Here is a 72089-nt window from a genome sequence, read left to right on the forward strand (position 1 = left end):
AAATAAGTTTATTTTCAAATATTATCATTATAAAAGTCTCTTTAAGAAAACACAGTTGATCCCTCTTTAAGAAAATTAAGAAGAAAAAGTCAACTTAAGGGCAAATACAATATTTCGACCATCTGTCGTTGAATAGTATGTGATTGTTTATTACTTATACTCGCTGATGTGGCATTTATAGTTACTTGATTTTCCTCAATTAGTGTGTCAATTTCATATAGCCTGAAAGTAGAATACTAGTTTACAAAGTCAAACATAAAATGTTTATGAGGACCGAATCATTCGATTTGTAGAAATTAACACTTCCTAAACTAATGATTGCATACGCATGAAATGTTAGTGCTTGCAGGTACAAAAGTAATTGAAAATATTTGTTTACAAAGGATATTCATTATAGAATAAAAACACAAATGGTCAAATATTAACGCAGGCAGTTTTGCAAAATAAAACAAAAAAAAAGTGATTAAAGGAGATGAGAATATGAAAAACGTTTGAACAAATATGAAATACAACAATCATAAAAAAAAAATTCCTAAAACATATGCCACGTCCGAAGGTTATCAAGCAACTAGTACATATATGCTCGGAATCAGGAATCATTGCGTTTGTGGTTTGAAACAATTTTGACGATATTATTAGGAATACATGGTAGCTTCCTTCAATCTTGACAGACTATGGATACTTACTGTAAGGGTGCCTGTGCGTGAAATTGTGTGGAAAAAGTTGCGCAATCACCAGCCACAAATCTTCTAAGTAGGCATTATTAAATATCAGTGGCAAGTGAAGCTTTTGGACGACTGGAAAAATGCCGAGATAAGCAGAGAGTACATACATCACCTAGAAATCCTAAATCGCCACCAATTTGGTACTAACTTCGGGTTAGGGTTAGGGTTAGGGTTAGGTACTAGCTTAACTTCGGTGATCTTCGCTGTGTAAACGTGATTATGCCATAAATATACCGGAGTGATATATACCTTAACACACACACAAACACGCATATTATATATATAGAAAAAACTTGGATTGAGAGAACTTGAATGCTTATTAGCAAGAATTGAATGCTGAGTAGACACTATTTTTGAATGTCTATGGTTTGTCTCTACAGGGGTTTAAGAGGACAACTGGGCATGAATATACTTTTCCGTGACTAAATGTACTAAATCAAATGTTATTTGTAGCCCAAATAAGATCTCCTCGGTATGACTAATTTATACTAGCTTTTACGAAGAATGATGCCCTTTCTCCAAGTAATGTTACCTCAAGTAGCGGCCTGAAGCGAGATACTGCACCGGACTAGATGAATTCTTCTTGAATCTAGTAAGATTAAGAGACCACAAAAATATATACCATGACATATTTAATTAAGCAATTATGAAGAGTAAACAGTATGTTTCCGACTTTTTTTTTTTTACTAACTCAGTATTTAAAAAGTAAAGCAGAATATTAATGGAATATTCAAATCTTTATTTATCTCATATAGAAATTAATGATGAGCCCAAGGAAGTGGGGTCCTTAATGTCCACCAAGTTTGACTGAATTTAAATAAAACAATATATATATATGTATGTGTGTGTGTGAGTGTGCGTACGCGTGCGTGTGCGCGTGGTTGCAGGCGTTTGTGCGTGTGTAGTTTTCGAGATAAACGAAAAGAAACTCACTTAGACTGATCGATATCATTTCTTAGCCGTCAAAGCGGGTGTGCAGCCCACCTGTTGTGTTCGTGTGAGCGGCATGCCATTTTGCGAACCATTTGCAGGTCAGCATGACCCCTAACGCAATATCGATCCAACTAAACGAATTGCTGCTTTTTACACACACACACACACACACACACACACACACACACGCGCGCACACACACACACACACACACACACACACACACACACACACACACACACACACACAAGCACGCGTAAATCTCACGGGATATGCGGCCTTTAAACTACCGAAACAGTTGACTAAGCGATTCCTGAAGAGACGAACGCACAACCTTTATTAGTACCGTTATGTGGGCACGTCTCATGCGACATTCTAGCACCTACAAAAAATCTTTTCACAAAAAATTATTTATTAATCATGCCGCGACATATTAGAACACACATCAGTCTCCGTCAAATCTTCGACAAAAGGCGTTCATCTTATTTGTGACTGGAATCACATTTACAAAGTTACGCTCTTCCTAAGATCGAATGATACGCAAGAATATACGATATATTGAAAAATGCACACTCAAATGACACACACACTCTATGGTAGGAATGTCAAGATCCCATGAGGGCTATAGTATCAGTTTATGTTGTCTTAAGGGTCGTACTCATACACTTTTAATTGAAGACTTTTAATAAAATCTATTGCAATGCGTATAAACAGTAAACATCCAGAATGTATTCAACGACAATAAGTCGGAAGAAGTTTCATTTGTGTTTAAGTTGATCGTATTTTTCTTAATTCTTTAAAAAAGGGTCAACTGCATTTTCTTAAAGGGACTACACTGTATTTTCTTAAAGAGTTCTTTTACAGCAGTAATATATTTTAAAATAAATACCAACACTTGTTTTCATACTTACAGCCACTAGTGTGCCATACTGAGCAATCGTAAATGTAGAAAGTTATAATTACTACCAGTTAAAACAACTTTCCGATGCACTTATAAAATCAGCTAATAATATATATATTTTATTCATAAAAATTGTAATTGCCATGTAGAGCTATGTAAATATTTATTTTGATATTTGGTTTTGTTTCTAAATTGTATTTCATATCTATCGATAGATTGTCCAAATTTATTTTTCGATGATTATTTTTATTTACAGACCTGTAATAGTTTGGTCACATTGAAGAATGTAAATAGAAACATATATATAGTTTAACACATGCTATGCACACATATCACAATAGCTCAAAATAGACACGTATTTTAACACATTTCATGGTTTGTCACGAGGTTTCATGCTTCTTATCGACAAACTTGGATATGGCAGGTTGAAATACATAAGCAGTGTTGAGTTATATCAACGACAACATGTGATGATCAACTCGTTATATTCTTTAAACATTTTGAGCATAAATTATTGTAAATCTTTCCTATATTTTCATAATGCAACAATTTTTCACTTCTTTTATAGTGATAACAAAAAAAATGTAGAGGTCCATGCTTTTGCAGGGGTGAGCAAGAAGTTGAAAACTGGCATCTTTGACGAACCTCAAGTATATCTTCTGCGATTAAGAGTTTTAAAACGCAAGGAACGAACTCGAACTGAAACGTGAAAGAAAGTTGTTCTGATAATTAAGAACTTCCTTAGCCATAACAAGGCCAGCAACCACGCAGAACTTGTTAGCAACATTAAAAACATAAAACTTGGAGGCAACATATTCATCTATTTTCACATATGGATCAGTTTTCATCGAATATGGAGTCAATGAGTGACGAGCAAAAGGGAAGGGTCTCATGAAGATATGAAATAGATATCTCTGCATTTGAGCATTCCAGCAGGTCAAAGAAAAGGAAAGAGAAGTTCCAGGTGTATATGATCAATGATGACCAAACATCTAGTTTTCCGAGCATTTGTCTTTATCAATGTCTTGTCTAATAATTAACTTATCGATTCTAATAAATGTTCAACATTGATTTAAATCGACATTGCACTCGTAATCAATGTAAATTGCCATATCTGGGCAGGAGCTGCTAAAAACAGCCTATCCTGCCTTGACAGAGTACAAAATAGACTTCGTGGCTTAGTGGGGGATGCCCTTTTCTCTACCCTGCAACCTCTCTCCCACAGAAGAGACGTTGCGAGCCTATCCTTGTTTTATTGTTATTTCCATGGCAGGTGCTCGTCTGAACTCCAATCTCTGGTCCCCCCCTCCCCAATCTTTCACGAAAAACACCCGTCTAGCTGGATCCACTGTGAAAAATTTCCCCCACTCTATATCTGTGCCTAAATCAAAACGCGGATTCCATGAACAAAGCTTCTTTCTTAGAACTGCACGACTGTAGAACTCTGTTCCGTCTGCCTGCTTCCCACCGGACTACAACTTGGATGTGTTCAAGTCCAACGTTAACAAATTCCTAATGAACCGCCCCCTTAAGTAAACACTTCATCAAATCTCCACACTAACGTAATGTACTTGCAATAACCCTTATCCCTGAGTGGCTTCCGGGCCTTGATAAGGGGTTATCACTGTGTAAAAAAAAATCAATGTTGGAGTAAATTAGTCCTCGCGCGAAATCGCATGACAAAATGTTTTAAATAATAATAATAATAATAATAATAGAATAACAATAACAAAGTCTTTCGCTAGCGAGGACTACTATTGAGCGTAACCAGTTATACACTCCTTTTGAAATTTTTATCTCTATTTTTTTCGTTATCTACTGAATATTTTTGATGAAACCTATATGAAATATGTTACTTATTAAATTGTAAATATTTTCTATTCTGAAAGAAGTTTTAAAAAAATTAATCTTAATAATTTTCTTATTATTCAGACATGTATGTCAAAGAGAGAGTTGCAAAAAAGAGTTGTGGAGTGAGGAGAATTACAAACTGAAACAGAGAGAATATTCAGACATGTAATAATACAAAGAGGGGGGTTGCAAAAATGAGTTGTGGTGTGAGGAGAAATACAATCTGAACTAGAGAGTAGGAGAGTTTTTATAAATACATACAAAATCACATTCATCTTTTTTTAAATCCAAATTAATAAATTAAATAAAATATAATCTTAAAAAGATTGGATACAAGTTAGAAAAGCTTTTCATCCAAGGCATGAAAACCGTTAAACAAAATGTTTTTACTATAGGCTTTAAAAAACAAAGGTACAAGATTCAATTTGAAATTTATTTATCTTCAAAGTGCACTTTTATACATTTTACAAAGTAAGGTATTAAATTTGCATACCTTACTTTGTAAAATTTATAAAAGTACACTTTGAAGATAAATAAATTTCAAATTGAATCTTGTACCTTTATTTTTAAAGCCTATAGTAAAAACATTTATTTAACAATTTTCATGCCTTGGATGAAATGCTTTTCTAACTTGTATGATTATTGACCAATGTTTGCAACATGTGATTAACATAATAGCATGAGTCAAGATAAAAAAAAAATGATCGGAATGTAATACAGTGCGTGTGAGCGATTGGAAAGTATCAGCAGAGGCTTAGAATGGCCAGCGAACAGATTCACATTAGCAGCAGCAGCAGAAAAAACGCGTATATGAACATTAGGAAGTATGCGCGAGAAGAGGAGGGAAAACAGGAGAAAAAATGCAACACGTGCTCCCGACAAGAAAGAAAGTCGATTTCAAAGGAAATGGACGTGTAAAGTCAAGGCTAGAAATGACCAGCATCCGCCAGCGTGAGGTCTGAAATGAAAAGTCTTAATCAGCCGAAATGAACATATAGCAGCGTGTTACTTTTTTAATGGGTTCCGCAAATAACACAAATAAAAACGTTTTGTAAAAGAGAAGATACCGACCCGGGTTTCTTTATTCATTTCTAGCCTTTTGGGGGGGAATTGCAGAAGTAAAGTGGAACGACGACGTTTCGGAAGAAATACAAATCAAACAGAAAAGCAGTTGTAATGTATTCTACTAATATTAGGTTGGCAATTTATATTTTGATTTCAAATTATGTATTTTTCTAAAAGTTTTCGTTGTATTACCATTTACGATATATATCATTTTTAATCGCCTTTTTGCTGTATCTAATCGTTTAAATTACAATTGTTTAAAAAAAATATGTCTTTATTTCAGAACGTTGAATACAAGATTGAATAAAACAAATTCGCACAATTTTCTTATTTCAATTCAAGCTTGGCCGAAAGGCTGATGAAACAGCTCGCGGCATCAATGAAGCGTTTGACCCAGAAACCACTATTAAACACACAGCTCAATGGTGGTTTAAAAATTTCGTGGCGGCGACGAGAGTTTTCAAGATCATGAGCGTAGTGGTCGGCCATCAGATGTTGACAACGATTGATTTAGAGCCTAAATCGAAGTCAATCAACTCACATCTGTTCGGGTACTTGCTTCTGAATTAGATGTGATGGTGTTTATTTCGATCAATAATATTTTGTTCGAGCCGAGATATGTTCATCTCAATTTAAAAGTTAAAAACCGCAAGAAATTTCTTGTCAATCTGATAAAAAAGAATTTTCTCATATTCACTTAGCAGAAAATCCTGGCATGATGAGGAAAAACTGATGGACTTTAACGAATCATCTTTGTAGATCCGTTCTAAGTCAGTTAAAAAAATAAGAAAACTTCAATGAAAATAATTGAGTTTCATTACTAAACGCTTTTTACACATAGATGCTCTTTTATAAATATACTAGCGGCGGGTACCCGGCGTTGCCCAGGTGTTTGGAGGTGTGTATGTAGGAGGGGGACCCAGTTTTAATATTATAAAAAATACGATGTTATAAAAAATTGGAAAGCTAAAACAAAGCAAAACCGCGAACAAATGTAAAAAAAGGAAAAAAAATGTGCAAAAGAGGAAAAAAGGTTTATGTAGGAAGACAGGCTCGAACTCGAAGCAGCGAGGCTAAGGCGGAAAAATGCCTGGAACGTCACCTCTACGCCAAAGAGACACACAATTAAGAAAGCATAAAATTAACCCTTTAAAAACAGTTGCAGGTGGTTGAAACTAACGTCAACGTTTTCTAGGTGAAACATGATGTCATTGTCGTAGTAGCAGGAGGAGCCCGAGTTTAGGGTAAAGGACCCCCAACACATTTTAGCTTTTATATTTATAGATGTCCCCACCCTTTAGCTAATATATGACGCGTAAAATTGAAAGGAATAAAAACAAAACGAACGTGAAAGAATACCAAAGGAAAAAAAGAGGAAAATAAAAAGAAAAAAAAATGTTTAGCGTAAAATGCAAATATGGTTATTCAAATCTATTTCTTTCTTTTTTTTAATGGTAAAACAAAATTCAAAAAATAAAACTCACCGTGTATAATGAAAATATGTTTATTAGATTTTATTTATTTATTTTTTTGTTTCAATGAAAAAGAAAAAAATGAATACATAAAACCAGAAAACTGACCGTGTCTTTTTGTTTTAATGTTGGTTTGTTTCGGTTTGTTTTGGTTTCTTTCCAATATCGATAGCGTAGTAATATTGTGCTAATGAAACTCTCAGAAATGCAATGTATAGAAATAAATAATGAATACATAACTAATCCGAAAATAGGAAGTCAGCTCCACCCCCTAGTATCACATATGAAATCAGTGCACACATAATAGAGGTATAAAGACAGTAAATAAAATATTAAAGCTACTAATCGGTGCAAGATTTGAAGAACGCTGGCGGCTGACTGTTAAAGTTTCTTGTAAAAACTAGAATCCAATGTTAGTTCGTTTCGTTTAAGTAATCCTTCGAATCGCACCCACCCCCTACAAAAAGAGAAAAAATATAAAAGGAGGAAAAAAAGTGAAAAAAATAAGAAAGAAATTTATAAAATGGCACAAGTAACCAAGAGAATAACTGGAATGTAAAGTCGCGTTTCACTAGACGGAAAAATACCCATCCACATTTTTTAAGCAACTAAGAACCCAAACCGGTGTTCCTCGTATATTCCCCTGTGGGCGTATCCGCAGCGGTATTAAGTGGTCGCGGGCGGAGTATGAATCGAATAGAGAGAAAATATTTTACAACTTCCATTGATTCTAACCGATTGTGGCAGTGAACTCTCACCGGAAAAAATATAGAAATGTACGAATATCAAGGAACTGTAAGGATAGTAGGCCTATAGCACACTTCAGAAGTGTGGAGACATTATATTTTTAATCCTATTAAGGTCAAACTCACACGGGAAAAAATGAGTTCACTTTATTTATATAGAAGATAGAAGAATAATAGAAGCTAGATAGATAGAAGATAGAAGAAGATAGATAGAGATAGATAAGAGAAGAAGAGATGAGTGCCTTCAATAAGTTTCCAGACATTTTTTTGTACAGGCATTTAAAATTGTTGTAGATTCTATAAAATTCATTTTATGACATAATTGAGAAATTTTTATGATTTCAGGCTAAAATTGTTGTAGATTCTATAAAATTCATTTTATGACATAATTGAGAAATTTTATGATTTCAGGCTAAAATTGTTGTAGATTCTATAAAATTCATTTTATGACATAATTGAGAAATTTTTATGATTTCAGGCTAAAATTGTTGTAGATTCTATAAAATTCATTTTATGACATAATTGAGAAATTTTATGATTTCAGGCTAAAATTGTTGTAGATTCTATAAAATTCATTTTATGACATAATTGACGAATTTTTATGATTTCAGGCTAAAATGAACAGCTACAGAGGAATTGGAATACACCCTACTAAAACCTGATTGTCACAGCTGGTGAATTTAAAAAAATCAATCTGGATGTAAAGACATTTTAGGAGAACGATATGTAATAAAATTCTGTTTTAAATATGAAAAAATGCGACAGAAACATGTGAAATGCGTTTTTCTTGCATCGAACATGAGTTTTTGAGATAAAGGATTAAAAGATGCTGGAGGAATAAGAAATTCAGAAGCCAAGCGTTGATTATCCACAGGATTTCATAGATAACGACCATCCTGTGTGTACGGGGACAATGAGTGCACAATTTGATGTCAGTGTGGGAACTGTAATACAGAATTATTTGCGAGGAAATGATTATGTGGTAGGTCTGTGCAAAGTTTTTCCCAAAGGTTCTTAGAAAATATCGGAAAAATCGGCACCAAGACAGTTTTTCACCCTCCTTATAGGTCAGACTTTGCTCCATGTGAATTTTGGTTATTTCCTAAGCTCAAGGAAAACATTAGATGCTGTCGTTATGAGACGATTGCGGAGATGAAGAGGCTGTAACGATGGCCATTGTCACGCTCATACAAAGGGACTTCCATAGAGTCTTCTAGAGGTTGTTGGAATGGTACAACAGGGGCATTGCAGCTGGAGGAGATTACTTCGAAAGGAACAACAGTTTCATGTGTGTTCTATCAATAAACGTGCCTATACGAAAAAAGGCTGGAAACCTATTGAACGCACCCCGTGCAGCATAATCACGAAGTCATGTTATGGAATTTCCCCGTAAAACTGGTACCTATTTGGATCTGGATCAAATAGGTTGTGTATGAAAGCTGTTCGAAATTTAACACCTATTTTTAATTCACAAACGAAAACGTGGAAGAGCTACGACGACATAAGTTTAGCCATTAAAATATACAATCTTTTCTTCTCCAGAATGTTTTTTTTTTTTTACATAGTCACTATTATTACCAGTGCACTTCTTCAGCGATGAATGATACATAGGTCGTAAGAGTCTGGAGCACGATTTCACACTCACGACACTGAAATCGATGCACTCTTCTCCTAACTATGCTGACATCACCTGTATAAGCTTCATGCACATTCAACAGGCGCCAGTGAATGTTAATGTGTTCAATTTGAAGTAATTCAGTGACGCATGTCTACTTCTGACGCACGTTTATGACAGTGGTTGCTCTTTTAGAGTCACACACTGTCGATACCTGTAGCAGAGAGATGGAACTTTTATTTTATAAATGCATACCATATAAAAATTCAGTTTGCAATCTACTCTGATTCATTAAAGCAGAATAAAAATAGGAGCCATTACATTTTGCGCCTTCTTACATATGTCAATTATTTAAACAATCCCCTGTCGCAAAACGATTTGTTTGTACTTTATTGACTATGTTACGGGAAATTAACATTTGATCGCATTACTTATTATTATTTGAATGGAAATAAACAGCGGAACCGATTTGATTTAAACACACACACACACACACACACACACACACACACACACACACACACACACACACACATATATATATATTTAACCATCTTTTTTTTACATGTAGGTCACCATTTATCAAGGCCCGAAAGCCACTCAGGGATAAGGGTTATTGCGTGTACAGTAATCAATGAAATAGTATTGTAGCAATCATTAGTATTGGGGTTTTTGATAGAGTGTCTTACTTAAGGGGGCGGTTTGTCAGGAGTTTGTTTATGTTGGACTTGAAGACGTCCAAGTTGTAGTCAGGTGGGAAACAGGTAAGCGGGAGTTCCACTGGCGTGCAGTTCTAAGAAAGATGCTTTGCTCAGGGAATCTACGCTTGGATTTAGGCACAGATAAAGAGGGGGAAAATTGTTGACAGTAGTTTCAGCCAGACGGGTGTTTATCGTGAAATATTGGCGAGGGGGAACGAGGGATTAGAGCTCAGACGAGCACCTGCAATGGAAATAGCGATAAAACAAAGACAGGCTCGCAACGTCTCTTCTGTGAGAGGTTGCAGGGAAGAGAATAGGGCATCCCCCACTAAACCACGAAGTCTATTTTGTACTCTGTCAAGGCAGGATATGCTGTTTTAGCAGCTCCTGCCCAGATGTGGCAGTATTCCATCCTTGGACGTACTTAGCTCTTATACAGATAGAGAATAGCATCTGTAGTGAGATATCTTCTGGAGCGGTAGAAGGATCCCACCATTTTCCCAGCGTCGCTGGCAACAGATTTGATGTACGTGTTCCATTTCAGATCAGGAGTAAAGGTCAAACCCAGAAGCTTGTCAAAACATGAAGCCTCTCCAAGACGAGAGCCATCCATTTCAATTGATGCCAGATGGGGATCAGAGCGTTGATGATGTAAAGATAGAAGCTTGGTTTTGGATGCATTAAAAGTGACCAGCCACCTCTTTCCCCATTGTATCACGTGCTCAAGATCAGAGGAGAGAGAATCGGAGAGAACTTTGTCATTTACAGCCTTTGATGTGTTGCCATAGATGGTCATGTCATCAGCATAGATGTCAACGAATGATTTAAGTATGTGTTTTGGGAGATCATTGATGTAGATCAGGAAGAGAGTTGGGCCCAGGCTGGACCCCTGGGGGCTCCAGCATTAATACTGTGGGCCTCTGATTTCTGCCCATCAACCACTATTCTTATGTACCTATCGGAGAGATGTGATGTAATAATTGAGAAAACATTTCCAGTTATACCGTAGCTGGAATTCTTGTGAAGTAGGCCCTTATGCCATACCTTATCGAAGGCCTTCGATATGTCAAGAGCAATTGCACTGGAAAGGAAACCTTTGTCAAGAGATTCATTAATCCTATGTTATATAACCGTTAGCACATCTGCTGTAGATCTTGCAGAGCGGAAACCGTATTGCATGTCACTAAGAAAGTTGTTTCTGTTGAGGTGATTGACTACTTCTTTATTTAATATGGATTTCAACAACTTACTCATGACACACAGGAGACTTATTGGTCTGTACTCAGAGGGAGATGACTTTTCACCTGAATTCTTAAATACAGGGCATAATGATGAGGTTTTCCAGGGTGTTGGAAAGCACTTCTCCTTAAGGCAACGCTTAAACAGCTTGGCGACCTCACGCACAGATATTTGTATGTTGCATAGCATGTTGTCTGTTATAGGAGGAAATACAGGGAATTGATGGTCATTGTCGCATAGGGTAGAATTAGCTGCAAAGTTCTTGGCAAATAGTCTGGCCTTGTCTGATGCTGACGAGATGACCTCTTGTCCATTGGTGATGGTTAGGATAGAACACACACTTCTGTTCAAGATCCTGTTTGCTATTTGCCAGAACTGGTGGGAACCAAGCCGCTGATCAGCTACTTTGGATTTAACAGACTGAGCATATAGCTCTCTTGCATGTTTTATTACTCTTTTACAGTGGTTGCTGGCAGTCCTGAAAGCAGCTTTAGTCTCAGTACGTTGGTAGCTATGGAAAAAGTGATTTCTGTGCGCGATGGCAGCAGCACATTCAGGGGGAGAACCATTACTGGCTGTTAGGTTTTTGTTGGAATTTTTTAGATGGTATGAATGGGTCTATGCCTATAATTAACCATTCGGTCAGATCTGATACTATAGAGGGCACATCTTTTTTAAACATGGAATGAAGAGGTAGGTTAGATATGAATGTACGGAAGCTATCCCAATCAGCCATAGAGTATCGATATACAGTACGGTGGAGAGGTACGTCTGGAGACTTATTACATTATTACATCTGAGCCTATCTTTTGCGAATTTCACACAAATATAATTTATAGGCATGGCAGTGTTCTTAGATATGTTTTGTACAGAAAATTAAAAATAGTCTATTCTCTCTTATGGAAGTAACATAATTTTTACAGGGGAATATTTTACGTTACATCGGCAAAGGGAAATAATAAAATCTTAGCAAATAATTACTTAATAAATAAACAGAATTATTGTCATTTAGAGATATAGCTCTTGGGTAAAGCATTTGACTACAGACCGATTGATCCCTATTTAAACTTGAATGTACCTCACCATTTTATTTTTTTCTTTAAACTGTGTTTCATCTATGATAAAAATGTGGTACCATTAAAATCGCCGGAAATCATTTCTTCGTTTGCATGTTCTAAATCTAAACATTAATTAGACGTAACTTTTCCAGAACATCCGTCGTCAAACCCAAATGTAAGTTAACGTGTAAAAAAACACTGATGGAATTCGATGAACGACATTGGCAATATTTATTTATTTAATTATCTAGAAGTGTAAGCCATTTGGAGTTTCAGATGGTTCGCTGTTACACACAAGTCCTGGGAAGTGACTTGTTTGTAGTAGACAGTTGCACAGAACAAAACAAAAAAGCAATTCTGGTTTCTGATTGGTTGGTAGCAGAACGTGAATTAATTTGATTCGTCAGTTCTTGGCAGCATCGTTTATAAATAGAATCGTCCGACTGGATGGAATACTGTTGCCATATCTGGGCAGGAGCTGCTAAAAACAGTCTATCCTGCCTTGACAGAGTACAAAATAGACTTCGTGGCTTAGTGGGGGATGCCCTTTTCTCTACCCTGCAACCTCTCTCTCACAGAAGAGACGTTGCGAGCCTATCCTTGTTTTATCGTTATTTCCATGGCAGGTGCTCGTCTGAACTCCAATCTCTGGTCCCCCCCTCGCCAATCTTTCACGAAAAACACCCGTCTAGTTGAATCCACTGTGAAAAATTTCCCCCACTCTATATATGTGCCTAAATCAAAACGCGGATTCCATGAACAAAGCTTCTTTCTTAGAACTGCACGCCTGTGGAACTCTGTTCCGTCTGCCTGCTTCCCACCGGACTACAACTTGGATGTGTTCAAGTCCAACGTTAACAAATTCTTAATGAACCGCCCCCTTAAGTAAACACTTCATCAAATCTCCACACTAACGTAATGTACTTGCAATAACCCTTATCTCTGAGTGGCTTCCGGGCCTTGATAAGTGGTGATCACTGTGTAGAAAAAAAATCATACCCCATTATACCTCTGATATGATGTGTGCGGCAATTAAATAACTACCCATTATACCTCTGGGATGATGGGATGTGTCTCCTAGCGGCTTCGGCTGCAGGGAGACAGGGTAGTACAAGTCAAGGATTCGTCACTTGACACTCAGCCCAACAGGGGAGGGACCGGGAACCGGCCCAGCACCTGTTGGACTGAGGTACACCGCCTGGGTAATACCTAGGAGGTCCACCCTCCCAGGCCTTGCCAATGGGCTTTCCGGTGAGGCAAGTTTATTGCTTGCTGCCTGAGGCGTCCCGACCGGGGAATGCCAACGGGGTTACTCGGGCAATTTTTAAAATTTTAGGAGTGCCCCTCCTTTAGGGGAGCCTGCGGGGTTCATACTTTCATGCTTGATTATCACAATTAATTACTACGGGGCTTGTAATTAATTCTGGCTCTAAAATAGTCTTTAGGATATTTTTAAGGTAGAGTGCTTCCTGGGTCGTGTGTGTGATCGCGATAAATTCTGCTTCACACGTAGAGAGAGATACAATCTGTTGCTTTTTAGATTTCCATGAAATAATAGGCCCATTTTCTGAGAGTCTGAAACAATATCCAGATACACTCTTGCGATCTTCGTCGTTTGCCCAGTCTGAATCCGAAAAACGTTCTAATTATAGGGGATTTCTTGATTTTCTAAATACTAACTTCTGTTCTTTAGTTCCTTTTAAATAACGTAGGACTTGTTTAGCTCTGTTTAAATCCTTCATTGTCGGTCGTGATAATTTTTGTGACAGTTTTGTTACTGTATAGCATATGTCGGGCATGATCACAGTCACTAAATATATAAGACTACCTATAATCTCGCGATATTGTGTGTCATTTATTATTTCAGATTCTGTGTGTATATTTTTATTAATATCATTTTCGACCGGTGTAAAGCGTTTCTTGCACTCTCCCATTCCAAATTTTAATAGTATTTTGTCGATGTATCTCGATTGAGTCATTGTAACAAGTCCTTTGCTTTGAGTAAATTCTATCCCCAGAAACCAGGATATTTTGCCAAGATCGGTCATTTTGAATCTTTTACTTAATTTGTTCTTAACATCAGTTAACATTATGTCACAATTTGATGCGATTAAAATATCATCGGCCCACAAAACCAAAATCAGTAGTTTATCGTCTTTGTGTTGGGTATATAAACAGGGGTCTACAGCGCATTGTCTAAATTGTTGTTTAATAATATAATCATGAAATACTGTGTTCCAACACTGAGCACTCTGCTTTAGACCATATAATGACTTGTTACGTCGCCACACGCTATTTTTATTTTTCATTATAAATCCCTCTGGAGGGGTAATATAAATTTCACAGTCTATTGAGGCATTCAAATAAGCATTTTTTACGTCCATTTGATGTATGTTTAGGTCATATTGTGATGCGACTTGCAGTAAAATTCTGATTGTCGTTAGGTTTGTGGTCGGTGAAAACGTAGAAAAGTTTTCTTTACCGTAAATCTGAGAGTACCCCTTAGCAACAAATCTTGCTTTGTACTGTTCTATGCCTGATGCTGCACTCTTTTTTGTAAAGACCCATCTGGTAGGAATAACATATTTATCTCTTGGGAGAGGCACTACCGTATAGGTATCATTTTCGGTTAAGGCATCTATTTCTTTTTTCATGGCAATTTTCCATTCAGCACAATGTTCTGAATTAATTGCTTCGTTGAAGTTTTTTGGCACATTTTCCGTTGAATAGCAATAGTCGATTTGATAATCTTTTATAATGTCGACCACAAAAAATCGGGTCGTCTTCTATTTCTTTTGGGATATCTTTCGACTTTATCGTCATCATCATCATCATCATCATCATCATCATCATCATCATCATGGACACTCTCGTCTCCGTCATTGTTATTGTTTTCGTTTGTTCTAATTATTTGAGGTAATATAATTTCATCCTCTTCATATGACGGGTTTTCGTCTGTAAAATTAAACGTGTCTGTGAATTTTACACACTGGATTCTTTTTATTTTATTTTTTTTCGGGAAAAAATATTAAATTGGCTGGACTGTTTTTATCGTATCCAAGAAATATACCTCTGTCGGCTTTAATATTCAATTTACTCTTTTTCTCTATATATGCGAAGCAAGTTGAACCAAATATATGCATTCTGCTTAAATTTGTTTTTTTACTGCAGAAAGATTCATATGGAGTTTAGAAAGTGTTGCGTATATAAGCTGCCGCCATAAGTGCATACGTCCAGGGGTTTTTAGGGAGTTTTGATTCAATGAGTAGGCATCTTGCCATTTCAAAAAGTGTCCGCCACGCACGTTCAGCAGTCCCGTTTTGGTGTGACGATCTAGGAGCTGATGTTTCATGCCTGATATGATGGTTAATTAGTAAAAGTTCAAAGTCTTTATTGGTGAATTCCGTACCGTTGTCAGAGCGAATACACATGATTTCACCGTAGGGGGCCATGTCGGCTAGATATTTCTTAGTTGCTAGCAGGGTATCAGATTTATTCTTTCAAAAGTAAACCATTATTAAACCTGAATGGTCATCTACGAAATTCAACACATATCTATAATGTTCTCTGGCCATTGGTCCTACGGGACCGTTCAAGTCACAATGCACCATTGATAGGATTTTTTTGACCTTTTTGTTTGGTATCTTGTTTTGATAGTTTGTCATTTTTCCTTGCGTACAGACGTCGCAGTTGAAGGTTTTTGATGTGTGTATTTTTACATTTCATGATATTTGTGGATTCGTTTTTTTCTGTGATCATTTTTTCAGTTTCTTCGTAAGTTCTGAGTGCTACCTTGAATTGGCTAAAAGTCATGGGTTTTTCTTTCTGTGTTATCACGGTGGTAAATGGCTTGGAATTACTCGGTAATCCCTTAAGGACCATGGAAATTAACAGACTGTCACTTATAACTTCACCAGACATTTTTAAAGAATTTGCAGTTGTCTCAGCTCTTATAATATAATCAGTAATAGTTTCGGCTTCCATTACCAGTGATAGCCTTTGGTCATCTAAACACTGTATTAATTCCGCAAAGACAGTTGCGTTCTTTTCAATGAATTCGGGGTCGTTTCTGTTTTCAGGTTGTGTTTGTAGTACTTTGTGTAGCTTTTGTATTCGTAGATATCCTAGAAAGTTAACTTGCCACAATTCGAATTTTGATTCGGATCCATCGGAATAAAGACGCACGCTGGACTCATAACATCTAGAAGTGTAAGCCATTTGGAGTTTCAGATGGTTCGCTGTTACACACAAGTCCTGGGAGGTGACTTGTTTATAGTAGACAGTTCCACAGAACAAATTTTCTTACCGTGTCGAAACCTGGGGAAGAACATGTGAAATTGCACCAGAAAAGGTTTAATATTTATGAAGCAATTCTGGTTTCGGATTGGTTGGTAGAAGAACGTGAATTAATTTGATTCGTCAGTTCTTAGCAACATCGTTTATAAATAGAATCGTCCAACTGTGTGGGATCATACCCCATTATACAACCAAGATATTGCAACAAATTATATTTTTGCGAATTATTCCTCCTAATATATAATAATCAATATAAGATTGATTCTACAATAATACATTCGGGACAAGATCAAAGTGTAGTATCTGTTCTTTAGATGCTGCACTTCTATTTCTCGTTCTCTTTCGGTGGAGGAGAAATCCTTCACGACTGAGACAATTTTTATTTTTGTACCTTTTCTCCACGTTAAAAAACGACCCTGGTGTCTAACTCTGTCCCGTGGGGAGGCATAGTAAATAAGTATAATACCATGTTAAAGAGTATTGTACGACCGGGCAACGCCGGGCGTCAAGCTAGTATTAATTAAAACTCTGCGACCATAACTTGTGCATTGATTAGCACGTGTGCTATTTTATGCCTATTTTTACGCTTCTCTCAATTATAGATAAGTGAATGTAGTATAATACAATGACTCGATTTATCGATGTAATCGTTCTAGCCACTTAGAAATAAACAAACCTGTCTATCTATCTATCTAGCTAGCTATCTATCTATTTATCTAGCTATCCAAAGGAAGTAGTTAGTTCTTCACTTAAATGTTGCTGTGTATTTTTCATCATTGTGTTCGTATATTTTCAGTTACATCTAATTTAATAGTTTTTTTTAATTAAGTTTGTTTTCATTGTATTCTTTTTTTTACACAGTGATCACCACTTATCAAGGCCCGGAAGCCACTCAGGGATAAGGGTTATTGCAAGTACATTACGTTAGTGTGGAGATTTGATGAAGTGTTTACTTAAGGGGGCGGTTCATTAGGAAATTTGTTAACATTGGACTTGAAGACATCCAAGTTGTAGTCCGGTGGGAAGCAGGCAGACGGAACAGAGTTCCACAGGCGGGCAGTTCTCAGAAAGAAGCTTTGTTCATGGAATACGCGTTTTGATTTAGGCACAGATATAGAGTGGGGGAAATTTTTCACAGTGGATTCAGCTAGACGGGTGTTTTTCGTGAAAGATTGGCGAGGGGGGACCAGAGATTGGAGTTCAGACGAGCACCTGCCATGGAAATAACGATAAAACAAGGATAGGCTCGCAACGTCTCTTCTGTGGGAGAGAGGTTGCAGGGTAGAGAAAAGGGCACCCCCACTAAACCACGAAGTCTATTTTGTACTCTGTTAGCTCAGGATAGATTGTTTTTAGCAGCTCCTGCCCAGATATGGCAGCAATACTCAATCCTTGGACGTACTTGGCTTTTATATAGATAGAGAATTGCATCAGTAGTGAGATATCTTCTGGAGCGGTAGAAGAATCCCACCATCTTTCCAGCGAACTTGGCAACCGACTTGATGTACGTGTTCCATTTCAGATCAGGAGTAAAGGTCAAACCCAGAAGCTTGTCAAAACACGAGGCCTCACCCAGACGAGAGCCATCCATCACAATTGATGCCAGATGGGGATCAGAGCGTTGATGATGTAAGGATAGGAGTTTGGTTTTGGATGCAGTAAAGGTAACCAGCCACATCTTCCCCCACTGAACCACGCGCTCGAGATCAAAGAAGAGAGAATCAGAGAGAACTTTGTCAATCACACCCTTTGATGTGTTGCCGTAGATGGTCGTGTCATCAGAATAGATGTCAACGAATGATTTAAGTATGTGTTTAGGGAGGTCATTGATGTAGATCAGGAAGAGAGTTGGGCCCAGGGTTGACCCCTGAGGGACTCCAGCATTTATATTGCAGGCCTCCGATTTTTGTCCATCTACAACTACTCTTATGAGTCTATCGGAGAGAAATGATTTAATGATTGAGAAAACATTTCCAGTTATACCGTAGCTGGAAATCTTGTGAAGTAGACCCTTATGCCATACCTTGTCAAAGGCCTTTGATATGTCAAGAACAATTTACCTAGAAAGGAAGCCTTTGTCAAGAGATTCACTAATCCTGTGGGATATAACCGACAGCACATTTGCGGTAGATCTTGCAGAGCGGAAACCATATTGTGTGTCACTAAGAAGGTTATTCCTGCTGAGGTGGTTGACTATTTCTCTATTTAATATTGATTCCAGCAACTAACTAATAACACATAGGAGACTTATTGATCTGTACTGAGAGGGAGATGACTTATCACCTGAATTCTTAAATACAGGGCAAACTGATGAGGTCTTCAAGGGAGTCGGAAAGCACTTCTCCTTAAGGCAGCACTTAAACAGTTTCGTAAGTATGGGAGCAAGTTCTGGTTGAAGCTTTTTTAACACTATAATTGGGATGCCATCAGGGCAAGTTGTTTACTGGAATCTAGGTCATTGATTAGCTTGGCGACCTCATGCGCGGATATTTGTATGTTACCTAGCTTGTTCTGTGTTATAGGAGGAAATATGGGGAGTTGATGGCCTTCGTCGCATAGGCCAGAATTAGCTGCAAAGTTCTTTGCAAATAGTTTGGCCTTGTCTGATGGTGACGAGATGACCTCTGGTCCATTGATAATGGTTGGGATAGAACGCATACTTCTGTTCAGGATCCTATTTGTTATTTGCCAAAACTGGTGGGAACCAAGCCGCTGATCAGCTACCTTGGATTTAACAGACTGGGCATATAGCTCTCTTGCATGTTTTATTGCTCTTTTACAGTGGTTGCTGGCAGTCCTGAAGGCAGCTTTAGTCTCAATACATCTGTTACATTGGTAGCTATGGTAAAAGTGATTTCTGTGCGCGATAGCAGCAGCACATTCTGGGAAGAACCATGGCTGGCTGTTAGGTTTTTGTTGGAATATTTAAGATGGTATGAATTGGTCTATGCCTACAGAGGGCACTTCTTTTTTAAACATGGAGTGCAGAGGTAAATCAGATATGAATGTACGGAAGCTATCCCAGTCAGCCATAGAGTATCGGTATACAGTACGGTGGAAGGGTACGTCTGGGGGCTTCTTACATTTCGTTCTTGTCTTAACTGATACGACGGAGTGGTCGAAGGATCCTAGAGGAGAATGAACGGAACATGAACATAGCTCAGGGGAAGTTGAGAGAAAAAGGTCTAGGTGGCTTGCATATTGACCAGGTGTATCGGGCACACGTGTGGGTTCGCGCAAAATCTGAGTGAACACATAAAAACTGGCAAAATCATGACAAAACATCCCATGTTCCAATGACAATGTTTTGTACACCATGTTTCGCACACAATGTTCTTAATAAAATGTTCCGTACACAATGTTCCGTACACAATGTTCCATACACAATGTTTCGTACACAATACTTCGTACACAATGTTCCATACACAATGTTTCGTACACAATGTTCCGTACACAATGTTCCATACACAATGTTCCATACGCAATGTTCCGTACACAATGTTCCATACACAATGTTCCATACACAATGTTCCATACACAATGTTCCGTACACAATGTTCCATACACAATGTTCCATACGCAATGTTCCGTACACAATATTCCATACACAATGTTCCATACACAATGTTCCGTACACAATGTTCTGTACAGAATGTTCCATACACAATGTTCCGTACACAATGTTCCATACACAATGTTCCATACGCAATGTTCCGTACACAATGTTCCGTACACAATGTTCCATACACAATGTTCCATACGCAATGTTCCGTACACAATGTTCCATACACAATGTTCGGTACACAATCTTTCATACACAATATTCCATACACAATATTCCATACACAGTGTTCCATACACAATGTTCCATACACAACGTTCCGTACTCAATGTTCCGTACACAATGCTCCATACAAAATGTTCCATAAACAATGTTCCATACACAATGTTTTATACACGATGTTCCGCACGCAATATTTCATACACAATGGTCATACACAATGTTTCTTACGCAAGGTTTCGTATAAGATGTTCCATACACAATGCTCCATACACAATGTTCCATATGCAATGTTCCATACACAATGTTTCGTACAAATTATTCTGTACAGAATGTTCCATACACAATGTTCCATACACAATGTTCCATACACAATGTTCCATACACAATGTTCCACGGACAATGTTCCGTACAGAATATTCCATACACCACGTTTCGTGCACAATGTTTCGTACACAATGTTTTATACACAATGTTTCGTACACAGTGTTCGTAAACAATGTTCCATACACAATGTTTCGTACACAATGTTCGGTACACCATGTGCCATACACAATGTTCCATAGACAATGTTCCGTACACCATGTTCCATACATAATTTTCCGTACATAATGTTCCATACATAATGTTCCATACACAATGTTCCGTACACAATGTTCCATGTATAATTTTTCGTACACATTGTTCCATACACAATTTTCCTTACACAATGTTCCGTACACAATGTTCTATATATTGTTCGATACACAATGTTCCGTACACAATGTTTCGTACGCAATGTTCCATACACAGTGTTCCATACACAATTTTCCGTACACAATGTTCCATACACAATGTTCTATACAATGTACGATACACAATGTTCCGTACACAATGTTTCGTACGCAATGTTTCGTACACAATGTTCCATACACAATGTTTCGTACACAATGTTCCATACACAATGTTTCGTACATATTGTTCCATATCCAATGTTTCATACACAATGTTCCATACACAATGTTCCGTACACAATGTCTCGTGCACAATGTTCCATACACATTGTTCCATACACATTGTTCCATACACAATGTTTCGTAAACAATGTTCCATACACAATGTTTCGTACACAATGTTCCATACACAATGTTCCATACACAATGTTTCGTACACAATGTTCCATACATAATGTTCCGTACACAATCTTCCATACACAATGTTCCATACACAATGTTCGATACACAATGTTTCGATACACAATATTCCATACACAATATTCCATACACAATGTTTCATACACAATGTTCCATACACAATGTTCCATACACAATGTTCCATACACAATGTTTCATACACAATGTTCCATACACAATGTTTCATACACAATGTTCCATACGCAATGTTCCATACACAATCTTCCGTACACAATGTTCCATACACAGTGTTCCATACACGATGTTCCGCACACAATATTTCATACACAATGGTCATACACAATGTTTCTTACGCAATGTTTCGTATAAGATGTTCCATACACAATGCTCCATACACAATGTTCCATATGCAATGTTCCATACACAATGTGTCGTACACAATATTCTGTACGGAATGTTCCATACACAAGGTTCCATACACAATGTTCCACAGACAATGTTCCGTACAGAATATTCCATACACCACGTTTCGTACACAATGTTTCATACACAATGTTTCGTACACAGTGTTCGTAAACAATGTTCCATACACAATGTTTCGTACACAATGTTCCATACACAATGTTCCATACACAATATTCCATACACAATGTTCCATACACAATGTTCCATACATAATGTTCCATACACAATGTTCCATACACAATCTTTCGTACACAATGTTCCATACACAATATTCCATACACAATGTTCCATACACAATGTTTCGTACACAATGTTCCATAAACAATGCTCCATACACAATGTTCCGTACACAATGTTCCATACACAATGTTTCGTACACAATGTTCCATACACAATGTTCCATACACAATGTTCCATACACAATGTTTCGTACACAATGTTCCATACACAATATTCCATACACAATGTTCCATACACAATGTTCCATACATAATGTTCCATACACAATGTTCCATACACAATGTTTCGTACACAATGTTCCATACACAATATTCCATACACAATGTTCCATACACAATGTTCCATACATAATGTTCCATACACAATGTTCCATACACAATGTTTCGTACACAATGTTCCACACATAATGTTCCATACACAATGTTCCATACACAATGTTCCATACATAATGTTCCATACACAATGTTCCATACACAATGTTCCATACACAATGTTCCATACATAATGTTCCATACACAATGTTCCATACACAATGTTTCGTACACAATGTTCCATACACAATGTTCCATACACAATGTTCCATACACAATGTTCCATACATAATGTTCCATACACAATATTCCATACACAATGTTCCATACACAATATTTCATACACAATGTTCCATACACAATATTCCATACACAATGTTCCATACACAATGTTCCATACACAATGTTCCATACATAATGTTCCATACACAATGTTCCATACACAATGTTCCATACACAATGTTCCATACACAATGTTCCATACACAATGTTCCATACACAATGTTCCATACATAATGTTCCATACACAATATTCCATACACAATGTTCCATACACAATGTTCCATACATAATGTTCCATACACAATATTCCATACACAATGTTCCATACACAATGTTCCATACACAATGTTCCATACATAATGTTCCATACACAATGTTCCATACACAATGTTCCATACACAATGTTCCATACACAATGTTCCATACAAAATGTTCCATACACAATGTTCAATACAAAATGTTCCATACACAATGTTCCATACACAATGTTCCATACATAATGTTCCATACACAATGTTCCATACATAATGTTCCATACACAATGTTCCATACACAATGTTCCATACATAATGTTCCATACACAATGTTCCATACATAATGTTCCATACACAATGTTCCATACATAATGTTCCATACACAATGTTCCATACAAAATGTTCCATACACAATGTTCCATACACAATGTTCCATACACAATGTTCCATACACAATGTTTCGTACACAATGTTCCATACACAATGTTCCGTACATAATGTTCCATACACAATGTTCCATACACAATGTTCCATACACAATGTTCCATACACAATGTTTCGTACACAATGTTCCATACACAATGTTCCATACATAATGTTCCATACACAATGTTCCATACACAATGTTTCGTACACAATGTTCCATACACAATGTTCCGTACATAATGTTCCATACACAATGTTCCATACATAATGTTCCATACACAATGTTCCATACATAATGTTCCATACACAATGTTCCATACACAATGTTCCATACACAATGTTTCATACACAATGTTCCATACATAATGTTCCATACACAATGTTCCATACACAATGTTCCATACATAATGTTCCATACACAATGTTCCATACAAAATGTTCCATACACAATGTTCCATACAAAATGTTCCATACACAATGTTCCATACACAATGTTCCATACACAATGTTCCATACAAAATGTTCGATACACAATGTTCCATACAAAATGTTCCATACACAATGTTCCATACAAAATGTTCCATACACAATGTTCCATACACAATGTTCCATACATAATGTTCGATACACAATGTTCCATACACAATGTTCCATACACAATGTTCCATACACAATGTTCGATACACAATGTTCCATACACAATGTTCCATACACAATGTTCCATACATAATGTTCGATACACAATGTTCCATACACAATGTTCCATACACAATGTTCCATACACAATGTTGCATACACAATGTTTCGTACACAATGTTCCATACACAATGTTCCATACACAATGTTCCATACACAATGTTCCATACACAATGTTCCATACACAATGTTCCATACAAAATGTTCCATACACAATGTTCCATACACAATGTTTCGTACACAATGTTCCATACACAATGTTCCATACACAATGTTCCATACACAATGTTTCGTACACAATGTTCCATACACAATGTTCCATACACAATGTTTCGTACACAATGTTCCATACACAATGTTCGATACACAATGTTCGATACACAATGTTCCATACAAAATGTTCCATACACAATGTTCCATACAAAATGTTCCATACACAATGTTCCATACACAATGTTCCATACACAATGTTCGATACACAATGTTCCATACACAATGTTCCATACATAATGTTCCATACACAATGTTCCATACAAAATGTTCCATACAAAATGTTCCATACAAAATGTTCCATACACAATGTTTCGTACACAATGTTCCATACACAATGTTCCATACAAAATGTTCCATACACAATGTTCCATACAAAATGTTCCATACACAATGTTTCGTACACAATGTTCCATACACAATGTTCCATACACAATGTTCCATACACAATGTTCCATACAAAATGTTCCATACACAATGTTTCGTACACAATGTTCCATACACAATGTTCCATACATAATGTTCCATACACAATGTTCCATACACAATATTCCATACAAAATGTTCCATACAAAATGTTCCATGCAAAATGTTCCATACACAATGTTCCATACAAAATGTTCCATACACAATGTTCCGTACACAATGTTCCATGTATAATTTTTCGTACACAATGTTCCATACACAATTTTCCTTACACAATGTTCCGTACACAATGTTCTATATATTGTTCGATACACAATGTTCCATACACAATATTCCATACACAATATTCCATACACAATGTTCCATACACAATGTTCCATACATAATGTTCCATACACAATGTTCCATACACAATCTTTCGTACACAATGTTCCATACACAATGTTCCATACACAATGTTCCATACACAATGTTTCGTACACAATGTTCCATACACAATGCTCCATACACAATGTTCCATACACAATGTTCCATACACAATGTTTCGTACACAATGTTCCATACACAATGTTCCATACACAATGTTCCATACACAATGTTTCGTACACAATGTTCCATACACAATGTTCCATACACAATGTTTCGTACACAATGTTCCATACATAATGTTCCATACACAATGTTCCATACACAATGTTCCATACACAATGTTCCATACACAATATTCCATACACAATGTTCCATACACAATGTTCCATACATAATGTTCCATACACAATGTTCCATACACAATGTTTCGTACACAATGTTCCATACATAATGTTCCATACACAATGTTCCATACACAATGTTCCATATATAATGTTCCATACACAATATTCCATACACAATATTCCATACACAATGTTCCATACACAATGTTCCATACACAATGTTTCGTACACAATGTTCCATACACAATGTTCCATACACAATGTTCCATACACAATGTTCCATACATAATGTTCCATACACAATGTTCCATACACAATGTTTCGTACACAATGTTCCATACATAATGTTCCATACACAATGTTCCATACACAATGTTCCATACATAATGTTCCATACACAATGTTCCATACACAATGTTCCATACATAATGTCCCATACACAATGTTCCATACACAATGTTTCGTACACAATGTTCCATACACAATGTTCCATACACAATGTTCCATACACAATGTTCCATACATAATGTTCCATACACAATATTCCATACACTATGTTCCATACACAATATTCCATACACAATGTTCCATACACAATATTCCATACACAATGTTCCATACACAATGTTCCATACACAATGTTCCATACATAATGTTCCATACACAATGTTCCATACATAATGTTCCATACACAATGTTCCATACACAATGTTCCATACACAATGTTCCATACACAATGTTCCATACAAAATGTTCCATACACAATGTTCCATACAAAATGTTCCATACACAATGTTCCATACACAATGTTCCATACATAATGTTCCATACACAATGTTCCATACATAATGTTCCATACACAATGTTCCATACACAATGTTCCATACATAATGTTCCATACACAATGTTCCATACATAATGTTCCATACACAATGTTCCATACATAATGTTCCATACACAATGTTCCATACACAATGTTCCATACACAATGTTCCATACACAATGTTTCGTACACAATGTTCCATACACAATGTTCCATACATAATGTTCCATACACAATGTTCCATACATAATGTTCCATACACAATGTTCCATACATTATGTTCCATACACAATGTTCCATACACAATGTTCCATACACAATGTTCCATACACAATGTTCCATACATAATGTTCCATACACAATGTTCCATACACAATGTTCCATACATAATGTTCCATACACAATGTTCCATACAAAATGTTCCATACACAATGTTCCATACAAAATGTTCCATACACAATGTTCCATACACAATGTTCCATACACAATGTTCCATACACAATGTTCGATACACAATGTTCCATACAAAATGTTCCATACACAATGTTCCATACAAAATGTTCCATACACAATGTTCCATACACAATGTTCCATACATAATGTTCGATACACAATGTTCGATACACAATGTTCCATACACAATGTTCCATACACAATGTTCGATACACAATGTTCCATACACAATGTTCCATACACAATGTTCCATACACAATGTTCCATACACAATGTTGCATACACAATGTTTCGTACACAATGTTCCATACACAATGTTCCATACACAATGTTCCATACACAATGTTCCATACACAATGTTTCGTACACAATGTTCCATACACAATGTTCCATACACAATGTTCCATACACAATGTTCCATACACAATGTTTCGTACACAATGTTCCATACACAATGTTCCATACACAATGTTTCGTACACAATGTTCCATACACAATGTTCCATACACAATGTTCCATACACAATGTTCCATACACAATGTTCGATACACAATGTTCCATACAAAATGTTCCATACACAATGTTCCATACATAATGTTCCATACACAATGTTCCATACACAATGTTCCATACACAATGTTCGATACACAATGTTCCATACACAATGTTCCATACATAATGTTCCATACACAATGTTCCATACAAAATGTTCCATACAAAATGTTCCATACAAAATGTTCCATACACAATGTTTCGTACACAATGTTCCATACACAATGTTCCATACAAAATGTTCCATACACAATGTTCCATACAAAATGTTCCATACACAATGTTTCGTACACAATGTTCCATACACAATGTTCCATACACAATGTTCCATACACAATGTTCCATACAAAATGTTCCATACACAATGTTTCGTACACAATGTTCCATACACAATGTTCCATACATAATGTTCCATACACAATGTTCCATACACAATATTCCATACAAAATGTTCCATACAAAATGTTCCATACAAAATGTTCCATACACAATGTTCCATACAAAATGTTCCATACACAATGTTCCGTACACAATGTTCCATGTATAATTTTTCGTACACAATGTTCCATACACAATTTTCCTTACACAATGTTCCGTACACAATGTTCTATATATTGTTCGATACACAATGTTCCATACACAATATTCCATACACAATATTCCATACACAATGTTCCATACACAATGTTCCATACATAATGTTCCATACACAATGTTCCATACACAATGTTTCGTACACAATGTTCCATACACAATGTTCCATACACAGTGTTTCGTACACAATGTTCCATACACAATGTTCCATACACAATGTTCCATACACAATGTTTCGTACACAATGTTCCATACGCAATGTTCCATACACAATGTTCCATACACAATGTTTCGTACACAATGTTCCATACACAATGTTCCATACACAATGTTCCATACACAATGTTTCGTACACAATGTTCCATACACAATGTTCCATACACTATGTTCCATACACAATGTTTCATACACAATGTTCGATACACAATGTTCCATACACAATGTACTCTCTTTTTCCTATTCTTCATTTCTTTTCTTTTGCACCGTTTCTATTAACATCCTTCGCCTCACATTTATTATGTTTTACTAATATTTTCGTTTTTCTTTCTTTCCTTTTTGTTCTGATTTATCTTCATTGTTTTTTCGTTCCTTTCCCCATTTTGTTCTTATTTGTCTTCCGTCTTTATATTTTTTTAATTTTCCATCGTTCATTTCGTCCTGCCTATACTTAAACTCGCGTCCTTCTTTCGTTTCTTCGTTCATTTAATTTTTATTTGCTATGTTTTTTTCCAACTAATTTCTGTTTTCTCTTTTCTTTCCTTTTTTATGTTTTGCCTTAAGTTTTTCTCGCCCTTTATTCCTTATTTTTCCTTATTTATTCCCTTATATTTATACTTTTTTTCTTTCCTTTTTTAGTCGCTTTTAGTATTTCCTTTCTCTTTTTCTTTAATCTCATTGCGTTCTTGATTTTTCTTCGTACTTTCCCTTTTTCTTCAAGTTTTCTTCACATTTCTTTTTCTTTTTTCTACTTCTTTTGTTTCTTTTCTTCTTTCTTTTTTCTTCTTTCTTTTTTCTTTTTTCTTCTTTCTTGCATTTTACACTTTTCTCTCCTTCCTTTCCTTTCTGTTTCCGTCTATTCTTATCTTCGAGCGTGCTTCTTAAATTTATTTTCCTTTTTTTATTTGTTCTTTTTTCCTTTGTTTCTTCCTTGCTTTTTAAACTTTGTTTCTTTTTTTTTCTATTTCTATTTCGTTTCGTTTTTTGTATTACGTGCGATTCCCTCTTTCCGCCCGCCCCTTCTTACGATAAAGCATTTTTCTTTACCCCCCCCCTCCTTAGAAAGAACCCTATTCGTCCCTTATAAACATTCCTTCTCTCTATCTGAGCGTCTCTTGGTGAACACCACTACCATCATAACATTTACTCTACTACTACTACTACTACTACTACTACTACTATTACGCAACCACCATTAAAGACACGCCTCTTACTTCTACCTTAACTGTATTGCCTTCTCTCCCTATCGCTACATTAATTATTCGTTACTTCCTCATACCGCTCCCCACCTGCATAACAAATACTATTACTAATATTATTAACACTAGTTCTACTATTATAACAACTATTTTCAATGTAAATAACGGCTCGTACTAAGAGTGTTACTAATGCTACTAATGCTATTGGTACTAATATATTTATTATGGTCACTGCCATCTTGCTGTCATCTAGGAAAGTTCCAAGGACACAGACAAGTGTGTTCTTACTATAAATGCACCGTTGCTACCAACATCAAATCTTCCTTTTTCATTGACGAATTTGAAAAGCTTTTACTAGCGTTAGAGAATAATTTACTTAGCGATAGTTTCGTAATTTCTCCCCTTCATTTTTATTTCATTTTTCTGTACCTTTTTCATTTTCTCATTTCTTTGAAAAAATTTTTCGTTCTTACTTTCTTGTTTCATGGTTTCTTTCTTTTTTTTCATTATTTGATCCTTTATTTTCTTAAACTTTTCTTCTTCATATCATTAATTCTTCCTCGATTTTTCTGTTTATTTATTTATGAAACATTTTTATTAATTCTTTATTAGTTTCCTGCTGATAAAACTTCGTCCATTTTTCTTTCTGTCTTTTTTTATTTCGTTTCTTCTCTTTTCCTTTTTTCTTTCATGTTTTTCTTGATTTTACCTTTTCTTTCTTTTATCTCAATCTTTTTCTTTTACACATCGTTTTTCATTATTTTAACCTTTTTGTCTTTCTCACCATCATTTATGTTAATAAATTTGCTTTCTATATCTCTTTCGGCTTCTATTTATTCTTCCTACTGTTTCTTTCACACATTTTTCTTTATTACACATTTTTCGGTTTATCTTACGTATTCTACAAATTCTTAACTTTTTTGTCTTGCAAAACATCTTTCTTTTCTGGTTTTATTCATTACATTCATTATTAATATTGGATGAAAAAATTATTTCTTCCTTAGTTAGAGGCAAGTGACAACAAGTCTGACTAATATTGTGTTAGGTCATGTGTATACCTCATTCATTGTGTCTCAGCAGCTGATTACACACACGTACGCACACACATACACACGCACGCGCGCACACACACACACATATATATACATGACTACTTCATTTAATCACATAAATTAATATACGAAAGTATAAATTTATGTGTAAACTTTAAGTATTTACTTCAACAGTGCTCAATACATACGTAGAGCTAGGTAGTAACTTATAAAATGTATGGCAGTTAAGCTACATAGAATATTCCGCGATTCGTCCACAGGAGGAATTGTCGATGGAACGCGCAATATTCTGTGTAGCTTAGTTGCCATATATATTTTTATAACTTATTAATATATATATATATATATATATATATATATATATATATATATATATATATATATGTAGTCATCGATATAAACCCCTGTTTCGTTGGATCACAACTCATCAGTGCCGCTATACTAGCATCTCTCCCAAGCCAAGGATTGAACCTAGAACCGTCGTGTTGACAGTCGGCGGTTCTCCCACTCTACCATGGAATCGACGCCCGTAAATAACTCGTCGGAATGTCTATTTAAATAGACACCCGCCACCACTTTTATAGTGCTCAAATCGCCTGTTCGTAAACAAACAAACAACGAGCTTCGCATTCATATATATATATATATATATATATATATATATATACATATACATATATATATAAATATAAATTTAATCACTCCATGAAATAAACGTTATATATATACTATATGCTAACAACCTTTTTATAAAAATAATATTACAATCACACAAAAAATATATTTTCCAGTATTATACTATATATATAATGTGCCTCTACATGTACATATGTAAAATAAACTTTCTTTACGTTTTTTAAGAACCATGCGTTAGTCCCTTATAAGATTTTGGGTGTGCTTCCGCTAGTCAACGAAATAAGTGTAAGACGTACTTTGTAACATTACCAATACACTATTATGTATCTTAATTAAATACATCCTCTACTTCTGGTTTTGAAATGATGACTAACGCCACACACACACACACACACACACACACACACACACACACACACACACACACACACACGCACACACGCACACACACACATACACACAAAGACACATACACATATATATATAATGTTAAAAGTCCACGTATGGTTCTAGGATAGTGATTTAAAGGTTATGAGGGCTTTTTGAGCATGAAAAAACGATGTTACTTTTTGTATTTAATATTTTTATTGTTATGTTTTATATTTCAAGCACAAAAAGGTCACAAAAAGTATCTAAATGAAAAAGAAAAAGAAAACCGTTGAAAGAACTGGAGATTTGTAGCGTGGACAGCGTTCATTCCTAGCAATCATGTTCGAAAAAGTTCACGTGAATCATTTTAGCCGTTTTTTGGAAGAAGATTGTGTTTTTAATAATAATAATAATAATAATAATAATAATAATAATAATAATAATAATAATAATAATAATAATAATAATAATAATAATAATAAAAATTACTGAAGAGGGCAGAGTTAGAAACAATGTCGGCTTTTTTAATGGTGAGTAAATTCCGCCTCTCCCTATATAAAGACGGGGCAAACATAGATAAATAAATACATAAATAAATGAATAATAATAATGATAATAATAATAATAATAATAATAATAATAATAATAATAATAATAATAATAATAATAATAAAATCATTAAAATTAATATTAGTTAATAATTAAATGAGAATATGAATAGACTCGGTCCCGAAGGAAAATTGTCACAGTCCCGAAGGAATTCTCATACACAGACCGAGGATAATATCAGAGCAGGTTCTTAAATGTATGTGCCTTTGTCTTTAAAGTCACTCTGTGTGTACTGATAATAATGACAATATTTATAAAATATTATTATTATTATTATTATTATTATTATTATTATTATTATTATTAATAATAATAATAATAATAATAATAATAATAATAATAATAATAATATGTCCATAAAAAAACATGTACATAAAAGTACAGGTGTATTTATGCATGCACAATTAACACCCATATATACGCATACATACCAATACACAGTCATATTTAACGACCATATGTATATAATATATGCACCCCCCCTACATATAATGCATATATAAATAATAATATGCATAAACAGATATGCACACATGCACACACATATACGCATATATACCAAAACACGTGTATATGCATACAATAACATGTACAGGTCCAGGCATGCATACGTGCACCCATATGCATACATACATGCATGCACACATACGCGTATTATTTTAAAATATTCAGAATTATATGCTAAAATGACCGAATGTTTTATGAACGCCGGTTTCTTTGTTTATTTTTCAATGAAAATAAGTTTAAAAAGTGAAATGGTCAATTACAGTTGATGCTCCCTTCTTATTAGCTGCTAAATACATCGAGATGTAAGGGGTGCGCCACTCTTTTCCTATCATTAATTCTCTGTCTTTTGATCGCCATAATGCTATCGGTTTAAGCAAATCGGACCTTAAGTACCATTTTTAGAGTCTTTGATTTGACTCAACCGGAGATTGGACCATGGCCCCCGGGCTTATTAGCTAACATTCTTATCAAATAGTTTCAACTACTAAATTTGCAAAGTGTTACCCCTCTCCCCTCTAAAGTAATGTTACTGCATGAGTTTATTACATGCGTTGCCTTTCCAAGTATGACTCTCTATTATACTATCAGATATTACGTAACACAGAAAAGTGTAATAATGCTATAAAGTCAGACAGCATCCGGCCTTATACTTTCTTTAAAGCGTATTTTCACAGATGGTTGAAGATATTGGCTAAACAAAAGATACTTTTCGATATTCTATTAGGAATGAGATACAAAGTGTGTGAAGAATTGCACTGAGAGGCGAACGTGAAAATACAAAAATCGGTTAATTTATTCAGAAATAAATAATCCCTTACTTCTCTTTCACATTTCACCCATCCTTCTCCTCCTCCTCCTCCTCCTACTACTACTACTACTTCTACGAATATTACTACAATTCACTCCTCCTTCACCTGATCTCTCGTCATGTTTCTTATCCTCCTACTCTTTCTTCTTTTTTTATTTCCTTTTTCTACTTCTTCGTCCTCTTCTGTAGTGCATCCTCTGATATTTCACCCCTTATATTCTCTCTCTTTCACTTTCTTTCTGTCTGTCTCTCTTTATATATCTATCTTTATAGGGATACTATAAATATATATATATATATATATATATATACATGTAGATACTACAAAATCACACGTACACACACATATATATGCACACGCACACACACACACCCATATATATAATATTCAATGCATACTTATGATAACGTATTACTTTTTAGTCTCTTTTCATTTTTACTTTTTTCACTTTCTCACTCAATGTGTAGTGTAAGACTCGCTAATAATCTTGTCTGTATATTTCAATTTTTATCTATGCATCTATCGACTTAACTATCTATCTATTTATAAATTTACATACATCAGATAATGCATATATTTGTGTGTACGTATAACTATTATTAAATATTACGTATTAACTTGTGTGCATCTTTGTACTTCTCTCCCTGATTTGGGCACACAGCCACCCACATACACACGCACACCACACACACACACACGCACACACGCACACACACACGAACACACGCACGCACACACACACACGCACACACACGCAAACACACAACACGCACACACACGCACATACGCACACACACACACACGCACACACACACACACAGATAAACACACACACGCACACACACACACATATATAATGTGTGTCTCTTCTACTCTTCTCTAGAATTCTCTGCAATTCATTCTAATCTCTATCCTCGTTTCCATTAATATTGAACTTAAACCAATGTGATGCGACAATGCTGAAAAAAGTTTGTTGTTAGGCTTACATATTTTATGACATATACACTTATTTAGGGTTAATTGTTGAAATTCAATACATCATGACGTTAATAATTTAATGGTTTTATCATAGATATATTTAGTGGACTCTAACTTTCACAGCGGTTATAATATATGATAGATCGAATATGCTGTTAACTAATATTCATATTCAACTCCTGTATCCATCGGAACAGTAATACATGAGATTGGCAGGTGTGTCCATTGCGTTGGTCATGAAATGAATTCCTTCCACACGGAACATGGATCTTTGGAAAAACAAATAATTAAATGTGAGTCGGTTTGTATAATTAGGATTATTCAGTTTACTGCTCTTATGTTGGAAGCTAATCTCACAACTTCTAACCTCCGAACGTTCTCCCGGACATTTGGTCGAAGTCTGGAATATTTGTGTGGTATAGATACAGAAATTTCAAAGTGAATTATTTCATTTGCATGGATGCTGATTTTGGTCTAAATATGTCAGAGTTGTAGAAGGTGTCGTTGTAGACGTAAATTCGAGAGAATAACGTGAAGCCTGAATAATCCAAATAATGCAAATTTCCAATCATGCTTTATTAGTTTGTAAAAACCTTCTCAAGCACCGATCGCCATGACAAACACTGCCCTACCTGAGAGCTCATTCGCTTAACATTCCTAGGCAACATGGAACAAATGAGGACAAAGGGAGTAGCCCCACCTGTCATGCTAGAGAGTAGTATTTACTCTACAAACAACAATGCATGTGATTTTCTTGCCAGATCTTCGTTCGTCTCTCACTTTTAAGCAGGGTGCAAAAACGAATCTCAAATCTAATAGATCTTGCACTATTGGCCAATCTCCAACCTCTGTCTCATCGCCACAATGTTGATTCCGTGTGCCTGCTTTACAAGTCCGTTAATTGAATATATTTATTTTTACAAATGAGTCATCACTTAACAATGCCCGGAGGCCACTCCTGAATAAGAGTTAAAGAGTGTACCGCGGTCAAAGGGAACATGTTGTAGTCATCGTTAGTAGTGGATATTTCGTCAATTGAATTAGTTAAGAAAGTGGCTCATCAAGAATTTGTTTACGTTGGACTTGAAGACAACCCTATTTTAGTCAGTTTGAAAGCAAGAAAGCGGAACAGAGTTCCACAAACGTGCAGTTCTAAGAAAGAAGCTTGGGTCATGAAATCTACGTTTAGGTTTGGGCACAGATAAAGAGTAGGGAAATTATCAATAGTGGTTTAAGCTGGACGAGTGTTTTTTGTGAATATCAGGACAATGGGACCGTAGATTTGAGCTCAAACGAGCATTTGCCATGCAAATAACGATAAAGCAGAGACAAGCTCGCAACGTCTCTTCTGTGAGAAAGAAGGTGCAGGGAAGGGAAAAAGGCATTCCCTACTAGTCTACGAAGAAGTCTATTTGTAGCTTTGCCAAGGCAGGATTAGCTGCTCTAGCAGCTCCCTCCCAGATGTAGCAACAGTACTCCATCCTTGGACGTACTTGGCTCTAATACAGGTAGAGAATTGCATTTGCAGTGGAATATCTACTGGAGCGGTAGGAGGACCCCACCTTTCTAGATAACTTCACAAACCTTCATACCTGTGCCCTTCTGTGTCACGGATGCTGTTCAAGTGTGAGCTGGTTTGCACCGATGCAGCCACATAACGAATTGCTTTCATCAATCCACTAGAAAAATCCTTCAGTATTTCCGTAAGGAAACATTCCTAGCTCATTCCATTTCTTAACTCATCCTCCTCACCCTTTTCCTATTTTCCTTACGATTTTCCTTTTTGTGGGAACGACATATTACTTACATGCAATAAATCGAAAATCAAGCAAAAAAAAATACAAACGATATTACTTATAGACCACCGACACATTTTTTCTTTCTCCAAGTTTTCTTTCCCGGCTTGGTCATTTGTCTATTCATTTCTGGTAAGCTTTATTGCATGATTTATCCTCTGTTAACCCTTTTTTGTGCAAAACACCTGATCTAATTGGCATCAAATAACCTTATTTGTAACGATGTATGCTACAAATAAATTTTTTGTAACGATGTATGTTACAAATAATATTTTCTGTAACGTTGTATGTTACATGTGTTACGTCCTTGGTCCGGGTTTAAATGCACGGCAATAACTTTAACGTCCGCACACGGACTAAGGGTTGTCACCTGCACCCGGCTTAAAGAAGGGTACGGGGATTTACCACCAGAGACGGCCACGCGACTGGTCCCCAATCCAGTCGAGTGTAAGCATATTTAATCGCCTACCGAATTTTCCAGAGTCTAATCAAAACAGGTCGGAAGCAGAAATATAGCTTATATATTTTTTTCTTTTTATATGGTCTTTATTTATCCTTTTTTGTATAAAACAAATACACAAACAAAAATACCTAGGAATTCGATAACACACAAGTCTCTTTGATAAGGAAATGGGGGAGGAGAAATTCACGAACCTTCATGGCTAACTCAAGAGTCAACCGTAAAAACCTTTTTTCCTTTTTAAGGTATCATTCCGTTTTTTTTTGTCTCCCACTCCCCAATTCAAGCAAAACGAAAACATCGCCAAAAATGCCAACTCACACTCATTCTTTTTCTTTTTTTCCCCTTTTAACCCTCCTCTGGACGCGAGTCGTCCCTGATTCCTTCTATTTCTTTTTTCCTCTCTTTCTCTTTCCTGTTGCTAGTGTTTACTATGATCTGGACAGGTCGCAGTCATTTCTGCTCTGCCATAGACTTACGTTCACTGTGACTTGCGTCCCCTTCGGGGTCTCCATTTTCGTTCCACGGCCTTCCGACCGTGACACATTGTAACATAGGACCCAACGTTCTGTACGAAATTCCCGCAAAGAAAAAAAGAAAAGAAATTCGACTCGAATTTTTTTCAGTGGAATTAAAAGGAATTTATCAAGAGTCGTTTCATCACCAAACTACTGACATCTTTTCCGAGCCAGCGACGATATTGACACATCTCTGCTTTTTGTCTGGGCGCCAATTTATAGTTTCGTAATCCGCAGCTAAAACCGACTGGTGTATTTGCAGGTTGCACATGGAACATGGTCGTCCAACAATTTTTGGAATGCTTACATGACACTTTGATGTAGGGTACTTCTATATGGGACATGATTTGTAGAGTACTATGTTCGGAGCTGAGCAGCAAGATGTATCTTTGCATTTCATTTGAACATCTGCATGTCAGTACAACTGTGGAACCAGGATACCGGAAGGGAATTCCAAAGTCTAGCAGTCCTAGGAAAGAATATATTAGAGTAGAAGGTGTTCTTACATTTAAGGATTTCTAATGTGTAGGGTGGGATTTTGCTGCTTGTTAGGTTTATCGGAGTATTTACGTTGAGGTGCTACTAGGGTTAATAGTTCATCGGAGCATCTACCATTAAAGTACTTGCCCTGCATCTTGTTTTAAAATGTCATCCGCATCGACATATCATCCCATGCTCAACGTGGTTTAAATGCCCTGTCCCGTCGGCACGCAATAAAAACACTCTACCAACACGTGCGTTTTTCCTCCCTGGCTTTTCTTTTAATCCTCCTCCACCTCTGTTGTGACGTCATGTAGTGCCACGGTTTAGCAATTTACACACATGAAATGCTGCGGTTATTACATATGTCTCGGTGGTTTCGTTACATTTTTTGAACTGTTATTAAAAATGTTTATGAAACGAGTTCTTTTTAATCAAGCATTAAAAATATGTTTATGTTTTTTAAGAAATAGAAAATAGTTTTTATTTGATGAGTATTAGGAAAAGTATGTTTACGAAATGAGTTGTTTTAAGATAGATCATAAAAACATACCCAATACAGAATATTCTTAAAATAGTTTTTTTTTTAATTTTAATAAATCTTTAGGGTTTAGAATGCTTTGAAGGCACAACCTAATAAAACAAATAATTCAATACAAGCTTCTGAAATGACGAACGCAACAACTTCATAAAATGTAACACAGAAAAGGTTTATTAAGGAGAATGTGATATGTTCCTTGTCAAAAGTTGGACTCCGGCTACCTGGTGCTATCGCGGTAGTTATTCCCCGTGGAATCGTCGATACCGTTAGAAATCACCGAGATGGAGAGAGAGAGAGAGAGAGAGAGAGAGAGAGAGAGAGAGAGAGAGGGGGAAGGGAGGCCCGTTCTATTTGGTGTCTCTCTCAGTAAGGACGAGTTGTTCTTCTTCAAACTGGATTTCCTTAGGGGATAGGAATGATCAATGCGCCGTATCCCTGGTTAGTCAGTATGTGGCCAAATAGCACAGGGAAGAGGCATTGATTCGAGGAAGAAAAACGTTCCAGCTGTTTCTGTTACAAATCTTTATAGTAAATAGGTAAATCGCGTCAATAATGCAGAGGTAAAAATAACAAACAGAAGAGATTATTCAGAGTCTTCACCGGTTGCTCTGACCCGCCAAAATGCAAACGTTAAAAACTACTATTTGTGATGAAATCTTTGGAAATATGACGTAATTATTACGAAGTTATGACGTAGATGTGAAGAAGTTATGACGTAATTGTGATGCATTGCTACGTAGTTTGAGTTTCATATCTCAACTTTTCATTAGAGTAAACTTTCTCGTCCCTTATTACGAAAGTACTCACCCTGTTTTTCGTTTTCGTTCTTATCACCTCCTACCCTAACCCTTACCTCCTACCCTCTCTTATCTCTCGCTTTCGTCATATTTTCTCTGTATCAATATTACATTATATCTTCGCAGCTTTTTCAATTAACTTTAGTGCATCGTTGTTTTTTGACAGTTTTATACAGTAATAAGTCGCGAAATACAATTATCCAAAGCCATTCGAGGATGAAAGTTATTGAGATTGTCAGTTAGATGATGACCAACACTATCATTTGTTCTCATTTTATCCATTTTTCTAAAAAAAGTCGTTTTCTTTGTTCATTTTCTCTACACTATTCCTATAGGCACTCAATATTTTGCTTATTACTAAAACTCTTCTCTTTTCCGTTATCTTCTCCTCCGTTTTTACACCGTTTTATAAACCAAGTGCGTTTTCGTACTCACAAAACCCCATGCATTCATTTATTAACATAAGTTTTTTTCATTTCATTAAGGAAGCCGCGTTTAATCAAATATCCTGTACACCTTTTTTTAGAGACCTCGAAGTGGTGAGGATAGTGATCGTATTGTTGGTTTAAGAAAGGGCCGACATGATCATGGCTTTGAACTGCCTTTCGTAGTGAGAACAGGTAGTTCCATTTCTATTTGAAGCGTTTCTCACTCCCCTTCCCCCCTCTCTCTCTTTCTGTCTCTCTATCTCCTTTTCCTTTTCTTCGCCTCGAAGACCGAATGTCGGTTCACCTCGAAGGTAGCTATGCCTTCGGCGATGGTCTGCATCTGGGTTTGCCTGCCGTGGCTCGGGTCTCCCATGTGCCCACATTTACGTCATATTCTTAAAGTTTGCTCTTAAAAAAATTCTTGTGTCGCTTATTCTTGCATTCGTGACTGAGTTTTATTTTTTTTTAATTGCCCATAAATGACTTGTTTCTGCAGCTGGGAATCTGACATCTTGACGACATCGGTGTGGATGTACTTTGCTACAGTTTCCCTAAATGGAGAATAGAAAATGAAGCTAGATTTTATTTCCGACGAACTCGTAACTCTCACTCTATCTCTATTTTCTTCTTAAGTTTATGCTACAAAAAGGGGAAAGATTGCTCATTTCAAAGTCATTTGTTGTTTTCAATAAAGAGTAAACAGCCATTTGGAACTCCTTGATATTTTTACTAATTTTCAGATTATCTATATTCTAACACTATCCTTTTCAAACTGTCGTAATTTTCATTTTTCATTTTTTCTGCTGGCTCCTTCTACAAACACCATATTAATATACTAGAAAGCCGCTAGTTAGTAATATTTAGTTATGATTTAAAAAGTAAAAAAAACTCGTACACCACCATCGAGAATCGAAACCAAAACGTTTAGCTTACGATTTACTTTTTCCTTTAACGTAAATTCCTGAGCTATGAAAATATGTTTGCTTCAAGGCTAAAAATTAAAACATAAACCGGTAGCTATTACGTTACGCATGCCTATTCGAAATGCCGTCGTTCGACCTTCATCTGGCATTTTCCATTTTTTAAAGTTTCACACTTTTTTACCGATTTTTTTCCGGCTAAAACACAAATATAAATTTGCGCATGGGTTCGAATACCCTATATATTAAGTTTCATGTGTATAGGCCAAAATCATACAAATGAGTGTGGTAGGCATTTTTTAAAAATAAATATATATACACATACATAAATATTTATAGAAAGAACTTTGTGTTTGCTATAATCTTTTTACGCAAATATTACGCAAGTATAAATAATGAAGAATATTTGCATTAATATAATTACGTGTAATACTTACCTAAAGATGATCATTCCATAAGAAAACCGAAAAAAACTAATAGGGAATTAATTAAAATGAATGTTTAAAAGAATATGCAAATTAGCTAGATCTTTTGCTAGTGAATGCAATTCTACGAGCCATATATAACAATGTTGTATTTTCTTTTTAAAATAAATAGAAAAATAGGTTTTTAATATGGATATCAATACACAAAAACACACAAATTTATAGGGATATAGATTGATTTTATCTCATTCATACACGGATGTCTGTCATAGCGTCACTTTACAAATTTATATTTAATATTCTACGCCTTTGCTCCCATATTATAAGGATGAGTTAGTATTCAGGAGAAATAAAGTGAAAAATAAATTATTCGCACGAACTCTCTTTTTCGTCTTTCCTCACTTCATATTCTTTCTATCTAACTCTTCAAATCAACCGAAATGTGCATAAATCTTGCTTTTTTCTCACTTTATATGTCCTCTCGGTTTCTCCACGTTCTATTTTTTTCCCTCTTCTTCATTTCATCCATTTTTTTATTTTGTTTTTATGTCATCTTTTCTTATTCGATACCCTTCTCGACATTATATTTTTATGTTTTACAAGGGAATCAGCATTTATCAAGGCCCTAAGGCAACTTGAGTATTATGAATACAAGGTGGTAGTTTTGCAATCGTTAATGGTGCAGATTTGATAGAATTTGGATTTTTTAAAGGAACGGTTCACAAAAAAGTTGTTTACATTGGACTTGATGGCTACCATATTGTAATCGTCCGTAGTAGCAGGCCAATGGAACAGTGCCCATTTGCGGGTAGTTCTATGAAAGAAACTCTACTCGTGGAATCTGCATTTATAATTAAATACAGATAAAGAGTGGGGAAAATTGTTGATAGTGGGTGTATTTAAATGTTTTTGTGAAAGGGTGGCGAGGGGGACTATATATTGGAGATCAGACGAGCACTTATCATGAAAGTAACGTTAGAGCAGAGACAGGCTCGCAACGTTTCTTCTGTTGGTAAGCGGTTGCAGGGAAGTGAAAAGATCATCACCTACTAAGATATGAAGCCGACTTTGAACTCTATCAATGCAGGGTAGGTGGCCTATAGCAGCTCTTGCCCAGATGTGACAACAGTACTCCATTTTTGGACACACTTAGCGCTTATACAGATAGAAAATTGCATCAGCAGGGTGATACCTACTGGAGCTGTACACTGATCCAATAATTGTTCGCAACATATTTGATGTATGTGTTTCGTTTAATATAAGGAGTGAAGGTCAGTCACAGAAACTTTTCAAGATATGGTGCTTCCCCATGATAAGAGCCATTCATTTCAATTGGAACGTGATGAGGGTCAGAACGATTATGCTGAAAAGAGAGAATCTTGGTTTTAGATGCATTAAAATTAACCAGCCATCTTTTTTCCTATCTATCACAAGTCTTGGATATGTCAAGAGCTATTTCTCTAGAAAGAAAGCCCATGTTGAGAGATTCACTAATCCTGTGCAATAATACAGCTAGCTTATCAGCTGTAGATCTAGCAGAACGGAGACGATATTGCATAACACTAAGTAGGTGATTTCTACTGATGTGGTTAACCACTATTTTATTTATCACGAATGTTAGCAACTTACTTATGACACACAGAAAACTGATTGTGTTGTACTGATGAACGATTTCCAGAATCTCTAAATACAAAGCAGACGAATGAAGGTTTCCAAGGTATCAGAAAGCATTTCTCCTTAAGTTACCGTTTAAACAGCTTTGTAAGTACGGTTGACGCTTTTTTAGCACTATGTTTGTAATGCCGTCGGAGCCAGTTGTTCTACTGGAGTCAAGATTTTTTATAAGTTCGGGAACATTACTCACATATGTATGGCACACAGCGTATGTTCGGACACAAAAGGAAATACGGTGAGTAGGCGGCCATGGCCGAAAAGTGTAGAATTTACTACAAAGTTCTTTAAATAATAAATAACCCCCGTTAACATAAACGTGTTTGGTTATCAAGTCACTCCTACTGGTGCGATGTTGAAGCATCGCTTACTTTTTTAACGATGTTTGTATCCGTCGTCAATAGTTCACGTAGCATGAGTGTAGTTAGTCATATAATGTTAGTCATATATAGTTAGTCATATGTAGTTAGTCATATGTTGTTAGTCATATGTAGTTAGACATAAGTAGTTAGTTATATGTAGTGAGTCATATGTTGTTAGTCATATGTAGTTAGTCATATGTAGTTAGTCATATGTTGTTAGTCATATGTTGTTAGTCACATGTTGTTAGTTCTAAGTAGTTAGTTATATGAAGTTAGTCATATGTTGTTAGTCATATGTTGTTAGTCATATGTTGTTAGTCATATGTTGTTAGTCATAAGTAGTGAGTCATATGTAGTTAGTCATATGTTGTTAGTCATATGTTGTTAGTCATAAGTTGTTAGTCATATGTAGTTAGTCATATGTTGTTAGTCATATGTAGTTAGTCATAAGTAGTTAGTTATATGTAGTTAGTCATATGTTGTTAGTCATATGTTGTTAGTCATATGTTGTTAGTCATAAGTAGTTAGTCATATGTATTTAGTCATATGTAGTTAGTCATATGTTGTTAGTCATATGTTGTTAGTCATATGTTGTTAGTCATATGTACATAGTCATATGTAGTTAGTCCTATGTAGTTAGTCATATGTTTTTAGTCATATGTTGTTAGTCATATATAGCTAGTCATATATAGTTAGTCATATGTTGTTAGTCATATATTTTTAGTCATATGTAGTTAGTCATATGTTGTTAGTCATATGTTGTTAGTCACATGTTGTTAGTCATAATAGTTAGTCATATGTAGTTAGTCATATGTTGTTAGTCATATGTTGTTAGTTATATGTAGTTAGTCATATGTTGTTAGTCATATGTTGTTAGTCATATGTTTATTTCACCTGGAGGGAATAGAAATTGAATCAAGAATTTTCCATGTTATTAATAAAATTAGTTTTGAAGACGCAACAGAATTTGAGTATTCATTACTAATCCCGCAATACTTTCAAACAAACATTATGTTTCAACCTTTTAGCACATATGAGTGAAATTTCATAAATATAACTTTATGTGACTTTTTTATGAATGCTTCAAATCGATGGGACGTTGTGTGGAATGAAGTTGCTTTTATACACCGAAAAACAAAAACTTAATCAAAATAAAACTTTTAATAACGGAGAAGAAAGAGTTTTTCGTCTGGATTACAAATCACTGACCATTGTGGTGATAAGAATAGAGATCGATAATCGCTATTGTGTCAAATGTTATCAAAGCATTTAAAAAGGATTATTTTCGAAACAACTGCTGACATTTCTCAATCTCTTTCTATTTCTATCTAGAAAAAATCGAGTAAAAATCAACAATGAATTCAGCAAATTAATTCTGACTAAAATCTAATTTTCTCGTTATTCCCAATTAGATAATTTATGCAGTAGTGGATTAACTAATCAAACAGTTAACACACACTCAACGTTTCGGTGTTTCGTTATATCCGGCTAGGCCAGATTATGTAATGGCATGGATATTCTCATGACAAGTTTATGACCTAGAAGACTGCCATACGATGGCCACGGGTTCTCTCTATCCGGTTTTTGATGAAATTTGATATTTTTTTATTCTGCAAATATCACACGTTTTTTTTAAAGGCTGGAAAATTCATTCGAATATAATTTTTCATCATAGTTTTTTTTTTTTTTAAGTAAGTCGAATATAAAAACTAAGAGATTTCTTCCCCCAATCTTGGCAATTATTTATTTCGGGTGATTGTTTTGTTGAAAAGTAGATCGTCAACACAATTCAATATTTTTTGCCTCGATTTTTTAAATTCTTATATTTTCATCCAGTTCTACATTCTAGTCAATAGATAGTCAATAGATTGCGCCATGGCCCATATCGTTAGGTCGTCAGTATTGCACACTTCATGAGTGCGACGACCTGGGTTCGCGCCTATGTCGGAGCACGTCATTGATGAGATGCAGTACATCGAAACCCACTTTGGGTCTGGCGTTGTCCGTTGTCGATGCAATTGCTCGATTCTATCTAGTTCTGGGTTCTAGCTTTATCCTGAAAGGTGTATGTGAACGGGAATTTATATATATATATATATATATATATATATATATATATATATATATATATATATATATATATAGCTTAATGTAATGACCGCCACTTTATAATCATGCTCCCTATACCATAACAGAAGAAACTTATAAATATATTGCCGCATATTACCTTTTAGTTTTACAACCTTCCATACATACCACCCCCAAAATTATAAGCGATTTTATAGCCGCCATTTGCCGTTTAGGTGGCACCAATCAAAATTACCCACTCCATAGAAAATAGACACCCACAAACCGTTAAAGTAAATTAACACACAGCAACAATGCACCCCCAATTGAACCCTAAAACATATACCTCTTAATCTTAACACTATCTTAAAGACCATATACAATCTTTATATCATACTATATATAACAAGCTTCTCCTTATTTATTTAGAATTCAACAAAGCTTCCCCCAACATTCTATAATTCCTCTTAATCTTTGTCGTCCCTAATGAACCTCACGCTAGACGCCGCATCTTCCCCATGCAACCTAGCACCTTCTCTACTCTTCTGATGAGAAGCATTAGGCTTCGAAATGCCCTGGCATAAAGAGTCTCTTCTATCACCCAAATTTTGCCTGTATTCCATTATTCAATAAATGATCCATTCCATATCTACCTATATATAGTTTTGTGTCTTCATTTCACACTGTTGTTGTCCTTATATATATATATATATATATATATATATATATATATATATATATATATATATATATATATATTTATTTAAAGTGATGGTTGTGTAGTTCCAACGAGAGAAAAAATGTATATTTAAAAGAGTGTAGCCATCAACAATTGTGGGTTTTTTTTAAAGGTTTTCATCATATTTTTATTTTAAAATATTTTTATAACGCGTTTCGAGCTTAGGGTGTGCTCTCTTCAGATATTTTTGTAAAAAGTTTTTCTTTAAAATGGGAGTTTGTGGATATGCCTCCGCTGATATTAAATATGTTTTTCATAGTGGTGCGATGCGTGTGTTCAGTGTTTAGACGTTCTGTCTCCAACTGTAAGTGCACAGTGAAACACTTACAGTTGGAGACAGAACGTCTAAACACTGAACACACGCATCGCACCACTATGAAAAACATATTTAATATCAGCGGAGGCATATCCACAAACTCCCATTTTAAAGAAAAACTTTTTACGAAAATATCTGAAGAGAGCACACCCTAAGCTCGAAACGCGTTATAAAAATATTTTAAAATAAAAATATGATGAAAACCTTTAAAAAAAAACCACAATTGTTGATGGCTACACTCTTTTAAATATATATATATATATATATATATATATATATATATATATATATATATATAAGTACTTTGTTTACTCACATGAAATTAATATACGAAAGTATAAATTTATGCGTGAAGTATTTACTTCAAAAGTGCTCAATACGTAGGTAGAGCTAGTTAGTAATTTAGTAACTTAAACACCATATATATTTATAACTTACTATATATATATGTATATATATATATATATATATATATATATATATATATATATATATATATGCATGTGTAGGGGTGTGGATGACTGTTTGTTTCTCATTGATTTTCTTCTTCCCTTGTTTTTATTTCTTTTTGATTCTCTTGTATACTTTCTTTCTTTTTTATCATATTTTTTTATTTTCTTCTTATGTCACACGTGATTATTTCTTTTCCTTTCATTTCTCTCTGTGTCGTTCCCCAAAGTTTTCAAACGCAGCAATCATGAGTAGAAATATTTAATGGTTGCCATTTTCGTATAACTGAGGCCGAAAAAGATGTAGTATTCCACCAGAACATATACTACGCTTTGGTTTTACTAAACACGCCAAGGAATAATCTGTTTGAATTTGCGGCCTTGTCGTACCTTACACTTCTATTTTAATTCCTACATATTTCTTATTTATTATTATAGAACCAAATCTCTATCAATTAGTATATTGTAGTGATTTTAATAGTAAAAAATGATTTGCGTGCCATTGGCTAGAATCGAAACTAAAACTCGTTTCATCTCTATTCTTTCTAATCACTTATATTTCCCCTGTCACTTAAAACGTTCTCTTCCTTATCACGCGCTCTCTTCCCACACATCTTCAATCTCTACATCTATTATCTTTTCTCTTTCTAGCTTCATTCTTTTTTCGGTAAAGACATGATGTTACGTCTTATTGCGATTCGCATCTTAAATCTCCATCTTCTTCTCTAACTTTCCTTTTTGATCTATATCCCCTACCCCTCTTTTTTCTATAACATTTCTCTTTATCTTTTACCACTTTCTGATTTTTCCAGAAAGGGTTTGTCCGTGTGCTCGTCCGTCGAAATATCATTCGGATGCAGCGCGGGAGGATTGTTGTCAGACGTCACTGCATAAGCAAACCATCTAAAAGCAATCCCTTCAAAATATTAGTAATAGACAAAGTATACTTAATAAAATCAGCTTTCAATATCTATTCATGTACCTACACAACTGAGCTTTTTATTGCCTTGAAAATGGTATTAAATTCTACGTTTCTACTTAAAATTATTAAAACAAACTTATAAATATACTCAGTCATAGATATGCGAGCGATTACGTGAAGTTTAACTAATTTGCACATTCATTTGAAAAAAAAAAACGATCGATTATTAATTACTTATTCATTTTATAAGTTTTTATTAAGACATTGGTTTTTATTTAAATATTAGGCTGATTTTTTATGCACATTTATGTACATTTCGGACAATTGCGTAGAATACAAGATAAAAATGTTATAACACACACACACACACACACACACACACACATATATATATACACGACTATATATATATATATATATATATATATATATATATATATAAAGCTGAACATCTGTGTTTGTGACTGGTCACGCATACGTTCCTATATGGTTGACTATTATAGAAAGTGATCACATATAATGATAGAAGATATATCGAGACACAGGAATGGGTATGTTTGATCCGGCATAATGATGATTCATTAAAATTGTGTGGTCAGCGTACGCGCCTGGTTCATAAAGTATGGAAATAAAAAAATTAAGAATTTATAAAAAACGTTAACAAGTGTTTTTGATATAGATGTATATAATAATACTTTGATAAGCATGTTTTAACTTAAATAGAGATGGTATGATAAAATTGTGGATCTGCGTTCGCGCCTGGCCTCCATAGAATGGAAATAGGCACAAACTTTAATAAAGACTTTTCATATCTATCTGCGTAAGTATACTTTGATACTTATGTTTCAGTTTGAAGAAATATGGTATAATAAAATTATGGTGTATTCCTTCACGCCTGACCTCCATAGAATGAAAATACGTCACAAAGTTTAACAAGGTTTTTTAATATAGATCCACAGAATATTGTGATAAGTGTTTCAGTGTGAACAGGTATGGTATAATAAATTATGGGGTTTATCTATTTTATTTTTACTTTCATCATATTTTGCTTTGGTTTTGATACCCCCAAATTCGAAGCTATCTCTTTACAACCCTTCCTTTTCATAACCTATCATACTTTCATAAATCAGAGTCCATTTTCTGTAGGCTGTTTTTGAACCCAGTCAACGACGGGTACTTTTGCTAGTATATATATATATATATATATATATATATATATATATATATGATAAATTCCACAGCCAAACAACGTCGCAGCCCACAAGAGCCATGGCAGTCAACGAACCGGAAATCCAAGACTCGAGTTTCGCCCTCATTTCGGTTCATCAGTTAGACACATCCGAACTCGAAACCCGAGCCTCTTGCATGCGAGGCAAGTACTCTATCAACTGAGCAAACACCCCGCACACAAGAATTTCTATTAACCAACACCGATCATAAGTTGCTGGCTTGGTTAGCATTGCTGGATGGCATCGTCCTTTCGAGTTAAAACTCCTACTTGTGAGACATCGGCTTGGTGTTATTAGCTGGTTAGATGACCGCGTCCCTTGTCGAGACGAAGTAGGTTCATTTCACAGTCGGATTTCGGCGCGGTTTTCTTGATCGGTGTTGGTTAATAAAAATTCTTGTGTGCGGGGCGTGTGCTCAGTTGGTAGAGTGCTTGCCTCACATGCAAGATGCTCGGGTTTCGAATCCTGAGTCCGGATGTGTCTAACTGATGAGCCGAAATGAGGGCGAAACTCGAGTCTTGGACTTCCGGTTCGTTGACTGTCATGGCTCTTGTGGGCTACGACATCGTTTGGCTGTGGAATTTATTATTATATACAATCTCTCACATTCTGAAAATCATATATATATTGTAGTGACCTTATCAGTGTGTGCTAAAAGTCTCTACGTCACTTCTTTATGAATATTTGGTCTACAGCTTGAAATTTTATATATAGAGTATTTCGACCAGCATAAAAACATCTGATCTGGTTTACAACCGGTAAATAGCTGCTAAAGTGCCAAAAATTGGAAACAATTGACCTTAGCCTGGCATATGTTGACTTTCCCGGGTTTTTTTGCGCATGCGCTAATTAAAAGTTAAACGTTAAATACCGTTATTTGGTGCAGTATTTATACGCATCTATTATAAGTCATACGCTAACGGATACGGCGCAAAACTATATGGTTAGGTTTCGATCTTAGGTAATGGCACAAAAGTCATTATTTTACTTTGTAAATCACTATTATATAGTAGGTACAATATAATAATTGATAGAGAATAGGCTCTATAATAATAAATATGAAATCTGTATGGATTAAAATATATTCAAGCGCATCTTGCGACTGAGCAACAAATCCAAACTGATGATTTATTGGTCTTTTTGGCAAAAACAAAGGGTAGTATCTGTTCCGATGCAACATCTTTTCTGGCCTCGGTCAGATAAAAAGAAGTAAACTGCAACCAATAAATGTTTCTGTGTATTATTGGTGCGCTTGTAAACTGGACACTATGACTGAATTGAAAGATGCGGAAATGACATATATCATGCTGTTTTGGACAGATTTCAAGAATTCAAAAAATTTAACTGAAACTTACTGCTTCTTGAAACATGTTGACGGCTGTGTGATGTCAGCTGCAGAATTACGATATGAATGTTAAGACTGTTGCCAACAGAAAAAACAAACAAAAAAATTCGTCCGGAAATTTGAAAACCCAATGTGGTAATAAGTAAAAAGATGCGTTTATTAGAGACTGTTGTCTCTAATAAGCGTTTTATTAAATAGTCACCAGAATTATCGAGATACCATGCTTTTCTCTTTTCTCTTGGATACGTGGATGATTATTTTTACAATTCCAGTAAATGTTTTCCTCTACATGGCGCTACATGATCGCAATATTGAAAACTGAAATTTGAAGAAAAAACATAAATTTGTAAATTATCATATTTTAAGCATGTATAAAGTATAGGTTGTTCAAATGTCTTTTCTATCTCTATTTCTTCTTTATCTCTCATTTTTTGTATATATATATATATATATATATATATATATATATATATATATATATATATTAGTCCTCGTGCGAAAGAGCAGGACACAAAATGTTTTAAATAATAATAATAATAATAATAATAATAATAATAATAATAATAATAATAGAATAACAATAACAAGACTTTCGCTGGCGAGGACTACTATTGACCGTAACCAATTATACAATATTAAATTTTAAAGATTTTCTATTCTGAAAGAAGTTTACAAAAATTACATCTAAAAATGTTATTTTAACATTTTTGTTAAAAAAAAAAATCAGATTTTCTCATTATTCAGACCTGTATTACAAAGAGAGGGTTGGAAAAATGAGTTATGATGTTAGGAGAAATACAAACTGAAACAGAGAGAATATTCAGACCTGTAATAATACAAAGAGGGGGTTGCAAAAAATGAGTTGTGGTGTGAGGAGAAATACAAACTGAAATAGAGAGAAGGAGAGTTTTAAAATATAATCTTATAAAAGATAAGATACAAGTTAGATAAGCATGAAAATGGTTAAACAAATTTTTTTTTTACTATAGGCTTTAAAAATAAAGGTACAAGATTCAATTTGAAATTTATTTATCTTCAACGTGCCCTTTTTATAAATTTTACGAAGTTAGGTATACAAATTTTGTTTAAATTGAATCAATTAATTACCTTGGATTTATTTTATGTAATGTACATTTTGTTGCAATTTAAATATACATTTTAAGACACTTGCAATAAAGTGATACACATTTAATATTACCAGAAAATAGAAAAAATTAACATACTTTTCAAAACATTTGTTACAATTCTACAAAAATCATGGAAATAAGGCAATTTTTTATGCTCTTCCAGTGTACCAAGTTCACGTTTCTGCGTTTCATAGAATTTCAAAATTAAAAATATATTGACCTATAATCAAGCAATACACAAGGCTGATATGATTGTCAACGTTATAAACTTTTGTATCTTTTCATGCATTTATAAAAAACCCTTCATACTACTTCGTTGTATATAACGTTCGGACGGATTATCAATGCGTGTGTTTATGCATATACATTCATGCACTGAGATTAAAGCTGCTTTCAGGACTGCCAGCAACCACTGTAAAGGGTAATAAAAATGCAAGAGAGCTATATGCACAGTCTGTTAAATCCAAAGTAGCTGAGCGGTGGCTTGGTTCCCACCAGTTTTGGCAAATAGCAAACAGGATCATGAACAGAAGTGTGCGTTCTATCCCAACCATCATTAATGGTCCTGAGATTATCTCGTCAGCATCAGACAAGGCCTAACTATTTGCCAAGAACTTTGCAGCAAATTCTACTCTATACAACGAAGGCCATCAACTCCCCGTATTTCCTTCTATAACAGACAATATGCTATGCAACATACAAATATCTGTGTGTGAGGTCGTCAAGCTAATCAAGAACCTTTATTCCAGTAAAGCAACTGGCCCTGATGGCATTCCAATTATAGTGCTGAAAAAGCTTCAACCAGAACTTGCCCCCATACTTACAAAACTGTGTAAGCGTTGCCTTAAGGAGAGGTGCTTTCCAACAACCTGGGAAACCTCATCAGTATGCCTTGTATTTAAGAATCCAGGTGATAAGTCGTCTACCTCTCAGTACAAACCAATAAGTCTCTTGTGTGCCATGAGTAAGTTGCTGGAATCCATATTAAATAGAGAAGCAGAAATAACCTTCTTAATGACATGCAATATATTTTTCGTTCTGCTAGATCTACAGCAGATATGCTAACGGTTATATTTCATAGGATTAGTGAATCTCTTGACAAAGGCTTCCTTTCTAGGGCAATTGCTCCTGACATATCAAAGGCCTGAGATAAGGTATGGCATAAGGACCTACTTCCCAAGATTTCCAGCTACGATATAACTGGAAATGTTTTCTCAATCATAAGAGTAGTTGTTGATGGGCAGAAATCAGAGGCCTACTGTATTAATGCTGGAGTCCCTCAGGAGTCTATCCTGAGCCCCTGGTCTACATAAATGATCTCCCAAAACAAATACTTAAATCATTCGTTGACATCTATGCTGATGACTCAACCATCTATGACACCACATCAAAGGCTGTAGATGACAAAGTTCTCTCTGATTCTCTCTCCTCTGATCTCAAGCGCGTGGTACAGTGGGGGAAGAGGTGGCTGGTTACTTTTAATGCATGTAAAACCAAGCTCCTATCTTTACATCATCAACGCTCTGATATGGCATCAATTGAAATGGATGGCTCTCGTCTAGGGGAAGCTCTATGTTCTAATAAGCTTCTGAGCTTGACCTTTACTCCTGACCTTAAATGGAACACGTACATCAAGTTAGTTGCCAAGGTCGCTGAAAAAATTGTAGGATCCTTCTACCGCTCCAGAAGATATCTCACTGCTGATGCAATTCTCTATCCATATAAAAATGAAGTACGTCCAAGGCTGGAGTAATGCTGCCACATCTTGGCAGGAGCTGCCAAAAAAGCCTATCCTGCCTTGACAGACTACAAAATAGACTTCGTGGCTTAGTGGGGGATGCCATTTTCTCTTCCCTGCATTCTCTCTCCCACAGGAGAGACATTGCGAACCTGTCTTTTTTATCGTTACTTCCATGCAAGTGTTTGTCTGAGCTCCAATCTCGGACCCCCCTCCCGCCAATCCTTCACGAAAAACACCCTTCTAGCTGAAACCACTGTCAAAAATTTTCCCCAATCTGTGCCAAAACCGGTTGCCTATTTTCCACCTTACTACAACCTGGATATATTCACATCCAACATAAACAAATTTCTGATGAATCGCTCCCTTAAGGAAGACACTTTCTCAAATCTCCAATACTAACGTACTGTACACGCAATAACCCTTATCCCCGAGTTACTTCCGGGCCTTGATAAGTGGTGACCACCTTGTAAAATAAAACGTATAAACACAACGCAACAGTTCAACTATAATATTCACGTAAAATTGACGGTATAACTCTTTAAACAAACAAAAACCCATGAGTATATTATAACGGGCTACTAACTCTAACCCACAAAACGTATGTAGAATTAACAACACAACAGTTCAACAGTAAACATTTAAGGTACAGTTCTTTAAACAACGATAAATAGTCATACTTTTTTACAATTTTCAAATGTAGTTTTATTTCATATTCATTGACACTGTGGTGATTGCAGTCGCGATGTCAATTCACCTCGCACGTCTTTACATCTTAAGTCGTAACGTTCCTTGGTTCTCTGGACGAACAATTTTATAACCCAATCTAAACCTCGAACTACTAATATGATTTGGTCGTTTCTTACATGACAAGTTTTGGCCTTTGTCCTCTAAACTTTGACTTTCTATTGCTTCGTATGTTGACATTTCACACCAGCTAATTTTGTTAATCTTCTATTGTTATCATTTAGAAAAAATTCTACTATTTGTTTCCAAACTATTTTTTTTCTAAAGAACCTTCCGCTTATTTATGTAACTTACATATTTATCTAACTAACCCGTTAGCTAGTTGTCAGATAGTGAGGTAATTATCGAGCACCAATGCGTTTTCTGGTGATTTCACTTTACTCCCTCTTGGCTGCGGCGAGTTAACTTTTACATTTAATTGTAGCTGCTATAAAATTTGGTCTATTTGTACTTGACTAAATATACGGAATGCAGTCTGCCTTCAAACAACAGCAGTGGCATGAGTAGAAGTTTATAAGAGTTGGGAGTGGTATAAATTGTTCAAAGCAGCAATTGAAGCACATGTACCCTAATAGAAGTTTTATAACGTAACACGGCACGTTACGTTACATGTTACGTTAAAAACTTCCATTAGTGTACATGTTCTCTAATTGCTGTTTTGAACAATTTAGTAGCCGCATTTTATACTGTTCAGTAAGTAGCAAAAAATGCTAATCCATGGAGCAACTCTGATGTAATTTCTTATGGCTTCCTAGTCAGCCATTTTGAAGTACGTTGTTATTTTGAGTAATGTCTCTTCAAATTTGGGTGGAGATTTTAAGGTGACATTTATCAATATCATAAGGCGATCAGTATTCCCTGTGTAACTCGAGAGACCAAGCCAATTATGTTGGACATGGACTTGGCTGTTAGTATCTAGAGTGAGTGCTACATCTATGCTGTCCGAGACGTTATACAGTGTTAAATCAAAGCAGAAACGTCTAGTAAATATAAGTCTGGCCCAATGTTAGTCGAAATTACACGAAGCTCGGTCGTATTATTCCAGTTAGATTTCTCCAATCAAGAAGTGCGTGTTATGAATGTGGATCTCGTTCGTGCATTTGTTTGTGTGAGTCTTTATTGTAAAATATGAGCAAACCAGATATGTTAACATGAATAGATGAGATGGAGGTATGTAGGTAAGTTTCACAAAATGCGGAAGAGTATGTGTAGTTTTATTGTCATATATTGTCATAACTTATTTCTTAGCTCTACGCATGTACTGAGCACTGTTGAAGTAAATACTCAAAATTGATGCATGGAATATTATAGCTCTTTACAACATTTTATGGAATACATGAATTTTTTTATATATGCATATATAGTCTTGGAAGTTTCTTTAAAATCTTAAAATCTATACAAAATTTTCTTCGTTGGGAAATTATTTTGTCAGTAAATGAATTAATTTCTTGCATCACTGAATCGTTTTACTTAAATGAACAAACAGTAGTACTAATGTTTAAATGTGATTATCAATTGTTTACTATGAAACACTGTTTAGGGATTTGAAAACAAAAAATATATTTAATCATAGCTCCTCAGCAATGTTGATCAAATACCATCTCCCTTAAAACAAATGAACAAAAATATTTTTAATACTGCATCTAATTTTTCCCCTTCAGATAAATAAGCCTAACCAATCCATGTCATTTAAAAAAAATATTTCTTAACGGTGTCAGGTGTCATCCGTCCCTGTCTCCAGAATTAATGTGCCCGTTATTTACAAACTGCTGTTTTTATATAGTGTTTGGCTTAAATCCATTATATATATATATATATATATATATATATATATGTATATATACTCAATGAACGACAATGAATAATCGTCTGCTACATGGTGTCATTTATCAAAGCGACACATATCGAATACACTTGAAATAGATGTCCAAAACATAATTATAAGCTATAATAATAGTGCCTTAGTGGCAACAAATAATATAATGCCGTTTAAGCCTCTTTTTCTGAAAGAATAACCCACAGATGCGCATTAATTTATCTTGATGTACAACTAAGTATTTACTGTTGAATTTAGCAATGCGAATTCTAGACAGTTGGAATCTAATCAGGAAATTCAATCATTGGTTTTCTATTAATAACAATGCTTCGGAAGATGAGTAATAACTAATTCTTCAACTAGAGATGGAGAGTTAATAGAGGGATACTGTCAAATGCATTACCTTAGGATTAAGTAATTCGTGGATAGTGAGTTCGGTCGGTTAGATGCTCCAGTTTATCATCTTCTAATGAGAATGATGTAATCATTATAGCATTGGTAGACTTTTGCCTTAATAACTGGATTTCATGGATTGCTTAAACCGCAAGCACTTGTGACCCTACGACGTGAACACCCTCGACAAACCCGACAGGCTGCTAAATCCCATCCCACACTGTAGAGATCCCTAGATGTAAAAGATCTTTCTACTCCAGTAGTTTCTTCCCTAGAACCGCTAGACTTTGAAATTCCATTCCAGGTCCCTGCTTCCCCAACTGTACTGACGTGCAGAAGTTCAAGTGCAACGTGAACCGACATCTTGCTGCCCAAATCCCTACATAGTACCCCAGTAGTTGTTGCCCCTGATAGTAGCCCCCTACACCAAAGTGGCAATGTGCCTTGTTTGGGGTGAAAATATAATAAAAAGCTGTTATATGTCACGTGGATATAATGACACACACGAGGATAATAAGTGAAAGAGTAATGGATGTACAAATAGAAGGAGCCACAATATTTGCGCCCGCAGGCTAAATCCGGCTCGGCAAATATTTTTTCCTTTAATTCGATCAATGTGCTAGTAAAGATATATTAGTAAGTAAAACGGTGAATAATACTGAGCCTGATTAGTCAAATATGGCTTCTAGAAAAAAAAACTTTATTGAATTACTCAGTTGAAGCAAGTATTAAGATACGAAGCAACGAAACAGGATAGTATTATTATAGTTAAAGTGCTATATCAACAATGTACTATTAGTATCTTGTAAAAAATTAGTATTAATTTATAATTATATGAAACTGTTCCGTTATGCAATACAAAGCGAATGGGGATTATGAATTGTTATACATTGCTATAAGAACCGCATGATACATCGAACAGATTCAGTGTTCTTCATAGTCAGCAATTGAGACCCGGTTCACACATGCGTTTCAAAATAAATCTACTATCTATAATCACAGAAATTTCAAGGTTGGTATTCGGGGCGCGTTTAATTCATTGAAGGCGATGCACCTCCGAATAAACTCGTCTGGCGGGTAGGCGACAAAACGCTACTTAACGTCGTGGTCAACCTGCTGCAAGATGCCTTCTTGAACCCGCTTGTCTTCAAGCACATATTTGCCATAGCGAATGGTGACATCCGAAGCATATCCAACACAAAAGTGTGCCTCGTAGATCACTTAAAACCTTACTAGCTGGGCTGACTCAACCCTATTGAACAAAATGAATACCCATATCCGAGTTCTGCGAAGAGCGATTCACAAATCTATAAAGCAATTGTAGAAATAAGACATATTTAGGCATAACATATATTAAGCAACGAATCTTTTTATTTCCTATTTTATCAATAAGTAAAATATAAGTGTTAGTGAGGAAGTTATTAAAATTTATTGAATGCTTATTTTTCATTGAAAACGTTTCATATTAGAAGTCTTTGAGTAAACACCAAGAAAGTTATGAAAAGTCCATAAGTATTTGAGAGTAAATTATTTTAAAATCTTCGAGTTGGGATGTGATACATGTTATTATGTGTCGCCATCTTACTTACTTAAATAGTAGATATAGCAGAATAGGTTCTTTCCTGTATTATTATCAAAATAAATACACTAGATATTAGCATTTTCACTAATAATAGATAGCGAATGCACTTACCCACGAATATCGATAGACAAATAGTTTCGCTGTATCACAATTCCCCAGTGTCACTGGACTAGCAATCGTTTCAAACCTAGATAAACAAGGGCTTCATCATTTTTATTAATGAGTCATCGTTTATAAAGGCAGGAAGGCCAATGGAGGATAAGAGTTTAAGAAATTGTCAGTTCGACGATGATTGCCAATAGAAGCGAATTGAAAAAATAGGTATAGGTAGACGATTATGTAAGAGGAACTGATTATCCAACGAGTATTTTTTGCATTGTGCTTGAAATTAATTCAATGTGTCTTGTTCCACGAATGTAACATTGTAGGGGGAAAACATTATTCATGTAATTCCCACTTCGATCTTCGCAGAGAGAGAGAGAGAGAGAGAGAGAGAGAGAGAGAGAGAGAGAGAGAGGGAGAGGGGGAGGGAGGGAGAGAGAAAAGAGGGAGAGAGAGTTTATGGGGAAACAGAATAAATACACTAGAAATTAGCAAGAGACAAATAGTGGATGTTTATTTCTCTTCTATTGTGGGAAGAGAAGACACAAGCCACCGAAAGTCGGATTGGAAAAGCCAGCGCCCTAGAGAAAAATGCACTGAAGCCTGCAAAAATGCCTGAGTAGCCTCATCAAAATTCCCCGGTGAGAGTACCTCAGGCAATTAGTAATAAACTCAACAAGGACCGAGAATCTGCTTGCGTTACTGTCAAGAGAAAATCAAGAGCTGGAGTATCAGAGGTGTGTGTGTGTAGAAAGAATGAGAGTGAGACAAACAGATAAGAAACTAACGTGTGAAGAGAGAGAGAGAGTAAGAGAGAGTGTGAAATAAAGACAGTGATTATGCACAGAGAGATAGAGGGGCGGAGAGAGAGAGAGAGAGAGAGAGAGAGAGAGAGAGATTAGAACATCCCGAAAAAGCTACACGAGTGCGAGAATAATTTCTGAATCTATAGGAAACATGTGTAAATTGATAAACTTCAATGCGATTCGGTAACTTTTGTTAAACAACGAAACGGCGAATAAATACTAAAAATGATGCTTACGCAATTAAGTCTGACATTTCTACACAGAATAAAAGACAAAACTGGTAAAATTAACGAAGGCGTCAAATCGCAAAGTTATAAAACCTAAATATATGAAAAACTCCAGACAGAAAAAAAAAACAAAAAAAACAAAACAAACCAAAAACGAATCAATATTTTAATTTTAAAATTAACTACGTTTCTCAATGTGAATATCATTTCTAAATGCGAATGTCTGGCTTTGTTTCTAGAAGGCAATATTAAACGATCGACTGACATTTAACTAAAATGTAGCAAAAAATGCGAAGAAAAACTGCAGAAAACCCCCCACATTTTTTAAAAGAGTAACATTTTTTAATTTATTAATTTCAGAGTTTGCCATGTTCATGAGTACGACTGACAATTTCAGATTGTCATGGTGGAATTCGTGATGATTTGATTTGGAAGAAAGTGTGATTTTTGTTCTGAAGATGTATATCCTCTCTATCCACCGTTGATGAAGTATGTAAGAGAAGTGTTAACGCTGTAAGCAGCTGCAGCAGCCATATATGACTGCTGACAAGTGACGGGACAGTGCGAGAAGAGAAGAAAAAAAGCAGCGACAGTAAAAAATTACACGTGGTCAGAGAAAGAGTGGTATTCGAGACGTGTACGGAGAAACATGAGTTCAGCACGGGACTGGAAAACGTATTGCGTGTAGGGAGGAAGAATCGAGAGTCTATATGTTTAAAAGTGTAACGCCAAAAAGAAAGGTCATTATAGGTTGAGCCAGTTTTTATTTTCGCCCTAATCAAGAGTGCTTATATTAGGAGACCTAGATTTTTCTCACGTTAAAAACCGACATTCTGCCCAAATCACTCCAAGAAGAAAGGTAAATCGATAGCGACTTGTGACGTAAATCTATAATACGACCAGCCGGCGGTCAGTGGCGTGTGACTGGCTTCACATGTTACACTAAGTGTCTTAGAAGTGTCTCATGAAGATGTGAAGATGGCCAGCCATTAGGGTATGTAAGAAGAAAAGCATAGCTGAGATGTTGGGTGTGGGTGTGGCTGTGGGTGTGGTTCCTTTATTTTCTCAAGGTGACCTCTTCACCCTGGTGGCATTCTGGTTGGAATTTTCTTCCGTCATCCTCTGGACCACTCCGTTGTTTAATGGAGGCATTCATAGCAGACTCAATAAAACACAAAAAACAACACAATCGTAATATCTATGAGAAATCTTAACTATTTTATTTCTATACATAAAATATTTTACAATGTTTTACAATGTTTTACAAAAAGAATCTAAAGCAATTAATACTTATAGCTTAAAAATTATTAGACTGAGCTACATAGATAGTCCTTACTAATGCTGATGGAAAGGGGGGTGCTCCCTGTCGTTCACGGAGAGACAGAAACACGCGTGCTTACGCCATGTCGTCCGCCCGAAAAAGGATCGATCTAGAAAGGGAATTCTGGGATTGCATTTCTTTGTATCTCTACGCTTATGGCCAAATCACCACCCGGCCATGCTGTAGCGTGTGTTAGCAACCCTGACACTGAGATTAAGTGCCACAAAGCAAATAAAAGTTGCCGTAATTGTGCGGAATTTGAACAAAACGTAATACCGTCCGCTAGGCTTTGCTCGGAACATGACGTCATACGCACGGGTTTCATTGTAATCTGATGTTAAGCTGCCGATTAATGAGCGGCAAAGGAGCAGACGATCTTCGAGGAAAATATTTGGAAAAAAATCAACGGGACCAACCGAGGGCTTCGCGGCACTTATCTTTTCGAATTTATATGGAAACAGATGTGATGTGGTGTGTTAGTGATGTGGTGTGTTGCACACAGGGCCTTTGAGCGTGTAGTGTTGTAGCTTAGTGAATGTGTAGAGTGCTTAGCTGCTTGGCTTTCAGGTGCTTTGCTCCTCTTGCTTCCAGCTGTAACCGCCACCTATACTCGCAAGAGTGAAGGGGAGGCAGTTTAGTAAGCCCTGCCCACTGGTGGTTAGAGCGTCTCACTGGTCAAGACTCGCATGCCACCTCCTCGTGGTACATCACGGTTTAACTGGGTACCTTGCGGCCCCAGGCTAAGTGTATGTGGGATCTCGGAGTAGTCTGGAGCCCCAGAGGTGTTGAGTGCATGGCCCTCCGGCGTGAGGACACGCCCTGGCTTACACCAATCCAGACCCCAGCTATGTGGTCAAATAGCAAAATGTCATCTCGGCAGCAGGAGTTGGCAGTCATGGTATGAGCGCAGCTGATATATTTTTCAACCACCGGTCTCCCATGGCGGATCACTGAGCGGATGAATCAAGTACGATCAACGGTCAGGGATCAACACCCAGTTAGCGGGTACTGCGGGGCAACCTACCACTGCTCCAGCTGTCGCACTCCTGTGCTCCGCTGGGGTCCGCAATGTTGGGTCCAGAGGTGGATGTTCTGTTCTGGGCATGCACTCATCCACTACTTCCCTGCCCCGGCGCTTGACGTTTCAGGCAACTACTATGGATATGTCAAGAATAAATTCTCAGTGGCTGCGCATCCGTCGCTTACGTTGGGCTGGCCACACCTGCCGCATGGACGACAGCCGGCTACCAAAAGCACTTCTCTTTGGAGAGATAGCTGATGCCCCTCGCTGTGCTGGCAGGCCACGCCTCCGCTACAAGGATGTCCTGAAACGTGACCTCCAGGTCTTCGGCATCCCTCACAACACTTGGGAAACCTCTGCCGGCAACCGAGCAAAGTGGCAAGCTGCTATAAGATCTGGTGCCAAAAGATCCTGCCAGCAATACACAGACTTCCTGAACTGTAGAAGACTGAAGCGCCTTGCCAATCGTCGTCCTCGACGTTAAGGGCCTATAGATGGAAACAGAAATTTGGAACTGATGCTTTTTTTTTCTATCTTAAACCAGATATTGAAAGGCTACGAAATTTGGTTGGTCGAGTTTCTTAAACATCCGCTGTCCTTTCTCACACCAATTTAACATCGTCTAATACGACCGCAGAAAATTTTACCTAATTCTAAGAGAATATCACTGCCGTCTTAATAAAAAAAAACATTCGCCAGCTTCAGCCTACTAGAAAAAATATTCAGGAAAATAAAAAAAAATAACAACAAAAAGTTAACTTTACACTGCGTATTAAATTATTAACTAGTTAACATTTTTTTTATATTTAAGGAACGAGTGAATAAAAATCCTTGAAACGTTTCGAAAGTGCTTACAATACTATTCAGCTACTCCAGCCAGAAAATAAAAGTTTTTTAAGCAGTATTAGCGAAACTATGGCAGAAGATAGGAATATCTATTGATTTCAGTGTGTCAATTTATTAACGAGGTTGAGAAAAAACACAATATACTCATAACTTGTTTATTTAAATAATTTTCAAACATAAAATGAACAAGGAAAAATGCTTAGAACACAATGACTACATAGCAATTTCTATATTGGCATAATTAATAAGGTATATGAGATTCTTTTTTATGAATGACTTGTAAAAGACGTTGGTCCACAGAATTAGTCACATTTGTGATTTGGTCAACAGTTATTCCTCGCGATACCTCTTGGAGAGTATCTTACAACTCATGTTTGCTATTAAATTGGCGCCCACTTGCATAAAGGTGCCGCTTCATGATACATCAAAGTTTCTCAATTGGATCCAAATCTGGTGAATTCGCCGGCCACTCACTCTTCCGTAGCAAAGAGAACCCCAGTTGTTGCAAATACTCTTTGCTTTTGTTTGCTGCATGCGAATAAGCAGTATCTTCTGAACGTCAACCTTTGCTTCTTAAGTCATGGTTCAAAGTGCTACTTCGGAAAAGCTATGTAAGCATTTAACGCCATTTATACACCTTCTGGAACTCTCCATGGGCCAACTAAAGTACCTCTGATAATCCCAGCCCCAGTCATTATCCAACCACCATCTTGTTGGCGCCTTAAACGCTGATGACGATGTCGTCCATCTAGGACCCATCCCTTGCTCCAGCCATCTGGGCCATCAGGAGTGACACGCACTTCACCCGTAAACATTGTCTTCTGCCCATTTCAATCGGTTTGTATGTGGCGTTGCTTTAATGGAGGCTTTGTAACAGGCTTAACAGAGTTTGCCACATCTATTAGAAATAGACATCGTGTACTTTTTGAGGCATCCTACACTCCGGCTTGGTCAAAGACTTCTGAACTTGTTTACACAGGGTTCTTAACAACACCACGTTTAATTTAAAGTAGAGGACGGCGTGAAACAACTCTAGATTTACTTTTATCAGCTCTCTTACGCACCTCTGTAAGGTTATTTAAAAAGTTCTTCACAGTTTGTATACATTTCTTAGAAGCAAGATTAATTAAAAAAATAGTACTTAACATTTCTTTAGGCACACTGGATGCCAGCCAGTTTAGCATGACTAAGAGAGAATTTCAAACCTGACCTCCAATCTGTAGTGGAATGGGGACAAAAATGGATGGTCACATTCAATGCTGCCAAGACTAAACTTGTTTCCTTCAATAACTACAAGAAACCTTCTCTACCACAAATAACAAGGGACAAAGACTCTTTATCTGAAAGCACATCTTTTAAACTCCTCGGCCTAACGTTCACAGGAAACATGAGTTGGAAAAATGACATTGAGAGCATTGCCAGGACCGCTGCGAAAAAGGTAGCTTCTCTCTTCCGTGCTAGAAAGCTACTGACCCCTGAAAGTATCCCGTACCTCTATAAGGCCACCATTCGCCCATGTATGGAGTATTGTTGTCAGATTTAGGCCGGTGCATCTGCTACTAGTCTCTCACACCTAGACAGGATTCAAAAGAGAGTCGCCAACCTAATAGGTCCTAAACTATCATCCAAGCTTCAGCCTCTGTCCCATCGACGCAATGTAGCATCCCTCTGCCTGTTCTACAAGTACTTTAACGGTGTATGTTCCGACGAGCTGCAATCACTTGTGCCCCCTCTACGTAAATACCCCCGACAAACCCGACAAGCAGTACAATACCACCCCTTCACAGTAGACATCCCTAGATGTAAGAGACCCTTCTACTCCAGTAGTTTCTTCCCCAGAACCGGCTAGACTTTGGAATTTCCTGCCAGGTTTCTGCTTCCCCGACTGTACTTACATGCAGAAGTTCAAGTGTAACGTGAACCGGCATCTTGCTGGCCAACTCCCCACCTAGTACTCCTGTAGCCTGTTCCCTAATAGTAGCCCTACATCAAAGTTGCAATGTGCCTTGTTTGGGGTGAAAATGTAAAAAAAAAAAGTTTGATGGTACCTTCCTATCATTTTCGATATTTCGAGGGTAGTTTTACCTTTTGCTAATGTCATATAGGAGTCATATTTAGAGATTACGTATATTATATATTTTTTGAGTGTTCGTATTAGAGAGAGACAGGGTATATATAAAGAGAGACATGGTATATTTTAAAGAGATGTAATAACATTGGATGAGGGATATATCAATAGAGATGAGGATTATCAGTTCTTTTATCACAGGAGGAACAGTCATTACTTAGAGAGGGAGATACATTTCTTAGATGATGGAGAGACACATCACTTAGATGGGTCTATACACAAAGTTCATATAAATGACTCACAATACCTTTGTTTTGGTAGAATGACAGAACACAAGACGGCAGTTAAAAAATGATGACGTCATTTATTTCTTCGACTGGTCAATAATTTCACATCAAGGAATTCAAAGTCACTACATGATTTCCTTCTAACCTTTCGCTTCCAAAGGTGGATTCCTTCTTACCAATGTCAGCTCTGTCTGTCCGACTCTGTCCGGCCCTCTCTCGGTTCTGTCTTTTTGTCTCACTAAAACTCCCAACTATACTGAGAACTCATCTCTTAACCATGACGTCATTGCATGGCAACAACGTGTCCTGAACTCACGTGCCTGTTCACACATATCTCCAACAAGAATTCTCTAACCTATTTTTTTTACTAATCTATTTTTCAATATGTTTAACATTTTCTATTGTTTGTTTTCAAATTCCTTTTCCAATAACATTTTAAAACAACGAATTCCTTTTCAACAAACATATCTGCTATTTTTTTAAAATCTAATAATCGGAATTCTCCTGAATCTCAATTCCAAACTTAGCATTCCAGGTTCGAATTCACGAGCTATTCTATCTCATTTTTACTTACTTACAAGAACACGGGACTTGTTCTCGTAACAATAGTACTCTTTTCAGAACTACTTAAACCACCTTTATGACCCATTCTATTGACCAAAGAAACTGCCTTGTTAATAATTTGACATATCTCAAATACCGTGGATTCAGCAATTACGATGGCAAGTTGCTTACACTACACGGAACAGTACGAAAATTTCACAGTACACGCAGCTAAGCATTGTCAACGTTTCCGAGGCTTCTGCTACGAAACTACAGGTAAGTTTCTGAGACTAGTAAAAAATGTTATCTCGTTACTAATTTGACACGTAGTGTACATTAGTTACAAAAATAAAATAAAAAAAATGGTTGAAAAAAATACAACTTATTAATAATTTTTTTCAAGTAAAAAATTGTTCTAAGAGTAAAACAAAAATTGTTACGCTTCTTTTTTTTCGGGTGATTTTCGTATTTTTTAAATGTTTTCTTCAGTATTTTTCTCAAGTAGCTTTGTTACGCTTTGGTAATCACGCCGCTCAGCAACAGCCAGCATATTCTGAGCAAAGCTGAGCAGCGAGTTAGTTGCGTCTGGTTCAACTTCTGCACAATACCAAAGTTGCCGGACAATGTTGATTCATAAATTTTCATCTTTCCATCCTTCATTTCTTCGTTAATATTTTCGCTTATGCAAGTCTATTTTATTATTTATGTTTATATTTTCATTTATTATTTTTTTGCTTTTATTTCTATCATCCGTTCATTTTCATTATTACTTATTTTCTTCACCTATTCTCCTGTTGAAGAAAATGAATAATAAACGGAATAAATGAAAACAACAAAAAGTAAATGAAAATATAAACACATAAATAATGTTCTCCTTAGTCCGTCTGATAGCTTGTGTATAACGAAAACTCCGATGCCATAAGTTCTGCCGTCGCCTGCTACTATTATCTCAGGGTTAGAATCATAATAAATGAGTGAGGTAGATCAGATGTAAGTCCTACTTATTTTTTCAAATGCAACTTGGGGGTTCTGGTGTCCAACTCCAGGTTTAATCTTTCTTAGCTGTTATTTGGGAGGGGGGGTAACATTATGCATAATGTTAATAAATATTTGGTAAGAATTGCCAAACTAGAAAGCTTTCCTTGTTTGGACGTTGTCTGGGGCTGCCATGTAGACCTGTCAGGATCTAGCCGTCGATCGCCTTTATTAATTATACGCCCCAAGTATTTTCTTTCTCATAGAAAAAACACATTTCGCTTTTAGTTTAAAACTGTTTCTAAGAGTTTATCGAAGAATACAAAAAAAAATAAAATAAAAATAAAGGTGTTTGTCTTTACCGCTTAGGAAGTGAAACTCAAATACAAAAATAAGTCAAAATTACTTTTGCAGGTTACAAAAATGCAAAAATAGATAAATCTGCACAGATTGTTCGGCGAAAGAGTGAAAAGTCAGACCCTCTGCTACAGAATAATTTTACAGGTGCCCTGCATGTGATATATTAACTTCAGAATTCGCATTAGACTGACGAGCAATCTCTCGACCGAAATAGATTATAACAGACATCTTTCTAAGCGAACATCAAAATGATTTCTCGGTACATGTACAGTTTAATCAAGACATTAAAAAATGAAAATATCGAAAAAAGGTTATATTGTACGTATCCGTTATGGAACGAAGTTCCCCGAAAAAAAAAATCACTTAATTTCATCGAGTATTTTTTTACAGCGAAAAAAAAAGCATTTGTTATGATACCGAGCAAAAGGTTCGATTTTTAGGAAGAAAAGCTAATATTAAAGATGGAGAGGGAGTGTCGGCGCATTAAATTGAGTTATCTCCCTGTGGCGTGTTCAAAACATTCCATAATTGCTGACTTCAACGCGCTCTCATAAAAACATTTTTTTCGCTGTGAAAAAGCAAAAAAAACAACAAAGAGCCCTTATCCTCGAGTGGCGTCTGGGCCTTAATAAATGGTGACCTCCATGTAAAAAGGCAAAGCAAAAAAAAAATACTCGATCAAATTAAGTGAAATGTTTTTGTATATCTTCAGTCTAAAACGTACAATATAACCTTTCTATATTTTCATTTTTTAATATCTTGATTAAACTGTCCAAGTACCAATTTCTCTATCTATATATGTCCCTTCTTATTAATATACATGTTTTTGCATGTGTGTGCATGTGTGCGTGTATGTGCGCACGTGTATGATAACGCATCCTTTTGTCTACTGATATTTCTGCTTGAATCCAAGCAAGAAGCATGTGAATATTGCCGGAATAAACAAAGATAGGTGTTATTTCCTCATTTTCCATATAATATAACATATATGCATAACCACAACTTGAAAAGAGTCAAATCTACCCTGTTATTCAATCCATAACAAAATGAATAATAGACCTCGAGTTTTCTACGCTGTTCACGGCTACACAATAATAACAGTTTGAACAATGGTATGTCAACATAATAGGATTTTATTAAAAACATAAATCTATTAAGTTTTATGCTTAAAAACCTTATTTAATGTTTGATCAGAACACTTTACTGTACTTTTTTTATTAACACGAGATTTCCATGAAGTTACTTGGGTGTGACCGGAAGATGACGGGAAAAAACGGAAACAGTCAGCAAGTAGTTTTCTGAATATTAAGACACTTTTCCAATTTATTACTTAATGAATTTCAGTAATCGTCGCCATTCTTAATATTGGGAGGAGGTTGCAACAATTTATATTTTTTGTAATAATGCTCGCCCATCCGTTTCCGGTTCTTCCGTTACCTGCCGGGCACACCCGAGTAACTTCGTGGAAATTGTAAATGTAGAAGCATCCACTTTACATAGCTTTGATGCTGGACAATGTCTAAAATTTTAGGCTTAAGTTTAAGATATCTTAAGAAGAAACTAAAATTCAAGGAATATATAGTAACATTCAATGCAAATCTTAAATATCCAATACTTCAGATGCTTTAACAAATCTTAAAAACTTTTGGAAACACTTCAACAGAAATGAATAATATATATATATATATATATATATATATATATATATATAGATAGATAGATTATATATAGATATTATATTGATATATTGATTCATATCTTTAAAAAATAAACAGAAGCGTTAGATATCTAAACTTCCACGAACGGCTTCGAACCCATCTTTCCGACAGAAAGCTAAATTAAATTAAATATAGCCCACATTACTCAACTTCTCGCACAGTAGTTCTGTTTTCAAAAATTCATAATTACCGTTTACTTAATCGATAACATGTGCATATACCCTTACTTTAGAGAAATGTGTTTGTTGTCAATTTTTTTATTTTCAATTCTCATCTTAATTTTCTCAGCCTTTCTCCTCGTTTTTTTTTAATTGCTTTCTTCAATTCATTCTTTTCTGTTTTTCTCTTCAAGTTAACTTTTAATTCCGCCATATTTACAATATCTTTCATTCTCTCATCCTTTTCTTACTTCTGCGCTATTTCCGTCTTTTTATTTGTTCCTCGTCTAGACTTGCTTTTCTTTTCCTACTAGGCGTTTTGTCCGTCGTCCTTTATCTGTTTTCCCTAAAATTTATTTAAGCGTTTTTATATTTTCTTTTTTTCATTAATGCGATTTTCTTTCTTCTCTTCATTACCATTTCTGTTTTTTTTTAATCCTTTCTTTATTAGTCACTCTTTCCTTCTATTTCATTATTTCGTTCGTTTTTTACTTTCATTTTTCTTCTATTCTTTCCTTTATTTTTGTATATGATTTTACCTTTTCTTTTCCTCTTTTTTCTTATCATTGTTACGTACATTATGTGGCGTTTTCTCTCTTTTTTTCATTTCTTTACTCTGTTTTTCAAAACACTTTCCCCTTTTCTATATTTCATTGATTCTCTTACCTTTTCTTAATTTAGCCAATTCTATTTAATTCCACCGTTCCTCACATCTTCTTTAAATATAAAACTTTGGTCGGAATTTTTAATTTCATTAAATTTCTCGTATTCAAATCACTTTCTTTCTCAATTCCTCTCTTCACTACGTTCCTTATCTCATTATTACATTCTCTTTTTATACGTTTCTCCGTCAATTCCACTATTTATCTTGCCACAGGTATCGCCGTCTATAATTCGTTCTTTTCCCTCCATCTTATTTTACTTTACTCTGTTTGTCTTCTTCCGTTAAGTAGATTTACACAAGAACCAACGTCAATGTCAGTCACGTTGACCTCGCACGACTCGACCAATCAAATTCTTCCTTTGAAATCGCGCCTTCTTTATTCTTCCACTCCATTCACCCCCCGCCTCACTACCGTCTACGCGCATTATGTAATCGCTGTGATAGTCAGAAGAAGAAGAAGAAGAAGAAGAAGAAGAAGAAAAAGAGAAATAAGGTATCGGCGACTTTGTCTCCAACACCTCGAAAGCCGAATCGCTGCACAGAATATTCCGACTACACTAAGGTCCTTCTGACAAGTTTCCAATCGGCGTGTATAGTCGCCATGTCTATTTATGCCTTGTTTTAAAACACGCACCCCTTCAGTGGAAAGCTTATTATCAAAACACATCGAAAACAGAGACAACTGTGGACATACTAAGGCGGGGGTATGGGTGTAAAAACGTTCGAGTCATGGAGAATTTGCTTCGTTTAGCACGTGTCTTCGTCAGCTTTTTTATGCAATGAATAAAATAAAACATATTGTAACTACATCGCTATGTATAGGTGAACACATAAATTATTGAGCATAAAAATCACTTCATTTTTGGATGAACTCACACATGCGTTCTCACACACACGACTATACATACATATATATATATATATATATATATATATATATATATATATTTGAATTTGTTTTGTTATTGTAAATCAGTCTTATAAACATGCATATATACATACATATGCGTGTATATATATATATATATATATATATATATATATTCATATATGTATCCTCTAAATCTCTGGCCTTGATGAAGGGGACATTAAAACGTACTACTAGTGTTTCAAATGATCTGAAATAACAGCAAGGGGAGATGTTATGCCAAACCTTTCTCATATGTTATGTCCCCCTCTTTTAGAAAATAGGGTATGATTATGAATCCCTCCAGCATCAAATTATCTTTATACACTGTGAAATTTACTTTATGTATGAAAACCAAAGAAAGGAGATATTACATATGAGAAATATTTGGAATCAAGTCTCCGCTTGTTGTTATTTCAGATAATTTGAAACCATAGCAACACGTTTTAGTCTCATCTCCATCAAGGTCAGAGGTATTAGGAAGATATAACATATTTTGTAATCCACATGCAAAACTAGGAAAAAATGACTATGATTAAAATATTAGTAAAGATGAAGTATCTTTCCAAATTCAAAAAATCCTTTAAAATGTAAAATGTATAATTATAAAATTACCACGGCTGTAGGTTTTCGAAAACGTTTAAAATTCCAGGAAACGAGTAGTTTACAAGATATAGAGATATGAGGAATTTAAAGTTTCCCAAATTGGGGGATCACTTTTCTATGTTAATTTAACCTAAAATTAACACCCACATTTTAGTCACCTTTTTTGGGACAGGAGTTTCTATTATTTTTTTTAGCGGTGGTTTATTTTTTACTGGTGGGGTTTATTTGGTAATTGTGGCCTGGTAGACCAACACAAACCCTTCCTTAAAAAATTATTTCCTATAGATTTTCGGGTGTGCTAAAAAACAAATATCGCATTTAAATCTTCCGCAAATAAGCATTTTTCCGAGTATTAAGCAATGTAATTCTGTACGTCATAAGCAATGGCCATTGTTGTACGCACAAGTGCGCATATTTTTGCTTAATACCCGAAAAAGATTTATTTGCGAAAAATTTAAATGCAACATTCTTTTCAGCAAACCAAAAACTTATAGGAAAGGAATTTTTTAAGGTAGGTATTATGTTGGTCTACCAGGTCACAATAAACACCACCCTTAAAAAAGACCCTCCCAAAATAGGTAGCCATAAAGTAGGTTCTCATTTTCCGTTAAATTAATAAATAAATATGATCTCCCATTTTTTCAAATTATATTTTTTCCTATCTTAGGAACTGTTATATATATATATATATATATATATATATATATATATATATATATATATATATATATATATTCCTATAATTTTTTCGTGTATTAAAACCATTTTTCAATTTACTTAAAACGAAAATACACCTTTGGTATATATGGTCGTTGAATTGCATTCACCAGCAAAAAATCTAGCTTATTTGTATATTCTTTTATATATTCATTTTAATTAATTCCTTATTAATTTTTTCGGTTTTCTTATGAGATGATCATCTTTAGTTAACTATTTATTACGTGTTATTATATTCATGCAGATATTCTACATAGTTTATACTTGCGTAATATTTGCGTTAAAATTCATGGTTAACAAAAAATTAATTCTATATATATTTATGTATGTGCATATATATATTTGTTTAAAACAATTGCCTACCCAACTCCTCTGTCAGGTTTGGTCTGGAGAAATCAAAATTAATATATAAGGTATTCTAACCCATGCGAAACTTATTATTTGGGTTGCACCACGGAAAATCGGTGCAAAAGTATGAAAATTTTAAAAATGGAATTTGCCAGGTGACGGCATTAGACATATGCATGCGTAATGTAATAGCGATTGATTAATGGTTTAATTTTTATCCTTGAAAGAAACATGTCTTCATAGATCAGGCAGTAACGTCAAAGGGAATAGTGAATCGTAAACTAAACGCTTTGATTTCGATTCTCGGTGGTAGGGCACGGGTGATTTTATGAAACTTTTTAAACTCATTGCTATATATTGGATCCAATATGATATAATAATAACCAGGAAATGTGCGTTCATTAAAATATCCTATTTAAGCGTGTTTTACGATCGGGAAATGCCGGGTGCCCATATATCTCTACTCAAAGCGAAATTAATTATTAAAATGCTTATATCTTTGGTTCTATGGGACGAAACTACACGAAAAATCGCAGGCTTTTTGAAGATTATAATATTCTATGGTTGGAATTTATATTATAATACTATTCTATGGTTGGAATTTTATGACAATTGGTACAAAAAAAACGTATACTTTCAAATTAATGAAATATTTTCAAATCTGCTAACATTTGTATATATAGTGTCCTGACAGGCTAGCTTTAGTTTTGTTGCTTTACAAGAAATATTGCTTAGGGCTTTTCTTTGCTTGGTTGTCTCAACTTAGACCTTGCCAGGTCACTAATATATATATATATATATATATATATATATATATATATATCTGTGTGTGTGTGTGTTTGTGCGTGTGTGTTGTGTCGTGGAACAACAGTGAAAATAAGAACAATCAAGTCGAGGTTCGGTTAAGGAACAAGTGTATTAACAATAATGTACAAAGATAGGAAAGCGTGTATATCTGCTGGGCACTCGGCTATCATTTGAAGTGCAGTCGCATCTTTAATTAATAGCGCTATTTATAGTGCTAATCAGTGTAAATTCCTCTGTTAAAGGAAGGCCGGTATAACAATATATATATATATATATATATATATGCATAGGCATATAGTCCTTTAAAACCATGATTATCTATATTTATCTTTCTCTCACTCTCT

This window comes from Euprymna scolopes, chromosome 7 (assembly GCF_053919585.1).
Source record: "Euprymna scolopes isolate OS-2025 chromosome 7, ASM5391958v1, whole genome shotgun sequence".
Classification (NCBI taxonomy): Eukaryota; Metazoa; Mollusca; class Cephalopoda; order Sepiida; family Sepiolidae; genus Euprymna; species Euprymna scolopes.